General features: G+C 35.3%; 1 protein-coding gene and 1 long non-coding RNA gene across 4 annotated transcripts; both read left to right on the forward strand.

Moving 5' to 3' along the window:
* Window positions 1-17361: 17361 nt before the first annotated feature.
* Window positions 17362-34784, forward strand: LOC127076710 (uncharacterized). Of its 3 annotated transcripts, none has more exons than XM_051018468.1 (4): window positions 17362-17634; window positions 17841-18274; window positions 18379-18555; window positions 34477-34784. In XM_051018468.1, the coding sequence occupies exons 2-4, from the start codon at window positions 17887-17889 to the stop codon at window positions 34629-34631; spliced, it is 720 nt and encodes a 239-aa protein (XP_050874425.1). In that variant the 5' UTR covers window positions 17362-17634; window positions 17841-17886; the 3' UTR covers window positions 34632-34784. The 3 variants fall into 3 exon arrangements, with proteins under 3 accessions (XP_050874425.1, XP_050874415.1, XP_050874433.1); XM_051018458.1 differs by lacking the exon at window positions 34477-34784 and adding an exon at window positions 21648-21955; XM_051018476.1 differs by lacking the exon at window positions 34477-34784 and adding an exon at window positions 21648-21955 and having other exon boundaries at window positions 17845-18274.
* Window positions 34785-46433: 11649 nt separating this feature from the next.
* On the forward strand, window positions 46434-47557 carry LOC127115836 (uncharacterized). Its single transcript, XR_007800892.1, has 2 exons — window positions 46434-46835; window positions 47345-47557. It is a non-coding gene; the product is annotated as an uncharacterized LOC127115836 (long non-coding RNA).
* Window positions 47558-72089: the final 24532 nt, after the last annotated feature.

Below are 72089 nucleotides of genomic sequence, written 5' to 3' on the forward strand. Positions count from 1 at the left end.
GAAATTGCAACATTTTTTTTGTAGCATGTTTTATGCTAGACCTTTTGGCATGTTTTATTAATGTGTTAAAGTTAATCAAGTTGAAAATCCATTAAAATTACATTTTTTGGGCCCAACCCATTTTTAAATTTGAGATATAGCTTAGAATTTTCTTTTTTATTAATACAATTAAATTGTTAAGACAAAATTTAAAATTTAAAAAAAAGAGACCAATTGCACAAATAAATAATAATCCAAACAATATTCCAAATAATAGAAAATACACTTTAATAATCCAATTCTTTCCCAAATCCAACAAGTTACAATTGCTATTAGACTTGTAATTCAATAAGTTACAGATAAATCCAAATATACACATTTGTCTTAAAAGAAAACCTTAAATAATTACATTTTCTAAATTAAGTAAAAAAGGTGTTGTTGGTGACCAAAAGCTGGCGCCTCCAAGTTTGGCATTTCTTACAAGCCACCTTCATCAAGTCACTTCCAAAGTTGTAATATGCAGAGAACAAAAGCAGCTTATTTTAAAAGCACTTTCCAAAAGCTCTTAAGAAACTGCAAAACAACAAAATAAATCACTCAGATTAAAGCTTTACCCAGCAAATTAACATAAACATCCAAAAAGTATGTCAAAGTTGATCTAAAACTGGAACAAACTAAATCCCACATAATCTGGGGATGAGAAAATCGAAAAAGGGGGGGAAGTTGTTTCTAAGATTGAGATTTCTTCAAAAACAGAGAGAGGTTAACAGATGCAAAAAGGAGAAATTCTTCAAAAAAAACCAAAACCATAGCAAGAACATCAACAATACAGTAACAATATTTTTTCTCAAAGAAAACCTAATCAAGAACAACATAGCAATATTTCATAAAAGACCTCACTGATACCGTTGCTCTAGAGAAATTACTCAAAACAAAAAAACCCTCACTAGAAAGCTCTGTTTTTTTGAACTTGTTGAGATTTTCACACCGACACTCAACAAGCTCGAGCTAGACCCTTGCTAAACCAAAAAATCAACACAACAATAATAGAAACTAAGGAGAGGTAGATACCTGAAGTCATCGTCGCCGCCAAAGTTTCTCCGGATTTCCGAAGACCCCTGTGAGACATCTTCGCCTTCACGGTAAGAGATTGTCCTTGTTTACTTTTACTTATTTAAGAAAAACTCTTGCATTTGTAGTATGTCTGTTAAAACCTAATGATTGATGATGCACGCCCAAATTCGATTTAGATCTAGGAGAACTCAGAGTATGTTTTTTTTTCCAAGTCTGATAAGGGATGTAGATTCCGAAACTCCGATTCAGACTCGTTGGTTTTGCTTGGCTTTAAATTTGTAGTTGTGTTTTTGGGTTTTCAATGGATGAGCCCCGACGGGTACTCACCAAACCGTCTGGCAAAAACGCGTTAGATCCGCATTCTTGGTGTTGGATTTATTTTTCTTTGTCTCCGTTTTGGATTAGAGATGGAGAAGAACAGATAGGGAAAATAACTCATAAATATATGGAATGTTTATACTGTGATACAAATAAAGGAAGATGATTAATATTTTCTATTTTTTTTTTAAAAAAAAGGATGCATTCATTTTATTAGAGACGTTTGTCTTTTTTTTTCTTCTTCTAAGTTCAGTGAATAAGAGGCGTTTGGGAATAGAAAAAAGCCAAGTCTAGTGATAGCCATTAATGGCCTCTATTGGACACTTGGTGCTTTACGTGGGTCCGTCGCCACATGGCTTCATTTGCATGGCTTTTCGTTTGCTTGGTTGGTGTTGATGACCGCTCAGTTTCCTAATGATGGTCTCCACCCATTGCTTTTCACTTACTTTCATTTATTTTATTTCTTGGAAATTATATAAAAAAGGGAATCAATTAAATGTCTGGAGGTATAGAAAAGTAGTATAGGTTGGATACAAGCAGTAAGTAATAATATTTATTCACATTGATAGCACCAAGGTAAACATTGCCAAATAGCAGACGACGAAATATTTCTTTTCTCTCCGTTGTTGTTGTTTGAATTACAATAATGTTTTCTTTGGATTGGATTAGTGGACTTCTAGCCCAATTCTAACCTCTATTTGGGCCTCCCCTCAGTTTCTCTTGTTACACCCTAACTTATTTATTTTATATATTAATTTCCCATCTTACTAGCCCCCTAAAAACTATTTGGACTAATGATGATATAGTAGAATTATTGTTTTTTCTCAACATTTGTTTATAAATATGAACCATAAAAGATGTGTATTATCTACCGTTTTTGATCTTTTCCTTAAATTCTATCAATCTTACTTTATTATGATTAAGCGAGTAATCAATTTGGTAAAGATAACAATTGATTTATTCTATATTCTATTATTCTAAAAATAATCTAATTATCTCGGTCCAACACCGAGTAGCCCATTTAAACCCGATTAATTCTAATAAATTCAAATTCATCACATTTAGTTAATATATTCTCCAAAATAATTTAAATCAATCTTTGAATGAAAAAGGAGAATAGTGAGCATCCGCTTCATTATCTCTCGATTATTCGAATAATTGGCGTACGCCATATTGCTTGGATCCTCGTCATTCAATTTAAACCCTAAAAATTCTATAAGATTAAAATCACTTCTCCAAATTATTTATTAATTCTAAAAGCCTTATTTTTAATTCTAAAAGCCTTATTTTTAATAATTAATTTTGAATGAAAAGGAGATTAATAAGCTTCCGCTTTATTATCTCTCGATTATTCGAATAATTGGCGTACGCCATATTGCTCGAATTTTCGTCATTTAATTAAAACCTTAAAATTATATAAAATTAAAATCATTTTCCTAATTTAATTATTCTAAAAATATCTATTCTACGTAATTAATTTAATTATTCTAAAAATATCTATTCTACGTAATTAATTTAATTATTCTAAAAACTCTATTTTAAATAATTAATTTTTTAAATGAAAAGGAGATTAATGAGCATCCGCTTTATTATCTCTCGATTATTCGAATAATTGGCGTACGCCATATTGCTCGAGTTTTTGTCATTTAATTAAAAATCCTAAAAATCCATAAAATTAATATATTCCCCCAAACTAAGTAATTAAGTTCTAAAAGTTTTTTAGTAATTAATATTTAAATGAAAAGGAGATTAATAAGTTTCCGCTTTATTATCTCTCGATTATTCGAATAATTGGCGTATGCCATATTGCTCGAATTTTTGTCATTTAATTAACACCTTAAAAACTCTATAAAATTAAAACCACTTTCTCAAATTGATTACAAATCCCAAAAGCATTATTTAAATTAATTTTGAATGAAAAGGAGATTAATGAGCATCCGCTCCATTATCTCTCGATTATTCGAATAATTGGCGTACGCCATATTGCTCGAATTTTTGTCATTTAATTAAAACCCCAAAACTCCTTAAAACTAAAATTACTCCCTCAATTAATTATAAATTCTAAAAGCTTTATTTTAATAATTAATCTTTGGATGAAAAGGAGAATAGTGAGCATCCGCTTCATTATCTCTCGATTATTCGAATAATTGGCGTACGCCACATCGCTCGAATCTTCGTCATCAAATTAAAACACAATCGAATAAACTCAAATCACTTATTATATCAAATCCAATTTTACAAATAAACTATATAACTTAAACCTCAATTAGAGAATGGGAGGCGTACGCCTCACCATTCCTCGATTATTTGAATAATCGGCGTACGCCACATTGCTCAAATCATCAACTCTTCAAAACATCTCAAAAAAAATCAAACTAATTTCTCGCCCCCGCGCGATCGAAACCAAACCAAAAACACCCAAACACATCAATTCAACTTGTCACCCCGTGTGACCAAAACCCTTTCAAAAGAACACTGTCAATCCTTTCTAATGCGCACAACAAACCGGTGCTTAAGCCTCCGCCGAGAGTAGACAAGCCAGCGTTTAGCCTTTAGAACGCCGACCTACACAATCGTTCATCAAACAAAACACACCAAAACCATAGTTCCCCGAACTACGAATGCTCTGATTTCCTTATTATATCATAAGGATACGTAGGCAGGAGATTGTTGTATCTTCGCGAGCACACTAATAAAAAACCCCCCATTTTCCCATTCTGAGGTCTTCATCCATCTCTATTAAATATTTAATTACTCGAAGAAAGCGAATAACAGTTAACTAACATTCAAATAGCAAATTAGACTAAAAGGTTCCCGTTGAGTACAACGGACGTGAGGGGTGCTAATACCTTCCCCTTGCGTAATCGACTCCCGAACCCGAATATGGTTGCGACGACCATTATTCTATTTTTCAAAGGTTTTATCGATATTTTCCTATTCCTTAATTGGGATTAATAAAGTTCGGTGGCGACTCTGTTCGAACATAATTTTTCCGCGACCATCGCGAGGAATCGTATTTTTCGAGATGCGACAATGTGCCTTGAGCATCCACTGTCGAGAACCCATCTTCTCTCGGTAGTCTCGAGGCATTATACCTATGACAATATAATTAACAAAAGAAGGTACCCAATGGCTTATTGGGTCCTGAATGGTGAGGAACGGAATGGTTGCATTTGGGCATCCATTGATAAATGCCTTTAGGAACTAAAAATCTCCTAAACCTACATTTAGCAATGGAGTGACCTTTCTTGCAACAATACAGACAAGAGAAATTTACATTTTGATTGCTTTTGCTATCTTCATCCTTTATAACATATTTATATTTTTGATATGGATTAACCATACTTTTTCGAAAGTTTGATTTGTCGATAGCAAAAGTAATCTTGGGCTCAAGGGCCTTGTCAAGTTTGGCCTTTAGGTTTCTTACTTCACCTTGCCAAATGTAACAAGTATCACACCCAAAGTTCATCATTCTACTTCTAAGGTCCTCATAACTTGTTTTTGTGCTTTCCACTATAGAAGCTTTAAGTTCCTCAAGTTTCCTTTCGGATTGTTGAATTTTATGTTCCAAATGAGAAAAAAAATTCTTATTTGAGGCAAGCCTTTTAAAGGCCTCTTTCGCTTCACAGTGTAAAGTATCAAAAGCAGTTTGCAATTCATGATGAGACATACTAGAGGATTTTTCATATTTAGCATGTCGTACCTGTTTCTTTTTGTTCTTTTGATGAGCAGAGAGACATAGGTTTGCATTTTCATCTTCATCACTAGAACTTTCATCATCGGAGGAGTCGCTATCGCTTTCCCAAGCTATGTATGCTCTCCTTGGCTTTGATGGTTTCTTGTGTGATTTGTATGATTCTTTTTCTTTTGTCTTCTTGTTCATCGGACAGTCCGGTTTGTAATGACCCGGCTTTCCACACTTGTAGCACGACCCTCTAGTCATTTTTCCTTTTGAGTCATCATTTTTAGAGTACCTAGATTGTTTCTGGAAGTTTACCAAGTTCTTCTCGGAATGTTGGATGCCGTTCTTTCTTACGTAACGGTTGTAGCGTTTAACGAACAACCCCATATCTTCACTCTTGTCCTCTTCTTCTTCGTCGCTCGATGAATAATCACTTTGCTCTTTTGCTTGAGACTTTGAGGAGGAAGTCTTTAGACCTATTGATTTCTTTTCACTCACCTTTGCTTTGTCCTTCTTATCTTTCTTTTCGTGTTGTTCTAGGCTCAAGAGAACTTGTTCGTGCTCTTGTAGTTTACCAAACAATGTTGTCAAGTCCAATGTGGTAAGATCATTTGCCTCTTTGATGGCGGTCACTTTCGGCTGCCATTCCCTGTTAAGACATCTCAAGATCTTATTAGTAGCAATATCATTGGAAACAGGCCTACCAAGTGAGTGTAATCGATTGATGAGATGAGTGAATCTCTTTTGCATGTCAGCAATGGTTTCCCCTTGCTCCATGAAAAAGAGATCAAACTCTTGTGTTAGTGTATTGATTCTAGCCAACTTAACATCGTTCGTCCCCTCATGGGCAATTTGTAGTGAATCCCACATGGCCTTAGCAGTAGGACAATGGGATACACGATAGTATTCATCTACACCTAATGAGGAGATTAGGATATTTTTGGCTTTCCAATCATAATTGTATTTCTTTTCATCATCATCGGTCCATTGTGCTTCGGGCTTAGGCACAAATTCGTTGTTCTCATTTGTCATGGTTATTTGAATTGGACCATTGAGAATAACGTTCCATATTTTTCTATCTATGGAATTTATGTGCACCCGCATACAATCTTTCCAATAACTATAATTTTCACCATTGAAAACGGGAGCTCTATTATAAGCCCCTTTAGGTTCGTTAGCCATTTTCTATCAAAGTTATATTTTGAAGCATGGAGTGAACCGGAGCTCTTGATACCACTTGTTAGACTATGGCACGGATCTAGAAGGGGGGGTTGAATAGATCCCAATTAAAAACTTGAGTCGGCGCTACCAATTTAAAATTGGTTTTGAAAAATTGTTTTAAGTTCGGAAGCGGCCGAGGAAAATTTTAGTCTAAAACGAACCGTTATTGGAAAACCGGATATGCGTTAAGCTAATGGATTAGAGATAAAGTGAAATACAAATCACTACACTAATTGTACAATCAATGATATGTTTCACTTACTAGGAATCCTAGTTCCAATGATCCAAAATACCAAATCAAACTAGTTACAAACTTAAGACAACTTTGGTTTAGGCAATTTCTCAAACACTTGGTGTGCATAAACACTCCAAGTGATATTTGTGTTGAGTAAGTAATTCAAATTTATCTAGTACAATATACTATTGTACTTTGGATTCAAACAGCAGTTTTAATTTCTTACTCAACTTATATCAATGTTTGGTAAAATAGCTTAAACTAAAATCACTTAATTTTTAAGCTGAAAAACGATTATGCAGAAAATTAAAGAAGACAGAGATTTGATGAGGCAGTTCCCCCGCCGTCCTCGCTTCGGGGTACGTCTGCCCTCAATTCTAAACTTAGAATTGAGATGATTTAATTAGATACCACCTGTGAAATTTAACCGTTTATACAAGGATTGCAAAGCAAGTAAACAACAGAACTCCCAATATGTTGAATGATGCTTCCTTTCCTTGCTCCTTGATTCAAGATGAATCAAGACCTTCGATCGTTGTTGCTAGACCTCCGATTCCAGCCCCTTTGTTGAAGAATCTTCTGTTCTTCAAACCCTCGGCCCGGCTGATCTCAAACACAACGAATCGAACCCGAATCCTTCACTTCAATATCACCGAATCCGCTACTAGACTGATGAAGACTTCCTCTTCTCAATCACCTTCGCTCAGCTGAATATTGATGAAGCAATTCGTCCAAAAACCCCCAAACACAAACCGGTATTGGAGGACAAAACCCTAATGGTTTTATTCAAGAAAGAACCTGCCACAAGCTTTAACCCGAACCGGATTCTCCAATCACAGCTTCGAACCTTATCACCTTTAATCGATCACGAACCACATCAAAAATGATTGTGTGTAGTTGATGTGTTGTGAAATATTGAAGATAAAGATGATGAATCTTGGACAACTTTTTCACTCTTTCTTGTTTCCTTGAACACTTGAATTCAAATTGACAAATGTTAGTTGATAAAAGTGTTTTAACTTCTATTTATAGTAACTAGCAAACCAACCAAAAATAACATCTTTTCAAACAGTGGAAAGTACTCAGAAAACTGAGTTTACGCACGAGCGGTCGACCATAGGTCGGCGTGCGCTGACCCGTGGGAAATGCGCCGACCCCTATGGTCGACTCAAAGGTTTCATGTGCTGTCCCGTGAATAGCATCACTATGCCATGCGCCTTATTGCTAACTTATAGGATCCTCTACCAAATATCTGCAGAATTTAAAATTTTCTCCTTTAGTGATCCTTACAAATGGGCATGATCAGTGATAGAATCGTTACCTCTTATGACGATTGAAACCTTTGATGCAGATCTACGGAGCAATCACAAACGTTGAACGATGACAACGCCTCTACTCAGTCCAGACGAACGGATTTCTTCAATCTCAGTGCTAGCTGCTACGAATGAAGGCTTTGAGTGAGAGAAAGAGAAATGAAATTGCAACTGCACAAAATGCTTATGCACAAGGGTTCTATTTATAGAACCACTTGTGTGGGCTGCAAGCCAAAAAGCCCACTTAAGTGTATGTGGCCCATATCTTATAATATGCCAAAATCACTTAAGCGCGTGGTACCTTACCATATTTCGTATTCTACTTAAGTACACGGTACCTTACGATGTTCTACAATTCACTTAAGTGCATCGTACCTTACGATGTTCCTTAGTTACTCTATCTCTCATCAATCCGTCCTTTTGTGCGTGACCCTGTAGGTTTTCGTGGCATTGGCAATTATATTAAATCATGTATTTAACATGACAAACAATGAGCGGTATCTAGCAACACATCACTGCTACCCAAGACACGAAAATGTCATGTGATCTAACAAATCCTTTTGTGATAATACTTATGTGTACAATTACCCTTTTTCCCTTATGTCTATATTGAACACAAGGCATAGACCGTGCCATCCTTGTCCAGATCAATATTGGGCCCATAGACATTTATCCTGTTACGCAGGATGGGAAAATTCCATCTAGGTCACTCATGTCCCTTAGCATGCTTCGTGGAGTAGCCATCAACTGTCTTTATGGTCATCCAGTTACGGACAATGTTTGATCAGCAATAAGGCACTCGACTCTACATCTAGGGTCGATAGTGGTTTCAGATCGAAGGGTGGTATACACCATTATCACCATGAGAATAACTTATGACACTTTGCATAACATTCTATATAGTATTCTCATAGCGGGTCAATCCGGTATAAATATTACTCCTAATATTCATACCTATGTTTAAGACTTGATAACTCCTTATCCATGATCCATGAGATGTGATCATCAGTCTATATACATAATAGTCTTAATGCTTTAATGTTATCCCACTTCACAATAAAGCTCGACTACGGATACTTTAAGAATATTGTCCTTATGTTTAATGTGATCTCACGATTAAGTCACACTTGATACATTAAATGGACTAGCTATTCTAGGGACTTTATTAAACAAACATAATAAAGAAAAAACCTTTTATTATTAATAAATATTTCGATACAAGTACCAAAAGTATTGGCCTCTAGGGCTTATACCAACAATCTCCCACTAGCACTAGAGCCAAAAAGGCATACCCCTAATGCCCATAGATCTAGTATGGCCATCATGCTTCTGCTGCACAAGAGGCTTTGTCAAGTGTAGGTACTCTGCATATTTTCACATCTCCTCTATCTATTATCTCTCGAATGAGGTGATAACGCCTAAGTATGTGTTTGGATCGTTGGTGATATCTATGCTCCTTAGCTTGTGCGATAGCACCATTGTTATCACAATAGAGACCAATGGGATCCACAATGCTAGGAACTATGCCAAGTTCACTAATGAACTTTTTGATCCAAACAGCTTCCTTTGCTGCACTTGAGGCAACAATATACTCGGCATCGGTTATAGAATCAGTAACTGTATCTTGCTTTGAACTTTTCCAGCTCACAGCGCCACCGTTTAAGCAAAACACATAACCAGATTGCGATCTAAAGTCATCCTTATCTGTCTGGAAGCTAGCATCGGTATATCCAATTACAGTCAGCTCTTGCTGACCTCCATATATCAAGAATGAGTCCTTAGTCCTTCTTAACTACTTAAGAATATTCTTGACAGCTACCTAATGAGCATCACCAGGATCAGATTGGTACCTACTCGTTGCACTCAAAGCATACGAGACATCTGGTCGAGTACATAACATGGCATACATGATAGATCCTATTGCAGATGCATATGGAATCTTATTCATGCGATCCCTTTCTTCCTTAGTTAAAGGGGATTGTGTTTTTGATAGACACAGGCCATGTTGTATAGGTATGAATCCTTTCTTGGAATCATGCATATTAAAGCATCTCAGCACTTTGTCTATGTATGTACTCTGACTTAGGCCAAGCAGTTTTTGTGATCTATCTCTATAGATTCTGATTCCTAATATATAGGCTGCTTCACCTAGGTCCTTCATAGAAAATCATTTCCCCAACCAAGACTTTACTTGTTGTAGGGTAGGGACATCGTTCCAATGAGTAATATGTCATCTACATATAATACCAGGAAAACGATCATGCTCCCACTAACCTTCTTGTAAACACAAGGCTCATCTTCGTTCTTGATGAATCCATATTGTTTAACTGTTTCATCAAAACGAAGATTCTAGCTTCTGGAAGCTTGCTTCAATCCATAGATTGATCTTTGTAACTTACATATCTTTTGGGCTTCTTCAGGTATGTCAAATCCTTCAGGTTGTGTCATGTACACATCCTCAAAAGATTCCCATTAAGGAAAGAAATTTTGACCTCCATCTGCCATATTTCATAATCATGATATGCAGCGATAGCAAGTAAAATCCGAACAGATTTAAGCATTGCAACTGGTGAAAAGGTTTCTGTTGGTGTAATCCCTAGAGGCCAATACTTTTGGTACTTGTATCGAATTATTTATTAATAATAAAAGGCTTTTTCTTTATTATGTTTATTTAATAAAGTCCCTAGAATAGCTAGTCCGTTTAATGTATCAAGTGTGACTTGATCATGAGATCACATTAAACATAAGGACACTATTCTTAAAGTATCCATAGTCGAGCTTTATTGTAAAGTGGGATAACATTAAAGCATTAAGACTATTATGTATATAGACTGATGATCACATCTCATGGATCATGGATAAGGAGTTATCAAGTCTTAAACATAGGTATGAATGTTAAGAGCAATATTTATACTGGTTTGACCCACTATGATAAATGTCTATGGGCCCAATATTGAGCTGGACAAGGATGACAAGGTCTATACCTTGTGTTCAATATAGACATGAGGGCAAAAGGGTAATTATACATATAAGTATTATCACAGAAGGATTTGTCAGATCACATGACATTTTCGTGTCTTGGGTAGCAGTGATGTGTTGCTAGATACCGCTAACTGTTTATTATGTTAAATACATGATTTAATATAATTGCCAATGTCGCGAAAACCTACAGGGTCACATACAAAGGACGAATTGATAAGCGATAGAGTAACTAAGGAACACTGTAAGGTATGGTGCACTTAAGTGAATTGTAGAACATCGTAAGGTACGGTGTACTTAAGTAAAATACGAAATATGGTAAGGTACCATGCGCTTAAGTGATTTTGGGCATATTATAAGATATGGGCCAAATACACTTAAGTGGGCTTTTTAGCTTGAAGCCCACACAAGTGGTTCTATAAATAGAACCCTTGTGCAGAAGCATTCATTGCGGTTGCATTTTCATTTTCTTTCTTTCTCTCTCTCTCTCTCTCTCTCTCTCTCTCTCTCTCTCTCTCTCTCTCTCTCTCTCTCTCACTCAAAGCCTTCATTCATAACAGCTAGCACTGAGATTGAAGGAATTCGTTCGTGTGGACTGAGTAGAGGTGTTGTCGTCGTTCAACGTTCGTGATCGCTCCGTAGATCTGCATCAAAGGTTTCAATCGTCACAAGAGGTAACTATTCTATCACTGATCATGCCCATTCGTAAGGATCACTAAAGGAGAAAATTTTAATTTCCGTTGCGTTTTGGATCGCCAATCTCCTTCAGTGGTATCAGAGCCACTTACGAAACCATGCATCAGATAGATGTTTATTTTCTGTATTAATATGATTAAAAGACATAATGAATCAATTAATTAAACGAGTAATTAAATTTGGCATCATGAGTGTACGGGTTGGATGATTGATGTTGACTATGCTTCGGAACCGACATTAGTATGGTGAAGCAGGGATACATCGATCGTCCATAGGTTACGTAATTGAAACCGATCAACTTATATATGATATAAGTAATCCTAATGCAAAGTATGGTATATATGTAATACTGTTTCTGTTTCATTCATTCAAACAGTAAATGGTTGTTTTCCTTTGAGCGGTCAATGGTCATTTGCTTTGGAATCCGACATTAGTATGGTGAAGCAATGACCTATTGATCAATCATACTGAATCAACAATCGAGGTGTGTTTGACGGTCTGAAATTGGTGCATTAGGGCTAGTGACGGCACAAGGGTTGTGCAGTCAAGGAGTTGTGAATTGAGGGCTTATTGGAACACGTCTGTTGACTGTTTCAAAGCGTTGGTTTTTTGGCCGCGTGACGATCGTCATGGAACTGTGACGATCGTAACAAGCTGGACGTGACGGTCGTCACATGCTTTGTGACGGTCGTCACATTCACAGATCCAGAATTCTGCCCGGTCACAAAATAGAAAAACAGAGAATACAGACTTTGTGAATGTGACGACCGTCACAAAGCATGTCACGTCCAGCTTGTTACGACCGTTACAGGCCCATGACAAACGTCACGCGGCCAAAATCAGCGCTTTGAAACAGTCAACAGACGTGATCCAACAAGCCCTCAATTCATAACTCTTTGACAGCATAACCCTTGTGTCGTCACTAACCCTAACGCACCAATTTCAGACCGTCAAACACACCTCGATTGTTGATTCAGTATGATTGATCAACAGGTCATTGCTTCACCATACTAATTATCGAATCAAGAAGCAAACGACCATTGATCGCTCAAAGGAAAACAACCATTAGGTGTTTGAATGAACGAAACAGTAACAGTATATCATATATACCGTATTTTGCATTAGGATTAGTTATATCATATATATAACTTGATCGATCTCAATTGCGTAACCTATGAACGATCGATGTATCGCTGCTTCACCATACTAATGTCGGATTCCGAAGCATAGTCAACATCAATCATCCAAATCATACACACATGATGCCAAATTTAATTACTCATTTATTCTTTGATTCATTCTGTCTTTTAATCATATTAATACAGAAAACAAACAGCTATCAGATGCATGGTTTCGTAAGTGGCTCTGATACCACTGAAGGAGAATAACGATCCAAAACGCAGTGGAATTTAAAATTTTCTCCTTTAATGATCCTTACGAATGGGCATGATCAGTGATAGAATCGTTACCTCTTATGACGATTGAAACCTTTGATGCAGATCTACAGAGCGACCATGAACGTTGAATGATGGCAACGCCTCTACTCAGTCCACACGAACGGATTCCTTCAATCTTAGTGCTAGCTGCTACGAATGAAGGCTTTGAGTGAGAGAAAGAGAAACGAAATTGTAACTGCACAAAATGCTTATGCATAAGGATTCTATTTATAGAACCACTTGTGTGGGCTGCAAGCTAAAAAGCCCACTTAAGTGTATGTGGCCCATATCTTATAATATGCCAAAATCACTTAAGCGCGTGGTACCTTACCATATTTCGTATTCTACTTAAGTACACCGTACCTTACGATATTCTACAATTCACTTAAGTGCACAGTACCTTACGATGTTCCTTAGTTACTCTATCTCTCATCAATCCGTCCTTTTGTGTGTGACCCTGTAGGTTTTCGCGGCATTGGCAATTATATTAAATCACATATTTAACATGAAAAACAGTGAGCGGTATCTAGCAACACATCACTGCTACCCAAGACACGAAAATGTCATGTGATCTGACAAATCCTTTTGTGATAATACTTATGTGTACAATTACCCTTTTGCCCTTATGTCTATATTGAACACAAGGCATAGACCGTGTCATCCTTGTCCAGTTTAATATTGGGCCCATAGACATTTATCCTGTTACGCAGGATGGGCAAATTCCATCTAGGTCACTCATGTCCCTTAGCATGCTTCGTGGAGTAGCCATCAACTGTCTTTATGGTCATCCAGTTACGGACAATGTTTGATCAGCAATAAGGCACTCGACTCTACATCTAGGGTCCATAGTGGTTTCAGGTCGAAGGGTGGTATACACCACTATCACCATGAGAATAACTTATGACCCTTTGCATAACATTCTATATAGTATTCTCATAGAGGGTCAATCCAGTATAAATATTACTCTTAATATTCATACCTATGTTTAAGACTTGATAACTCATTATCCATGATCCATGAGATGCGATCATCAGTCTATATACATAATAGTCTTAATGCTTTAATGTTATCCCACTTCATAATAAATCTCGACTACGGATACTTTAAGAATAATGTCCTTATGTTTAATGTGATCTCACGATTAAGTCACACTTGATACATTAAACAGACTAGCTATTCTAGGGACTTTATTAAACAAACATAATAAAGAAAAAGCCTTTTATTATTAATAAATAATTCGATACAAGTACCAAAAGTATTGGCCTCTAGGGCTTACACTAACAATGAATTAGGTACTATAAAACTTTTTCCGGTTTTGTCTTGTTTTAATAATCTTTCCTTGGAGATTACTAAGTAATGAATGCGGTAAATGCTGAAAAGATAAAGAACACAGAGACATATCATGGTTCCCTTCATAGATCGAGAGTACTCTAGTCCCCTTTCAACACGAAAGAGATTTTACTATCTGTTATGACTTGTACAAGACATACACAATCACCAAGCACAACCTCCTATGATTCACCAAATTGATATGAGAACAATCCTCTCAAACTCAACTCTCTTGCTTCCAACAATCCTTGACAGCAAGGTGTTTACAAAACAAACAATCTTATTTTCAACAACTCTAAAAAATAAGATATGGATTACAATAATGGTTTTTAAATGTAAAGTTTATAGTATAATGATCACACTAAGTGATATATCAATTTACTTGATCTTCTCTTCCAATGACAATAATTCACAAACACAAAGATGTTAGATTGCTCAAGTATTTTATGGTTTGAATGATATGACAATATGCATAAAATATCTTGAATGAAAGTTGATAACAAGAAATGTGAATTCTGAAAATTCTAAGAGTTTGATTGGAAGAGGTGAAGTTTGAATTTGAAAGATCATGTATTTATATGTGCATAACACCTCTGATGAAACATGGTAATGTTCTGAAAGAATCATGAACAATTGCCAAGATGAAATGAAATGATTCCATGAAGTGGTGCAAGAAGAGGTGTTTGAAAAACTACTGACTTTTCAAAAATGCACAGTGGTAAATCGATTTACATAGTGAGTAAATTGATTTCCCTGTTGCAACGTTTAAAATATTTCAAAAACTTATAGTGGTAAATCGATTTCCCTAAGTGGTAAATCAATTTACCTAGTTCAAAAATTTAAAATTTTGCTTCTGGAAATGTAATGCTCCAGTGGTAAATCGATTTGCCTTTGTGGTAAATCGATTTACCTAGTTGAAAAAATTATTCTTTGCATTTGAAAAATGTGTAGGCTTCAGTGGTAAATCGATTTCCCTAATAGGTAAATCGATTTACCTAGTTTGAAAGTGAAAAATTTGAGCCTAAGTCATTTTCCATGCACTAGGAAAGGTTATGCAATGAATGTATGAATACTTGAGTATCTAAGATTTTAGTGAAGGTAAATATTCTCATTATACCTTCTTGAAATGAAAGCTTAACTTCTTGAATCAAGATGCTTTATCATTGAGTAACATCTTTGCCTTCTTGTTACTTGGAGCTTTGTCTTCATCAAAATACATTCATCATAGAGAAGCTTGACTTCACAGATCCATCAACATGATTTGGGATCGAACTGCAGAGTAACTATCATTTAAACCTTTGAGAAATCTGATTACTTTCTCAGAATCTCGATAGTTGTGAATCTTAATAATGGTTGAGCATGAAATATCACATTCACATGTAGGAATTGGACAAAAGTTGTCCAATTCTTTCCATAACATTTTCAATTTTGTATAATAAGAAGAAATGGAACAATCACCTTGCCTAAGGGTGCAAATTTCTTCCTGAAATTCTGAAATTCTAAATACTTCTCCATGATAAAAATGATCTTTCAATTCCTTCCACATGCCTGAAGCTGTTTCCATCCATAAAACACTTTGTGAGATCTCAAATTCGACTGAGTTATTCAACCATTACATGATTATAGTGTTGTACCAATCCCATGCAATGGAGTCACGATCTTCATCTGGTGGTCGCAGTGATGCACCATTGATGAAATGTAGTTTGTTCTTGGATTTTAACGTTATTGTCATGGATCTTGACCAATAATGGTAGTTACTAACGTTCAAAACAAGGGTGACAAGAACAAGTGCAGGATTCTCATTAGGATGCATGTAGTAGGGACTGAGTGTGTCATTTTGATAACCTTTATTTGTAGTAGAGGATGTGACGTTAGCAAGGCTAGAAGAAGAACTTGAAGAACCATCGATAGACATGGTTGAAAACGAAAAAAAGGAAAAGATGAAGTGCAGAACAAGAAGAAAAACTGAGTTGCGAAGAAAAAAGAGAAGAATGCAGCGATGAATGTAGTGAAAACCTAGCCACGGGTCGATGATACCATGTGAAACTACTAATCATGCACCATTGAAATAGAACAATAAAGCTTGCATCACAAGAAGAAGAAGAAGAAGAAGAAGAAGAAGAAGAAAAAACTTGTGTATTCTAACAACTGAACTATATCATTACAAGGTATTGAGTATATATAGTGAGCTAGAGTTAGTTACATCCTAACTAACTCTTACAACTAACTAAAACTGCTTAACTTACTAATGATATTAGCTGTAACTTGCACACTAAGAAAGCTCATCAAACGCAATGCTCATCATGCTTAACACTATTGGTGTATTCGAATTATCATAAATGCAGAGTGAGAAAATAATCAATTGAGAGCATTAATTAGAGGGTATAATTGGAAGATAAACGTTCTAATTGCATTGTAAACTAAAATGCGACACTTATTTTGGAATAAATAATTTTATAAGATGTGACAATTATTTTGAGACAAATGGAGTAATTAATAGTACTATTTTCTCATTATAATTTTTAAATAATATTAAATAGTTTTTACTAAATAATAATTCATTTTTCTATAGATTTAAACCTAATTATATTAACTTAAGTTAATTTTGTTGATTTTACACATGTACCCTCAAATTAAAAAAACATGTTACAAAAATTGTTATCTAAAAATACAAAGAATGTTACTCATTCCGTCTCATAATAAATATTATTTTTTAAATTTTTATACTTTTTAAAATAATGATTAATTGTATTGATTTCAATGATAAAACGAGTCTCATTTATCTTATTAATAATAAGTAATGGAATAATGACATGATTTGAAATAGAGTAAGTTAATAGAAAAAAAATAAATAAATATTAGATTGATATTTTAAATAGATAAATAATTAAAAAGAATGACATCTATTGTGAGATGGAGAGAGTATGATGTATTATTTATAATGAAAAATGAAAATAATTAATTTGAATTTTGCCACTAAATATTTTAGGAAAAATAATAATCAGATTTATTATAATACCTTGTAATGAAAAACTGAATATAAATTTTGTTGAACAAAATAATAATGACATTTACTACAATACGATGTATTTAGAAGCGACCAAAACGTAAGATTCATTCACTGATTTGGTAAACAGTTCTTAGAACGGTAAACGGTTATTTTGGGATGAAGAATGAAGGGAAGTTCATGAATCTGGTCATGCAGATCTAAAGTAAAAAATTAAATTTAATTAATTAAATAAACAGAAAAAACTCTCATCATCTACATTCCATGTTTCATTTCATTTTCATGCTCTTTTTTGCATACAAGTACAAATTCATTCGGTTTGTTTATAGCAAATTCATCTCCACTTCTCCAATTTGCAGTGAAAGGTACATTTTCTTATAACAAATTGTTATAATTTGAATGTTCCATTGTTATTTCACATCTGGTTTTTGTTATGTATAGATCCGGATTAATTGTGATTTACTGTGATTTTCATTTTTCCATGAATTCGGTTTTGTTTTTAGACTTATAACAACGCTTTGTTTTTTCAAGCGATTTCGTATGTAATTCTTTTTTTATTTAAAATGTGAAGAAAGGTGGTGGTGCAAATAGAAAAGAGGTAACAAGGGTGAGTGAGGATGGAAGAGATTCCGGAGAGAGCCGAACTGAGGAGAATTCAGAGAGAGCAAGAGAGGGAGAGAAGGCGGATACGAGATCGACAGAGGAGGCAAGCGATGACGCAAGAACAACGGGAAAGACACCTTGCACGGCGGAGAAGAAACTATCAACTTCGGAGACAAAGAGCGGCGAATGCGAATGCGAATGCTAGTAATGTTAATGCTCCTTTCATTCCTCTTCTTCCTAACCCTCTTGCTCTAGATTCAAGTGCTGGTGAAGCTAGTACTAGTGATGAATTTCAAGGTGCTAATTCTTCGACTTCACTGGACTATAGAGTCCTTAGTCATGGTATTGGTATCCCTCATTATGGACAAGAAACACTGAATTTGGGAACAAAAGTTTCTCATGGTGAGATATTGCTATATTGTTTTTGTTTTTTTTTTATAGAATCATTATACTAAATTTTACATGTTGGTTTATTTTTTGTTTTAATGTTGTAATGCAAATATTAGGTTCATCTGTTAACATGGAAAGTCTAGTTTATAAGCTAGATAATTCTCCAAGGTTGCGTCTGAAACAAATTAGACATCTTGCAAGAAATGTTACAGGTTTAGTGGCTGATGATTCTGCTGGAACTAACCAGGTTGCAGTTGAGTTGAAAACAAATGAAGTATCAAATGGTGATTTGAGTGAGTTATCTCTTTATACTAAATTATAAACAAAAGTTGTTAGTTGTATTAAATTTGTAAGACAAGTGGGAACTTGTTTTATTAAAAGACTATTTTGATCATAATAACGTTAAAAGGTAAATCACATCTACATATTGTTTTTGTTTTTTTATGATGTATTTTGTTTATATGCTAACCACAGTTTTTGTCACAAAGATATTCAAATTATTATTTATCAAAGATTGGATACTCTATGGAGAATACTATGATATGGGATATGTTGAGAAAAACAAGGGTGAGTTGTAAGTGTTAAGAAACAAATGTATGGAAGTCTCACATTGATTAAAAATGTGGAGATCGAGTATTTTATAAGTGGGAGAATTGCACATCTATCATCTTGAAATTTTGAGTGAATATATGGTGTGTCTGTCACAATACGTGTTGCTCATTAAAGAAAGACATCAATGTAAAAATGTTCCCTCACGTTGACTTATAGAGAATTGATGACCTAAAAGTGGTATCAGAATCTAGTTCAAGTGAGGGATCAACTTCTTTGTATCGAAAGTCTTCCTCATATGGTAGTGGGTAGGAGACACATACACTTGAAAAAACTGTCAACGGTGGTACAAGTGTATGTGAATGAAAGAGCTCTCGTTTGAGGGGGGATCATTGTGAATAGACTCACACTTGAGGAGGAGTTTTGAGAAAAATAAGTGCGAGTTAAAAGTGTTGAGAAACAAGTTTGTGGTATGGGAAAGTATCACAATGATTAGAAATGTAGAGATTGAGCACTTTATTGCACTTTATTAGTGAGAGAATCCACACACCTATCACCTTAAGATATGTGGTTTGTCTCTCACATGGTGGTGGGTATGAGGCATGTCCACTTAAAAAAAGTGTCAACGGCGGCACAAATATGTGTGAATGAAAGAGCTTTCGCTTGATGGGAAACATTGTGGATAGACTCACACTTGAAGGGGAGTGTTGAGAAAACAAGTGTGAGTTGAAAGTGTTGAGAAACGAGTTTGGGGTCTGGGGAAGTCCCACATTGATTAAAAAGATGGAGATTGAATACTTTATAAGTGAGAGAACACACACACCTATCATCTTAAGATTTTGGATGAATATGTGGTATGTCCCTCACATGGTGGTGGATAGGATGCATGTCCACTTGAAAAAAGTGTCAACGGCGGTACAAGTGTATGTGAATGAAAGAGCTCCCGCTTGAGGCGGAGCCTTGTCGATAAGACTCACATTTGAGGAATTTTGTTGAGGAAAACAAGTGCAAGTTGGAAGTGTTGAGAAAAAAGTATGGGATGAGGGAAAGTCTCATATTGACTAGAAACGTGGAGACTGAACACTTTATAAGTGAGAGAATATACATATATATCACCTTAAAGTTTGGGATTAATATGTCATTTTTCTCTCACATGGTGATGGGTAGGACACATGTTCAATTGAATAAAGTGTCAACGGCGGTACAAGTGTATGTGAACGAATGAGATGTCGCTTGAGGGGTAGTATTGTGGATAGAATCACACTTGAGGGGGAGTATTGAGAAAACAAGTGTGAGTTTAAAGTGTTAAGAAACAGAAGTAGGGTGTGGGGAAGTCTCACATTGATTAGAAACGTGGAGACTGAACATTTTATAAGTGAGAGAATATACATATTTATCACCTTAAGATTTTGGATTAATATGTTGTTTGTCTCTCACATGGTGATCGGTAGGACACATGTCCAATTGAATAAGGTGTCAACGACGATACAAGTGTATGTGAACGAATGAGATTCCACTGGAGGGGTAGTATTGTGGATAGAATCACACTTGAGGGGGAGTATTAAGGAAAACAAGTGTGAGTTTAAAGTGTTAAGAAACAGGGGTAGGGTGTGGGGAAGTCCCACATTGATTAGAAAGATGGAGATTTTACACTTTATACGTGAGAGAACACACACACATATTCACGCACACGCACATACACACACACACACACACACATATCACCTTAAGATTTTGGATGAATATGTAGTGTGTCCCTCACATGGTGGTAGATAGGATGCATGTCCACTTGAAAAAAGTGTCAACTGCGGTACAAGTGTATGCGAATGAAAGAGCTTCTGCTTGAGGTGGAACATTATGGATATACTCACACTTGAGAAGGAGTGTTGAGAAAAAAATGTGAGTTGAAAGTGTTAAGAAACAAGTGCGGGGTGCAGGAAAGTCCCATACTGATTAGAAAGATGGAGATTGAGCACTTTATAAGTGAGAGAACGCACATGTCTGTTACCTAAAGATTTTGGATGAATATATGTTGTGTCTCTCACATGGTGGTGGGTAGGACGCATGTCCACTTTAAAAAAAGTGTCAATTACGGTACAAATATATATGAATGAAAGAGTTTTTGCTTGAGAAAGAACATTGTGGATAAACTCACACTTGAGGGGGAGTATTCAAAAAAACAAATACAAATTGGGAGTGCTGAGAAACAAGTGTGGGGTGTGGGAAAGTCCCATATAGATTAGATAATTTATTAATAGGCAAAAATTATCCTCAAAATTTTATCTAATCTTTAAACAATTTTATTATTTATGTCATTTAGATAATTTATAGATTTGAAAAGCTGCACTTTTTTTTTATTTGAGAAAATAGTTAAACTTAAATAACATTTTTCCTAAATTTTCTTAACATTAAACATGGTGAATTGATTAGATTTTATTCATATTTTGATGCATCAAATATACCTAAATATTTGCTTATATTTGAATTTAGAGTAACATTAATTTGGGTAAAGAGAAAGTGAAGGTGGAACTACTTGACATCTTTTATTATTTGGAACACTCTTATACCATATTCGTCAAATAGTCGTCCAATGTTATATAATTATTTTATATTAATTTATTTTAAAATAAATTGAAATTTTTAATAAACTTTTTTAGAAGTATTTTAGTATATAATATAACTTTATAATACTCACATTTAGGGTCAGGTCTAACTCCTCATTTTTGTGTAAATTCTTTTTGTTTATAATATAGTTTTTGTCTTTTAAAAAACTTAAAAATATCAAGAATTTTTAGTTATTATATATAATTAGTTTGAATGTTCTTAAAATTTTCAGGTAGCATGCCAAAATCTTTGCGTTTGAATTCAGTGAAGCGTCTTGCTCGATCAGTTAATATTCTACCCAAAGAGACTGAAATTCAGAAGGAAAAAAATTTGTCTCCGGAAGGAATTCAATTACTTGATAATGAAAGCTTTATGGCCAATGATTAAAGTGAAAGTGAGGGGCTCATTCCATATTATCTTTCAAAAGAGTTGCATAAATAAATATTAAAGTATACAATACTAGATTGGAGAAATTAAAGACACATAATGTTTTTGTTTTTGTCTACTCTGTTCATTAAAAGAATAAAATTATCTACTTTATTTTGTTTGCTTTTAAAGATTTAAACTTTTTATTAAAAGTGAGATAGAAAAACAAAAATCAAACTGTATTTTTTTTTCTTTTAACTTGATTTGAATTGATTTTGGTGGTGCACAAGAATGAAGAAGATGATGGAAGAGACTAAGAGAATTTATAACTAACTTTTACTCTAAGATGTAAAAACGGTTACTATAAGAATTCAGTTACAAATTGAACTTGAATGTGAATTTGGATTACACTTCAACACTATCCATTAATCCACATTTAAGACTAAAATCAACAACATCAATTGCATCCCTCAAATGGATAAAATGTTTAGTCTTGATAGCTTTAATCAGCACATTTACAAATTGCTTATGAGTGATATGGTGAACAACTTCAAACACTCTATTTTTAACTTGATTACCCAGAAAATGGAACTTCGTGTCTATGTGTTTGCTCTTTCCATGCAACATTGGATTTATGGCAAGACTTATAGATGATTTATTGTCAATCATCAACCTCACAAGCTTGCTCACCTTGATCTTCAGATCCTTCAATAAGTTCATAGTCCAAATAGCTTGACATGTAGACAAAGCACCTGCAATGTACTCAGCTTCATATGTTGATAATGCAACAACTGGTTGCTTCTTGGAGCACCAAAAATGGGACCTCTCGGATACTTGAAGAAATATTCTGAAGTACTTCTTCTGTCAACTCTGTATCCACACCAATCAGAGTATTAATAATATATCAACTCTAAATCAAATTTAGCACCAGAAGGGAACAAAACTTCATACCTCAAGTCCCCTTAATATACCTCAGTATCCAAACATCATGTTGGTAATGAGACCACTTTGGTTTGTTCATAAACCTACTCACCATTCCAACTGCATAACAGATGTCATGTCTGGTGTTATAGAGATGTCTCAATAAGCCCACCGTCTATTTAAAAGTTGTACCATCTATATTGTCACCATCAACATCAGAATCCAATTTGTGATGTATTTCAGCATGTGTGATTGTAGACTTGCAACTTATTAGCTCAAATCTCTTTAGAACCTCATGTTTATATTTCATTTGATGCAAAAGTATACCCTTGTCAGAGTACATAATCTCCATCTCAATCTCAAACTCATTCATTAACGTCTTCTTGAACTTGACTATCTCATCTGAACAACTCCATGTCAATAATATGTCATCAACATAGAGACACACCAAAATCATGTTGCTATCATATGTATGATGAACATAAACATCATACTCCATCTCACATTTTATAAATCCTTGAAGCTTGAAAAATGAATCAATTTTTCAGATTCCAAGCTCTAGGAGCTTGTTTCAATCCATATAAGGCTTTATGAAACTTGTACACCATCTCTGCCTGATTCTTTTTCACAAATCCAGGAGGTTGTGACACATGAACTTCCTCTTGTAAGGGACAATTCAAAAATACAAATTTCACATCTAAATGCATCAGAGGCCAATTTATATTAAAAGTTATAGCAACCATCAATCTGATTGTTTCATGCCTAGCTACAGGCGCAAAAACCTCAAAGTAATCTAATCTAGGTTTTTGTAGAAATCCTCTAGCTACTAACCTTGCTTTGTGTTTGCCAATTGATCCATCTGGCTTCAATTTCAACCTGTAATCCCATCTCACGTTGATGGATTTCTTGTTCTTTGGAAGCTCATTCAACTCTCAAGTTTTGTTTCTTTCTATAGCCGTAAGTTCTTCTTTCATGGCCTTCAACCACACTTTCTTTTTTAGAGCTTCTTTAGTACTAACTAGTTCAGAGTCTACCAACATGGCACATTGAATGACTTTGTCATACGGTGAACTGGACTTTTTGTGTTTTTTATCGCAATGTCGCGGTTAGCAAGAGTCGCCACCGACTTTTCTTTTATCCAATAAGGAAAGGTGGAAAAGAACAGGAAAGACCTTAATTTAGATTTTGGGTTCGGGAGGTACATTATACAAAGGGAAGGTGTTAGCACCCTTTGTATCCATGGTTATCCATGGGCTCTTAATTGCTCGATCACTTATATTATTTTTGTCTAAAAAAGTGTTTGTGAATTGTTTGGAAAATTGTTTTGAAAAGAGAATTTAACTTTGTAATGATTCTTGTATGAATGTATACAAAGTGGTTATCTCGTTTAGTTTTGAAAATTGTTTAGAAAAATATAACTCGGTAATGATTCTAGTATGAATGTATACCAAGTGGTGATTTTCTGAAGGTATTTTGAAAGGTGTGAGGTGTGAAAAAATGTTTTAGGTTGTGAGCCAGCAATTAAGAGTTATACCGACCCAAGGTCTTTATGAGTATTTCCTATCCTTATGAGGGTAAAACTGTCCTTATTATTGAGAAATAAGTAGTTTTATCCTTTGGATGTAAAAGGGTCATCGTAGGGTCATCGATTGGTCATTGAAGGCAACAGTTACGAGGATACCTTAGCATTCGAAGGGACTATCATCTTTTAACCGTAGGCAACATCGGAGGGTCATCGAGGGACAAAGTTGTATATTCGAAGGCAACATCCGAGGGACTATAATTTATTTTATGATGATTTAACCGAAGGGTCTTTGCTAAGGGTATCCCCACGTTCGCGGGACATGACCGTAATATCGTAATCGTAAGGCAACAAAGAGAGGTCCAAGATCACTTATTCAAAGGCAAAGTTTTACAATTAATTATATAATTAGGATGAAACTCCACATTAAAATTATTAAAAATAATATATTAAAAAAATTAATACATTAGAAATTAATACATTAAAAATTAATTTAGGGTGAAACTCCACAAGGGTATCCCACAAATAAAGTGGAATACCTAGCCAATAACCTTTTCCTGGGATATGTGAACCTTTACGAAACTCAAAAAAAGAAACATGTCAGAACACCAAATCAGGGTGCAATCGAAGATTACACCGGAGAAATATCACAACAATAAATAAGATAGGATAAATAATGCATGGCTATGATAAAAACATAAAAAAAACAGACTAGAAGAATCAGGTACTGTCTCGTTCGCCTCTGCCTCGCCTAGCGAAGGCCACGGATTTTGAATTTGAAAACAGCCCCATGTTAGGAACTTTGAATTTTATGGCATTTTATCACAGGAATAACATGGTCAAACATTCAGGGTATTCAGGCATATTTAAATTCCCATACGAAAGCAAATTATATATCAACATTTAATCATGATGCATTATATATGTAGATATGGCCAATTGAAAATATAAACAATAGAGATACGCAAACCTATTTGCCAATTCAAGGTTGAAGGGATTGACCACTTGTAGTATCGGAATAAGTTAGGCAGCGGGAATTGGACGGCGATGGCTTCGGTGCAGATGGGCTGCCTTCAGGGTTTCTTTACTCTGAATTCTCCGGGTAGGCAGGGTTCCTATGCCAAAGTTTCTATCCGTCCTTCTCTGTTCTCTCTCTTTCTTTTTCCTCAAGGTTTTGTTCCAAGGAAACCTCAGAGTGTTTTGCTTCTCTTCCTTCTTTCTCCAGTAAATCTCCCAGTGTAAACTCCAAGTCTAACTCCCCCTACTGAAACTTCAGTATTTATAGACTAATTTCGTGGGTAATGGGCTTGGACTGAGGGAGACCCAAGTCCAAAATAATTTGTTATATTTTATTTATTTATTTATTTTAATTATTTAATTAATTAATTAATTAATTAATTAAAAAAAAATCTCTTTTTTTTTTTTTTTCGTTTTTTTTTTTTTTTTTTTAGGAAAAATGATGGGTAATTTTTGGGGTATGACAGCTGCCCCTGTTCAATATTCTTGAACCGAGAGAGTTAGGATGGCGTGTATGCCATTCGTGGTCTGGAGGTGGAAGATTATTGAACACTAGAATGCCCCAAAAATTTGCACTTGAGAATCGACAGTTGGTCTTGATGGAGATGGGCTTAAAGATGCCATCCGGGAGGTTTGATGACGAAAGCTTCAGATCGCGCCGTATATTAGGCCAATTTGAAGACATGGGTGCCACACTGGGTCGTACGTTAGACCGTATAATGAGTCATCCATTAGGCTGCCGACTTCGCTGGGGAGTCGGAGTGTGTCATATGCTGTTGGGGATAAAGGATCAGAATGGACCATACGCTAGATCGTATCTGAGTTGCAGAATGAGCCGTACGTTAGGCTGAATCTGATGACGAAAGGGGTAGTCGTACGTTAGACTACACTTCAGAAATGTATCGTATGTTAGGTAGGATCTGATGATGAAAGGGGTAGTCGTACGTTAGACTACACTTCAGAAATGTACCGTATGTTAGGTAGCATCTGAGGGGATGGACATCCGAACGGGTCGTACGTTAGACCGTCGCAGAATGAGTCGTCTGTTAGGCCGCATCTGATGATGAAAGCGGTAGTCGTACGCCAGACTACACTTCAGAAATGTACCGTACGTTAGGTAGCATCTGAGGGTTGTAAGATCCAAACGGGTCGTACGTTAGACCGCGTTGGGGTTGTTGGAGTTCAGAATGGATCGTACGCTAGATCGTATCTGAGTTGCAGAATGAGCCGTACGTTAGGCTGTATCCGAAGAAGAAAGTAGTCGTACGCTAGACTACACCCCTGAACGTACCGTACGCTAGGCAGTATCCGAGGATTTGAAGGTCCAAATGGGTCGTACGTTAGACCGCATTGGAGTTGCTGAAGAAGTCATATGTTGGGCTGAATCAGAATGAACCGTACGTTAGGCTGTATCTGATAACCTGTATATGTTGTACTTGCAATAAATGTCTGGGATGGGGTTAGAGATGCCATCGTTAGGAGGATATCGAAGTGTTGTCAGAATGAATGTTCCCATGAACTGTATTTGAAATATGTATCTGAATCTTGAATGTGATTGATAAAGGTGTCTGTCTGAATGAACCTTCTACTTTGACTATATCAGGAGGATAATTAACCTGCAAAGAAAAAGTTAGCTTCATGCTATGTCATGATGCATGAGATGTTTCGTGTTATGCTAAAATAAATGTGAATGTTGTATGCATGCGTATGCTGTGAAAGGATGTAATGAATGAGTTATGCGTATGAGAAGTTCTGCTTGGGGACTCTACTGGGGAAAATAAATCCCCATCTACTGATTTGAGACATTTGTGTCGATGACCCTTTCTCGGCTGGGGATGCTTGATTTCTGTCTGATGGTGGAAATATTCAACAGAGCCTGGCTGGGGATGGATGAGATGATCAATCTGTCTGGTGACGCCGACCTCTGTTGGGGAGTAACTGGCTGTGCCGGGGAATACTGCTAATTTCTTCTGAGGAATAACAGACTTGCTGGGGGAATAGAATTGGTAGCGGATTCATTGGAAGCATGGTTAGACCTTCTCCTCGATCCTGAAGTCGGGTAGTAATTGCTATTGCTATTCTACGCATATATTTTGGTAAACATTTATCATATTCAAATGCACATATTAATTCAAATTAAATCAATGGACATTTACGCAACCAAAACAGAAAAGTAAAAACAAAAGCATCTTTTTTTTGAAAGAGGGTTGTATTGATTTTGAAAGGAGGCCTATAAACAGGCAATTTGTGTACAAGGAGACAGAAATCCTAGTAAGAGGAAATTGTCGAAAACAAAGAGAAAGCTATGTGGAAGAAGTCCTATTGATTTTAAGCCTACTACTGTCATTATGTCTTCGAGCATCTCATCCCTTGCTGTCGGATAGAAGTGATTGGCTTGGTCAGTCCCTCGAACTTGGATGAAAGTTGACTGAGAACGGGACATAGTCATACGCTTTAATCCCTAATTTTTGCCTGGACCGCCTTTTTAGGTTTTCAGTCCACCAGGATACCCTTTTTTGCCCAAGCCGCCTTTTCAGGTTTTCGACTTGCCGGGTGTACATTTTTTTTTATATATCCCTAATTTTTGCCCGAACCCTTTTGGTTCGCCGGGATGCCCTTACTTTTGCCTAGATACGTCGATCTAGCGGGTCTCTTTTATGCGTAGTATTTTTTAACTATGTCCGCGTTCACGGGATGTGGGAAGTCTTCACCATCCATAGTAGCGAGTATCATGGCTTCACCAGAGAATACCTTCTTAACCACAAATGGCCCTTCGTATGTGGGAGTCCATTTGCCTCTGGGATCACCTTGTGGTAGAATGATACGCTTGATCACCAAGTCGCCAAGTTGGTACACCTGTCTCTTAACTCTTTTGTTAAATGCCTGGGTCATGCATTTCTGATATATCTGCCCATGACAAACAGCCGCAAGTCTCTTCTCATCAATCAGATTTATCTGATCGAGTCGAGTCTGAATCCATTCATCTTCATCTAAGCCCGCCTCTTTCATGATTCTTAGAGAGGGAATCTGAACTTCCACTAGTAAGATGGCTTCCATTCCATAGACTAAAGAGAACGGAGTTGCCCCTGTCGTAGTGCGCACTGAAGTGCGATAACCGTAAAGAGTAAAGGGTAACATCTCATGCCAGTCTTTGTATGTTACTGTCATTTCTTGCATGACCTTCTTGATATTGTTAGCAGTCCCCACGGCGCCGTTCATCTTTGGCCGGTACGGAGAAGAGTTATGGTGTTTTATTTTGAACTGCGTGCAGAGTTCAGTAATCATCTTGTTGTTCAAATTAGTACCATTGTCAGTGATAACTCTTTCAGGAGACAGCAGGTTTCTCAAATAGGTATTTGATAGAATCCATCTTAGAAGTCAATAAGGTGGTATGATTCAACATATACTGTCTTAGTCGGCGAGCAGCCCAGGCCAAAGCACAGCAAGCTTTCTCGGGCTGTGAGTATCTTGTTTCACAGTCGGTACCTTTTGCTAAGGCAGTATATGGCATGCTCTTTTCGACCAGACTCGTCATGTTGCCCCAACACACCTCATTGAATTTTCTAACACGGTCAAATACGTAATTAAAGGTCTTCCTTCAACTGGTGGCATCGGAACTGGAGGTTCTTGGCGATATTTCCTGATTTTGTCATAAGCTTCTTGGCATTCATCATTCCATACCATCTCTTGATTTTGTCTCAGTAATTTGAAGATGGGTTTGCAGGTAGCAGTCAAGTGTGGAATGAATCGGGCAATGTAATTCGAGTGCCCCAAGAAACCTCTGACTTCTTTCTTGTTTATTTCAGTACCCAGATTTACAATTTCAATTGATTCCTCATGCGGCTGTATAGTCTTTTCTTCTCGCAGTAGTCGGGCAAGTTCTCCAGGGACTTCACAATCTTCCTCGCTTCCATCCTCGGCTTGGTAGATCGGATTTTCAAAGTCATAATGAACAGTAGCAGAGTCATTACCAACAGGATCCAGAGTGGATATGGATCGGCAAATTGTTACGTGAGTGTGTGCAAGAAACATAGCTTGTTTGAAAAATGACAGGAAAGATAAAGAGCGCAATATTTGAATGCAAAAAGTCCATTGATCTATTGAATATGAATATGCTTATGAAAATGACAAACCCCTAACAAATTAGCCATTGTGCCTCGGGCATAGACACAATGCTTTAAGAAGTTTGATTGTAAAAGAAAATTAAAATTTGCAATTCTAGAATAAACAATAACAATTACTCCTGACTAAAGGAAATCGGGATAATGTCTTCAGTCTTCCAATTGTTGAGTCTGTCACCAATTGTTGGGAAAATCCAGCTATCTAAGTCGCAATCACTATCAGCATCTTCCATAGCATTAATCTGATTTTTGACTATCTTTCCAGAGTTAAACCCCAGGCCAGCTTTATCAGACTTGTACGGTACATTGATCAGTTGACCCCAACCAGCACGATCACCATTTTCAATCGCGGCTTGAGCATCTTTCAGAGAGATCATGACAGGGGGAGCACGAACAACCTTGGGCACAAGGGGAGTTGGCTTAAGGACAGGACTGGGTGGAGGAACCACTTCAAATGACTGAGAAGGAGTCTCAAAGAATTCACCATCCATCTCGACGTATTTGAAGGCTTGCACACTACTGACAATATACTCTTCTTCTCCACATACAGTGACAACCATGCCTGCTATTGGATACTTCAGCTTTTGATGAAGCGACGAAGCTACCGCACCTGCCCCATGGATCCAAGGGCGCCCCAACAAGCAGGAGTAGGCGGGACGAATGTCCATCACGTGAAAGGTAGTGTTGAAGACTTGAGGTCCTATCTTGATAGGGAGAACCACTTCACCATAGACAACACTCTTCGCACCATCGTAAGCACGCACCACAACATCACTAGGTTTCAGTTCAATGCCTTTGTAGTCAAATTTATCGAGTACAGCTTTCGGGAGCACATTCAAGGAAGAGCCGTTGTCGATCAACACGTGAGCCAGGGTGATCCCCTCACACTCGATGGAGATATGCAGAGCTTTATTGTGATTCTTTCCTGCTGGCGTCAGGTCAGCATCGGAAAAGCCTAGGCCATTGTCAACAGTCAAATTAGCAACATAATGTTCGAATTGATCGACGGATGTTTCTTGAGGCACATGAGCGGTCTTCAAGAATTTCATCAATGCATTGGCATGGGATTCAGAGGATAATAACAAGGACAACATTGAGATTTTAGACGGAGTATGCCCCAATTGTTCCACTACATCAAAATCGCTCTTACGGATGATTTTCAGCATCTCTTCCATTTCCTGTTTGGCAACATCTTCAGAAGTAACTTCGACCGATGTCTCTGACTGAGGAGGATTGACTGGTCTTTTTCCTCGAATTTCGGGAGCGGGAGGTGAGATTTCTGGGGAGTAGATCCTTCCACTTCGAGTAACTTTACTAGTCCCCACAATATCATTAGGATTAGCAGAACTACCAACCTGCTTTATGCCATGGATGTAAACGTCGCCTCCATAGTTCCACGGAATAGCTTTGCTGGAGGAATATGGCACGGGGCCAGGTGCGGTAATAATCAGGGGAGCCACTTTGGGCTCAGCGGTAATCTTCACAGGCACTCTAGTAGCGGTAATCTTCACTGGAGCTTTGGACCTAGCAATCACAGATACCTCTTCAATAGAGTTGTCCACCTTAGGAACCCTTTCAAATAGAATTGTACGATCATCCATCAGCCGTTGAATGCCGTTCTTCAACTTCAAACAATCATTGGGTCGGAGTACACAGAGATCGCAATCTTCAGCACAACCTGGAAATAAACCAGCTTGCAATAAATTCTTCTTAACGATCAGGAGAGGAGATGCTAAATCAGGAACGTCAGTAACGTGAGAATTGTCGTCCACAACATTAACATTCTGGTCATGATTAGGCATAGGTGCTGTGATGACATTGGGGGTCGCCGGAGGATCAAATTCAATTTCTCCAGCGTCGATCATATCCTGAATCTTGTTCTTCAACAACCAGCAATCATTCGTATCATGCCCGGGGCTATCGGAGTGATAGGCACACCTGGCGTTGGGATTATAACGAGGAGAAGTAGTGTTGGGATTTGCAGGAGGGCCTCTGAGGGTAATCAAATTGGCCTTTAACATACTCTGCAGTGCTTGGGTTAAAGTCATATTGATCTTGGTAAACTGTCTTCTCGACCTGTCTCGTCTGTGTTGGAAGTTCTGAGATGGCGGTGCGTCAATTGTAACTGCCCCAACAGTATGGTCACGATTCTTCTTGTTATGCTTCCTCTCACTGTACACAGTATTTGATTCACTCTTTCCCTGATAGGACTTTTTGGTGCTTGCAGAAGTAGCTGCCTGTATCTTTCCACTTCGAATGCCGCTTTCAACCCGTTCACCTGTCAAGATAAGTTCAGTGAAACCTGACGAGGAACTTCCCAGTAGATGGTTGTAGAATGGGTCAGTCAGTGTACCCATGAACATGTCCACTAACTCTCGATCAGTCATAGGGGGTTTGACTCTGCCAGCCAAATCTCTCCACTTTTGAGCATATTCTTTGAAACTTTCTTTAGAGCCCATAGTCATATTTTGTAGCTGTAGCCGAGTAGGCGCTAACTCAGAATTATACTGGTAGTGCTTGTAGAAAGCTGTTGCTAAATCAGTCCATGTGCGGATGTTAGAGCTCTCAAGCTGATAATACCACTCTAACTGTGTGCCAGACAGACTCTCTTGGAAGAAATGGATCCACAGTTTCTTATCAGTAGTGTGCGGCTGAATCTTTCTCACATAAGCCCTTAGATGCATCTGAGGACAAGAGGCACCATCATACTTAGTGAAAATGGGAACCTTGAATTTGCGGGGAATGACCACATCAGAGACCAGACCCAAGTTTTCGAAATCCAGACCGGGCACTTTCTGCCCCTCCATAGCTAGCATACGTTCTTCCAGCAACTTGTACTTATCATCCTTCGGAGAGTACTGTTCATGTTCATAATCTTCATCGTCGTCCTCAGAATTGACGAGATTAGGATTCTCATCTTCCGAATCATTCTCGGTCTCTTCTTCTGAATCCTTCGGAATTCTAATCTTGACTCCTGTAACCTGTCCCTTAAGCCTTCTCCCCGGGTTGATGTAACCCACAGGTTTCTGGTCCTTCTTCTTCTCCATCAAAAGAGCTTTCAGTTCTTCCTGCCCCTTAGATAAGCTCAGCATCATTTCCTGGAATTGAGCATTCTGGGCCTGGAGATCTTTGACAGTTTGTTCGAGAGCCATTGTTCAATCTGTTTGAATCTGCTGGAATCTGTTGGAATCTGTTGGAATCTGTTTGATAGGAAAATCGTGAGAACACTGATCCTTTAGAATACCTGTTATGCGATGCAATGCAATGTATGAAATGTTTTCAAGGACTTTCGGGATTTAACTTTGCATAAACTAACAAAAAGAGCTTTTTTTTTTCTTTTCTCTTTTGTTTTTGCTTTTGTTTTTGTTTTTTCTGTTTTTTTTTTTTTAGCAGAGTTAAATCCCTAAATCCTTGAAATAGTTAGTACAATGCCATGATGTTATGATGTTATGTTGTTATGATGTCATGTTGTTAGATAAATAACAAGCACAAGCAAGTCACACAACAATCATTCCTAGGTTTTAAGGCTTGCGTGAGTTCCATAGGTAAATACCCTCCCCACTGAAGTTTGGTTGGTTCAACCTGTCTTAGAATAGTAACCGGGTTCTAGAAGGATCTCAAATCATTGACCTTTCCTTAAGTCCACTTCAGTGCAACACCAAGTGGTTGACCGAAGCTTCCCTAAAGTCCAATCTCAAAGAGTGTAGTATCGAGTCTCAACCAACTCCAGTCGGAACCGAAGCCAGTTATCTCACTACTTTCTAATGGCCAGGATGAGTCAATTAGGGTTCTAAAGGTCTGGTTAATGCTTTTATGACACCACGCGAATGCCAAATATTTCCTCAACTAACATGAGGAACATCAGGACATTCAAAGTGCCACATTAACCGTAGCCATCATTTTGACCATTCCAGTATACGCCGGACAGTCGCGATGATCTCTTGCTACTTACCTAAGGTACACTAGATCCGGGTGTAGGATCTTTCACTCGAGCATAACATACCCAAGATTTTGGATGAATATGTAGTGTGTCCCTCACATGGTGGTAGATAGGATGCATGTCCACTTGAAAAAAGTGTCAACTGCGGTACAAGTGTATGCGAATGAAAGAGCTTCCGCTTGAGGTGGAACATTATGGATATACACACACTTGAGAAGGAGTGTTGAGAAAAAAATGTGAGTTGAAAGTGTTAAGAAACAAGTGCGGGGTGCAGGAAAGTCCCATACTGATTAGAAAGATGGAGATTGAGCACTTTATAAGTGAGAGAACGCACATGTCTGTTACCTAAAGATTTTGGATGAATATATGTTGTGTCTCTCACATGGTGGTGGGTAGGACGCATGTCCACTTTAAAAAAAGTGTCAATTACGGTACAAATGTATATGAATGAAAGAGTTTTTGCTTGAGAAAGAACATTGTGGATAAACTCACACTTGAGGGGGAGTATTCAAAAAAACAAAATACAAATTGGGAGTGCTGAGAAACAAGTGTGGGGTGTGGGGAAGTCCCACATAGATTAGATAATTTATTAATAGGCAAAAATTATCCTCAAAATTTTATCTAATCTTTAAACAATTTTATTATTTATGTCATTTAGATAATTTATAGATTTGAAAAGCTGCACTTTTTTTTTATTTGAGAAAATAGTTAAACTTAAATAACATTTTTCCTAAATTTTCTTAACATTAAACATGGTGAATTGATTAGATTTTATTCATATTTTGATGCATCAAATATACCTAAATATTTGCTTATATTTGAATTTAGAGTAACATTAATTTGGGTAAAGAGAAAGTGAAGGTGGAACTACTTGACATCTTTTATTATTTGGAACACTCTTATACCATATTCGTCAAATAGTCGTCCAATGTTATATAATTATTTTATATTAATTTATTTTAAAATAAATTGAAATTTTTAATAAACTTTTTTAGAAGTATTTTAGTATATAATATAACTTTATAATACTCACATTTAGGGTCAGGTCTAACTCCTCATTTTTGTGTAAATTCTTTTTGTTTATAATATAGTTTTTGTCTTTTAAAAAACTTAAAAATATCAAGAATTTTTAGTTATTATATATAATTAGTTTGAATGTTCTTAAAATTTTCAGGTAGCATGCCAAAATCTTTGCGTTTGAATTCAGTGAAGCGTCTTGCTCGATCAGTTAATATTCTACCCAAAGAGACTGAAATTCAGAAGGAAAAAAATTTGTCTCCGGAAGGAATTCAATTACTTGATAATGAAAGCTTTATGGCCAATGATTAAAGTGAAAGTGAGGGGCTCATTCCATATTATCTTTCAAAAGAGTTGCATAAATAAATATTAAAGTATACAATACTAGATTGGAGAAATTAAAGACACATAATGTTTTTGTTTTTGTCTACTCTGTTCATTAAAAGAATAAAATTATCTACTTTATTTTGTTTGCTTTTAAAGATTTAAACTTTTTATTAAAAGTGAGATAGAAAAACAAAAATCAAACTGTATTTTTTTTTCTTTTAACTTGATTTGAATTGATTTTGGTGGTGCACAAGAATGAAGAAGATGATGGAAGAGACTAAGAGAATTTATAACTAACTTTTACTCTAAGATGTAAAAACGGTTACTATAAGAATTCAGTTACAAATTGAACTTGAATGTGAATTTGGATTACACTTCAACACTATCCATTAATCCACATTTAAGACTAAAATCAACAACATCAATTGCATCCCTCAAATGGATAAAATGTTTAGTCTTGATAGCTTTAATCAGCACATTTACAAATTGCTTATGAGTGATATGGTGAACAACTTCAAACACTCTATTTTTAACTTGATTACCCAGAAAATGGAACTTCGTGTCTATGTGTTTGCTCTTTCCATGCAACATTGGATTTATGGCAAGACTTATAGATGATTTATTGTCAATCATCAACCTCACAAGCTTGCTCACCTTGATCTTCAGATCCTTCAATAAGTTCATAGTCCAAATAGCTTGACATGCAGACAAAGCACCTGCAATGTACTCAGCTTCATATGTTGATAATGCAACAACTGGTTGCTTCTTGGAGCACCAAAAATGGGACCTCCCAGATACTTGAAGAAATATTCTGAAGTACTTCTTCTGTCAACTCTGTCTCCACACCAATCAGAGTATGAATAATATATCAACTCTGAATCAAATTTAGCACCAGAAGGGAACAAAACTTCATACCTCAAGTCCCCTTAATATACCTCAGTATCCAGACATCATGTTGGTAATGAAACCATTTTGGTTTGTTCATAAACCTACTCACCATTCCAACTGCATAACAGGTGTCATGTCTGGTGTTATAGAGATGTCTCAATGAGCCCACCGTCTATTTAAAAGTTGTACCATCTATATTGTCACCATCAACATCAGAATCCAACTTGTGATGTATTTCAGCATGTGTGATTGTAGACTTGCAACTTATTAGCTCAAATCTCTTTAGAACCTCATGTTTATATTTCAGTTGATGCAAAAGTATACCCTTGTCAGAGTACATAATCTCCATCTCTAGAAAATATACCATATTTCCTAGATCGATCATCTCAAACTCATTCATTAACCTCTTCTTGAACTTGACTATCTCATCTGAACAACTCCATGTCAATAATATGTCATCAACATAGAGACACACTAAAATCATATTGTTATCATATGTATGATGAACATAAACATCATACTCCATCTCACATTTTATAAATCCTTGAAGCTTGAAAAATGAATCAATTTTTTAGATTCCAAGCTCTAGGAGCCTGTTTCAGTCCACACAAGGCTTTATGAAACTTGTACACCATCTCTGCCTGATTCTTTTTCACAAATCCAGAAGGTTGTGACACATGAACTTCCTCTTGTAAGGGACAATTCAAAAATGCAAATTTCACATCTAAATGCATCAGAGGCCAATTTCTATTAGAAGTTATAGCAACCACCAATCTGATTGTTTCATGCCTAGCTATAGGCGCAAAAACCTCAAAGTAATCTAATTTAGGTTTCTGTAGAAATCCTCTAGCTACTAACCTTGCTTTGTGTTTTCCAATTGATCCATCTGGCTTTAGTTTCAACCTGTAATCCCATCTCACGTTGATGGCTTTCTTGTTCTTTGGAAGCTCAGTCAACTCTCAAGTTTTATTTCTTTCTATAGCCGTAAGTTCTTCTTTCGTGGCCTCCAACCATACTTTCTTTTTGAGAGCTTCTTTAGTACTAACTAGTTCAGAGTCTACCAACATGGCACACTGAATGACTTCCCCTTAAGAGTATATCTCAGTATCTTGCAACATGTCAAACTCTGCAAATCTTCTTGGTATTTGTCTGTTTCTTTGTGGCCTCTGAACTTCTTCAGAATCTTCTTCAGATGCTGGAACAGTATCAGATGATGGACTACCTTCAGTGGTTGGACCACCTTCATAAGCATGACCACCTTCAGAGGCACGATTACCACCATAGTTTGGATCATCATTAGAATCTGGATCATAATCATATTCACCTCCAAAGTCTTCTTCAGAGTCATCTTCAGAGGCAGAATCTCCTTCAGAGGCAGATTCTCCTTTAGAGTCTAAAATATCTTCAGAAGTTAACTCAGGTGTTAACGTTGCCCCAGATTTGGATTAAGACTTGTTCCAATCCCATGCTTTTATTTCCTTCACAATGACATCTCTACTGAATTCAACTTTGTTGGTGACATGACAGTAGAGCTTATAAGCATTTGTTCTGTGATACTCAATCAGTAACATTACTTTGCTTATATCATTTGGCTTCTTTCTAGTAGCACCTAGAACATGTTTGTAACAAACAAAATGACATAATCTAAAATGACTCACATTTTGCTTATCTCCAGTCCACTTTTCAAAAGGAACAATTTCCTTCAGCTTCTTAGTTGGAAACCTATTTAGCACATATGTTGTAGTGGCAACAACTTCTCCCCACAAGGTGTGAGGAAGCTTCTTCTCCATTAGCATGTTCCTTGTCATATCAAGAAAGGCCATGTTTCTTATTTCAGCAAGACTATTGTATTGTGGAGTATATGAGCAGTCACCTCATGTTCAACTCCATTCTCTTCACAGAACATTCTGAACTCTGATGAGTTGTACTCACCTCCACCATCAGTTTTGAGAACTTTTAGCTTTTGACCACTATGTTTGTCAGGCTTCACCTTGAACTTCTAAAACTCAGCAAACACCTCATGCTTAAACTTGATTAGTGCTACCCATGTCATTCTTGTGAACTCATCCACAAATGACACAAAGTACTTGTTTCCTCCAAGTGAAGGTACTTCAAATGATCTGCATACATAAGAATTCACTACTCCTAAAGCATGTTTTTCTCTTGGAGCACTTCTGATGCAAATGGCAATCTAGGTTGCTTGCCTTTCATGCATATCTCACATGATTTCTTAGGCTTCACAATCTTAGGAATTCCATATACCAGCTTCTTAGAACTCATATGCCCTAAGCTTCTAAAGTTCAAATGCCCCAATCTTTTATGCCACAACTCACTGTCACCTTCAGCGCCTTATGCACTAAGGCATTTAGTTTCAGTTGTTTCCACATTCACTTTGAATTTTTTGTTGCTTCCCAGTTCATATTGCATAATCAGCTTCTGATCAGAATCATACAACTTCAAGAGATTGTCCTTCATAGTAACTAAGAAACCTTTCTTAATTAGCTAACCTACACTCATCAGATTACTCTTCATGCCAGGAACATACCAATATCCTTGATCACAATAGTTTTACCATTCTTCACTCTGACTTTGACATTTCCCATTCCTTCAGCATTAAGGTACTTATCATCAACACATCTGATCTTTATCCTCTTTCTAGAGTCAAAATTAATCAGCCATTGTTTGTTTCTTGTTAGGTGATTTGAGTAGCCAGTGTCCACATACCATCAGTCTACCAAATATCCATCATCGTATTCAGAAACCATCAATAACATAGGTTCATCATCAGAGTCTCCTCTGGCTATGTTTGCTTCTTCTGATTTCCTTTCCTTGTTTGACCAACAGTCACCAGCAAAGTGGCCAAACTTCTTACAACAGTAGCATTGAACCTTCTTCTTTTCAAACCTCTCCTTTCCCTTTTGATATTTCTTCTCATTAGAGTTGGAGGATTCTGACTTCATATAACCACTACCATGTCTCTTCTTGGCCTCTGACCGAGACTTCTTCCGGTTCTTCTTACCATAAGATGCTTTTAGAGCCTGCTCTACCTCTTTCAGAGTTCCTCCCAGTCAGACGCAACTCTTGTACCTCTAGACTACTATGCAGCTCTTCAATTCTCATAGTGCTAAGGTCCTTAGAGTGTTTAATTTCTACAACAATATAATCAAACTAGGGAGTGTCGTACCTCGAAAATAGGATCCTTCGCGATGGTCGCGAAAAAAATGTGTTCGAACAAAGTTACCAGTAAACTTTATTTATTCCAACGAAGGAATAGGAAAATAATGATACAACCTTTAAAAATAGAATAATGGTCATCGCAACCATATTTGGGTTCGGGATCCGATTACGTAAGGGGGAGGTATTAACACCTCTCACGTCTGTTGTACTCAACGGGAACCTTTTAGTTAGATTTGCCATTTGAATGTCCATTAATATTCATTGTTTTCTTCGAGTGAATAAAAGATCAAAAAGAGAAAAGAAAAGAAATCTCTAAAGGGGAAAAATGGAGGTTTTTTATTAGTGTGCTCGCCAAGATCTAACAATCGCATACCTACGTATCATTATGGTGCAATAAAGAAATCAGAGCATTCGTAGTTCACGGAACTACAATTTTGTTGATGTGTTTTAATAAACAGTTGTTTAGATCGCATTCTAAAGGCTAAACATTGACTTGTCTACTCTCGGTGGAGGCTTAAGCACTAGTTTATTATACGCGTTATAAGGGATTGAACAATGTTCTTTTTGAAAAGGTTTTCGATCACACGGGGGCGAGAAAAAGATATGTTTGGTGTATTGAGATGTTTTGTTGGATGACGATTGCTTGAATGATCGAGTAAGGGAACTCGTATCTAAATAATCGAAGAGAGGAATCGAAGGCTCTAGACCATCTTTTTCATCTTTAATTGCAAAAGGATTTCATAATATTAAGGTGTTTTAAATGGACGATAAATACTCAAATGGTCGAGTAAGGCAACTTGTATCCAATTATTCGGGAGGAGGAAACGAAGGCTTGAGACCGTCCTCTTTTTCATATAATTTATTATAAATATGGGTTTGCGTATGGTTGATATTTTTTAGATAAACGACGAATACTCGAATAATCGAGTAAGGAACTTGTATCCAAGTATTCAAGGAGAGGAATCAAAGGCTCTAGACCATCTCCCTTTTCGTTTAGTTTATTATGAAAATGATTTGATTTAATTCGTTTAGAAGTTTTTAAGAAAAATGACAATTGTTTGACTAATCGAGTAAGGGAATTCGTACCTAAACAATTGAGGAGAGGAGTCGAAGGCTCGAAACAATCCCCCTTTTCATTTCTAAATAATGTTCAAGTATAATTAGAGTGTTTTAGTTTTGATTTAATAGAATACACGATGTTGAATCGAGGTTTTGAATTTGCGTTTAAAACGAAAAGGGATTTGGAAATGATTTTAAAAAATGTATTTGATGTTGATCAAGCACCTTTGATTTTAGTATTTTTGAAAGGTTAATTTTAATAGTCATTTTGTCTTTTTGGATTAACAATTATGCATCAACTAAAAATACAATAAAATAAACTAAAAAATAAAATAATAAAAAAGGTAACAAAAATAATAAAAGGGAGAGAGCACGCTATCAACACAAGAGGTAAAAAAATTTAAATAAAAAACTAAAGGAAATAAAAGAAAGAACAAAAATAAATAGATAAAGCAATAATAAGAAAATAATAAATAAAAATATATACAAAAGACAAAAACATATTGAAAATTAGGGGTGTAGCTAGAAAAATGTTGTATGCCCAAAGGATGGGGGGGGGGGGGGGGGCATAGGGATGTACTGAGAAAAATGTTGTGTGGAGAGACTTCATTAAAAATGGTTTCAACAAAAACGTAAAAACACTATAATTTTCTCAATTTTTCACAGAATTACACAAATAAATAATAAAAATTTATCTACTTGACCTCACGAACATAATGGTATATTCAAAATCAGAAAATAAACAACAACAAAAATTCAAAAAGTCAATAAAATGCAGTAATATGTATTTGTTTGATTTGGCCTTTTTATTCACCCTCATGACAAACGAACTATAGATTTTCATACTCGGGGTGATGTTGGGAAGTTATTGGATACATTATTTATGTAAAACAAACATCAATTTGCATTTGAACCTTTTTGTTCATGGAGATTCAAGAACACTTTAAACTCTTGATTTTGAAATCAATTGAGTTCCCATATAAAATAGTGATTATTAAGGTACTAACTAAATAAAGAAAAAGTAAAAATACAATAGAGTTAAATAAAGAACAAACATAAGATCCATTTAAACAACAACAAGTCACTTTTGCTTATGGAGGTTCAATAACACTTTTCAACTCTTGATTTTGAAATCAAATAAATTTCCATACAAAATGGTGATGATTAAGGTACTATATAAATAAAGCAAGAGTAAAAATCCAATAGAATTAAATAAAGAACAATCATGAGATCCATTTAAACAACAACAAATCACTTTTGCTTATGGAGGTTCAAGAACACTTTTCAACTCTTGATTTAAAATTAATTGAGTTTTCATGCAAAATGATGATGATTAAGGTATTAAATAAATAAAGTAAGAGTAAAAATAAAATAAAACTAAATAAAGAACAAGTATAAGAGTCTCTTATTCAATAAAAAGAAAGAAAATGACTTGAAAGAAAATGAAGAAAGTTTTGACATAGTTTTTGTAAATGATTGGTGGTGAGATTTGTGAATGAGAATAAGTTTATTTATAAGCTCTAAAAATGGTAGTTTGAGGATTATGTAAAAAGTGTGAGTGTCTTCTAGAAACTTATTTAATTAAATAGTGAATAATTATGTAATATATGCATGGAATAATGATGTAATAAATGAGAGATATTTTGGATTTTCTAGAAATATTTTTTTTATGATACACGAAAATGATTAATAAAATTCAAATGAATATTTTTATGATAAATAAAATGATAATGAATTTATTTTTCAAAATGCATAATAAAAAAAATGTAATTTTAGTCCATTTCTTCAACATGTAAAATATTGACTTTATGTTGACTTTTTTACTATATATGCATATATGAATAACTATGGTGACTTTATTTGATCATAAAAATATGGCTAAAAATGTGAAATCAGACAAATAAACTTGTATCAAATGAATTTAAAATGCCCGGACAAAATTAGGGTATGACAGTTGCCCCTATTTAATTACCTTAAACTAGAAGGTATGAATGACAACGGTCTTCATACATTCATGGTGGAAGATAATTAAATATGAAAAGATCCCAAATTTTCTCCTTCGAGATGCAGGGATGAAATGCAGAAAGAAAATGCAGTGAGAAATATAGTGATATATGTAGTGAGATAGTCATTAGAAGGTAAATGAAACAATTAAGACTCTCAGATAATCGATAGAGCGGTATACTTTATAATATAATCGAAACTTTCTAAAGATGGATTGAAATCCCAAACGTATCTAAGATTCTACGAGGATACTAGAGCAGTAACGAGATGAAAGCCCGTGAGACTCCCAGAGGATCAACAAAGAAGTATCTTATATGATATAATTGAAGTATTCCAATAATAGAATGATACCTCAATCGTATCTAAGATTCTTCGAGGATACTATATCAGTGTCTCAAACGAGAGTCAATTAGATTCTATGAATCCACAAAGCAGTATCTTATATGATATAATCGAGGTATTCCAATAATGGAATGATACCTTAATCATATCTAAGATTCTCCGAGGATACTAGAGAAACATCTCAAACAAGAGTCAATGAGATTCTCTGAATCCACGAAGCAATACCTTATATGATATAATCGAGGTATTCCAATAATGGAATGATACCTCAATCTTATCTTAAGATTCTCCAAGGATACTGGACAAATAAAAGCTTATGAGACTCCCTAAGGATCAATGAATCAGTATTTTATATGATATGATCAAAGTATTCAAATAATGGAATGATACCTCAATCATATATAAGATTCTCCGAGGATACTAGAGTAATATCTCAAATAAAAGTCAATGACATTCTCTAAATCTACGAAGCAGTATCTTATATGATATAATCGAGATATTCCAATAATGGAATGATACCTCAATCATATCTAAGATTCTCCGAGGATACTAGAGCAGTATCTCAAATAATAAATGAGATTCTCCGAATCAACGAAGCAGTATCTTAAACAACATATGAGATTCTCCAAATCAACGAAGCAGTATCTTAAACAACAAATAAGATTCTTTGAATCAATGAAGCAGTATCTCAAACAACAGATGAGATTCTTTGAATCAACGAAGCAGTATCTTACGTGATATGATCCAGCAAGGGGAACAATACCTCAGACATATCTAAGACTCTTCGAGGGTACTTAGAGAAGTACCTTAAGCATCAAATGAGATTCTCTGAATCAACGAAGTAGTATCTCAAACAACATCTATTGGGGGAAATAGTTCAGAAAAGACTCCCTTTTGAGGATATTTACTGGAAAAGCTCTATAGGTGAAAATCTCATAAGAGACTATTTAGGGTAACCTCTGCTTGGGAAGAAAAAAAGTGAAGATGCTGGGGAATATCATTATCGACCATAAAGTTGAAGAATGACTTGCTTGGAAATAATTCCACGAGCCCATGTATGGTAATAACTCTATTTAGAGAAATACGACTGACTCGAATGAGGATTGTCTTGGATACTTATGATTTACCATGGATCCTGATTTGTGTTATGTATACTATGATGTTTTGTATGACATCCCACTTTGGTTGTAAGTACCATGCATGGAATGATGCATAGCGATGCATGTAAGATGTAATTGTTGGGGATTTATCAGGTGCATGTATGAATGTGAATAATGTTGTTTATTTTTATATTAAGCTTCCCATTTTTGCGTGAATGTTATGAATAGGTATGATGATGATTGATATGACAGTATTTGATGAATCTTCCTGTTTGGCAGGAAAACTATTTATGAAGGATGCATGTGGGAATGTAAATGGGTAATTAGATTTTTTTGTAAGGTTTTATTTTTGTTTCTGAAGAGATTCTTGGGGAATATCATCATCAAAAGGTTGATGAGAGATAGTGAATATCGTCATCAAGGGGTTGATAGAAAAGAATATGTCATCGTTAAATGGTTAATGAAAAAGGATCGATTGTAGAATATCATCATCAAAGGGTTGATGGAAAGGTTTCACTATGAAGTGACATCATCAGAGGGTTGACGAAAAATAATCATTTAGGTAATGTCATCATCAAAGGGTTAATGGAAAAGACTGACATCGTCAAAGGGTTTACGAAAAAATATTACCATCATCAGAGGGTTGATGGAAAGGCTTTGTAAAAGACTGCCATCATCAAAGAGTTGATGGGAAAGAATAATTTGTTATGTTGTAATCAAAGGGTTGATGGGAAAAGGTTTGTCATCGCCAAAGGGTTGATGGAAAGGATTTGTATATTTTGGAGTATCATCATCAAAGGGTTGATGGGAAATAATTATTATGTTATGTCGTCATCAAAGGGTGATGGAAAAGATTGTTGGCGTCAAAGGGTTGGCGGAAAAGATTATGTTATGTATGCATATGGTGCATGTTAATGAAAATTTCTCGTTTCGTCAAGAGAGTTATGAATGTATATTATTTGAAATGCATGTGGGAATGCATGAAGGTGATTGGTTTTCGGATTGGTCACCCTTTTTCAAGGGTGAGATTATTTTTAGGTACCAATGTTGATTGGATTTGATTTTATGAAGATGTCAGCAAAATGGACTTTTAGTGGTTGCCAATATGGATTGGACTTTGGTTTTGGAGATTCCAATGGGGATTGAACTTTGGTTTTTTTGGTAATTGCCAATATGGATTGGACTTTTGGTTGGCGAAAGGATTTGACTTCCCAACACTCGGTCTTCGGTGATGTGATGATCAGAAGATAGATGTGGATGCTCTTGGTGCCCCAATTTTGATCCCTTGCTGATAAGCTGCATTTTTGTCCATGTGAGAATCTCAACTTTTTTTGCCCGATATGCACTGATAGCCTGCAAATGATTAATGAGCATATCAATGTAATCAAAGCATGATGATTGTGCTCTTGCTCTGCCCCAAGGCTCTTTGCAACTTGTTTTCCCCGGTGTCGCACCTCGAAAAATGAGAACACGACTTAAGCGAAGCGCAATCGCATGCTCGCATGATGAACTAAACAGAGTCGCCACCTAACTTTATTTATTCCTAAAAAGGAAAGGGGAAATATCGATAAAACCCAAGAAAGAACGACAATGATTATGGTCGTCGCAACCAATATCAGGGTTCGGGAGTCGATTACGTAAGGGGAAGGTATTAGCACCCCTCACATCTGTTGTACTCAACGGGAACCATTAGGTTAATTGTGCGCGTGAGTGTTAGCTTGAAATGTTAGGCTTCTCGAGTTATTAGGTGGGAAAGAAAGAATAGAAGAGAGAAAAATGTTTTTGGATTTTTGCAACGAAGGGGACTAAACCTAAGTTTTTTTAAATGGGCCTGACAAGATTTTGCAATCTTGCTCCTATGTATCTCAATAGAGAACTCAAGGCTTACGTAGTTCTAGGTAGAAAAATATTTGTTTGTTGGTCGATTTTAGCGAAAGCTATATTACGTTAATCGACGAAAACATTGTTTTACCCAAAACAGATGGGGAGCGGACATATACCACACATCGAATGGATTTACGAATCAACATTCGGAAAAACGTCACTTATCTCAACTCAATAATTGTGGCCGAAGCATTGCTTTGCATCACCTTAAAATAGGATGTTTTTCGTTTTTTGAAAAGGTTTTGAAGATTAATCGTACAGCGGCGAGAAAAGAGTTTGATGTGTTGGACCTATTTTATAGGTGAATGACAAACGTTTGATGATAACGAGACCTAAGCCTCGGGATCAAACATTCGGGATTTCACCAGAATGCTAGATTCCAATGGTCCTTTTTCATTCGGATTAATTGAGAAAATTGTTTGATGGACAACGAACGCTTGATAAGAACCAATTGTTCAAAGAGTTCCGCCAGAAGGCTTGATTCCAACGGCCCTTATTTCGTCCATGTTAATTAAAGTGTTTTGATAGCGAAAGAAAGGAATGAATGGCTATCCCAAGATACGTGCCTCAGGACCGATCATTCGAGAGTTATGCTGAAATGCTAGATTCTAACAATCCTCTTATTTCGTGTTTGTTTAAGAAAAAGAATTCAAAATTATGCTTTAATTAGGAAAATAGTGGAAAGGATTGTTAATCAAAGATGATAAATGATTTTAGAAATGATTTTAGAAGGTCCAGTTGCTTAATTAGGTCAATTTGAATTAATCGGAAGACAATATTTTTTAATTAGCGAAATTAATCGATTAACATTGGATAAATCATACAATTAAACTGATTAGAATTAATTATCAAGAATAATCAAATAAAAATTAATTCAGTTAGTTAATCAAGTTAATTAAATTAAATTAGTAAAATTAACTAGTTAAAATAATATTTAATCAATTAACTTTTACCAATTAAAAATAGATTAATTAAATAAAATTAAAATTAAACTTAAAATGGAGGATGAGTGCAAATTGAAAATGAGCCCGTGAATAGCAACATAGCTGAACCGAAAAACCCACTTTAACAAAATCCTAATTTGATCATTAATTAATTAAAATTAAATTAATTTAATAAACTAACTAAAAATAAAAAATATTAAAAAATAAATAAAGAAACGTGGGGTGAGGCGCCCCCACCTTTCACTTAGTAAACAACAAAATCTCATTTACTTTGAAAAATAAGAAAAACAAGTCATCCTATCATATGGTGACAAGTGGCAATGGATTTAAAAAAACAAAATAAAAGAAACTACTTAAATGAAATAAAAGAAAGAAAAGAAGAAAATAAAACAATCAGAACGTCTATTTCTCTTTCTTTCACCAGCTTCGTTTCTTTCTCTCACATGGCCGAAATAACTCCGCCTTCGTCATGGGTTCCGGCGACGGTGGCCGGAAATGAGAAATTAGTATACCAATTTAACCGTCTCTTCTCCCTCATTACGAATCCGATCTCAAAATTTACCAATTTCTTACCAAAATCATTTAATTTCAAATTCTACATATAAAACCTAAACAATCAAAGTGAAATTAAACAACCATGAAACACAGTTTCAATCAATTTTTATGGGGGATTTTGATCAGCACAACGCAAGGAACAAAGTGGTATCAAGAAACTAAAAAAAAAAGCGAAAGACTCACGTAACTGGAGCTGGTCTGGCGAGTTCTAATTACGACGGTGGTTTCCACTTCAGGTAAGCATGAATCCTCTCCCTTCTACTCCTTATGCTCGTGGTCTCTTCTTCTATGGAATTTCTTAGGTTTGGAACAATTGGATTGTTGTTACTCTATTTTTTGTGAAGTGTATTTGAACTATGTGGTTAAGGTTTTGTTTGTCTTAACGTGAAAGCTTTTTTCAGAAAGTATATGTGTTCTTCATGTGGTGGCTGATATTTATGATTTTGATGATTCTGGTTGTGAAGTTTTATGACTTTTTCTTTGGAATTTTGAGTTTTGCTATTGAGTTTCGATGTGGTTTTTTTTGTTGAAAATTTGCTCTGTGGATGCTTATGTTTTACAGTGAAAAGTCATAGGATTTTTGTCTGATATAATAATATAACATGATTCATCTTATGCTATATGAGCAAATTTCTATTGAATTCTAAAATTGTGACACTCTGCTATACTCTTTTGCAATTTGACTTCTTGGTTCAAATCTTAAGTAATTAAAATGTGTTAACTATGTGTTAACTGCATTATGTAGTTTCTGCAGCAACAAGACAAAAATGCTTTTCTGCTCAAAGACAGAAGCAACATCAAATGACAGGATCAACTGTGTTACTTTTTTGGGTTACTGCAAAATTGGACAAATATGTAACTGATATAATTGAATTTCTTTTAAGTTTTTCTTTGAAAAATCACTGTATAAATTTGACTGTATTAGTTACTACTTAATTGAAATCCCTCTATTTTATAATGGCTCCTGCAAGCAACTTGTAATTACATTGCAATAACTAATGTATTGGAAACCAAATTGCTTTGTTTATCAAGTTACTATAAAATAAAGTGCAAACATATAACTAAAGATTTCTTCTTTTTTAATTGTTTTTTTATGAGGTAGAAAAGAAAAAGTAAAATAAAAACTATTTTTAAAATTTTAAAAAGAAATAAATAATAATTTAATTATAAATGTGACAAAATATTCATTTAAATTCAAATGAAAGAAAAAAATTGTAAAACAAGTTAAAATTGTGAAACAAATTGTAAAACCAATTGTAAAACAAAATGTAAAATAAATTGTAGAACAAAATATTATAAATATAATTTTTAAAATTTATGTCTTAATTTTAAATTGTGAAACAAAAATTTATTTGTCATTACCTATTTAAACACAACACAAAATAAAAAATCTTGCTAGAATTTTAAAATCAAAACCAAGACAAACCAAAGAGAACCTAATATATAGCTCCAAATAATTAAAGATAAATCTTCAATCCAAACACAAATAAATTTCTAGACATTCATACTACTAAATGCAAAACAAAACAAAGGATAGATGTATGAATGAGTGGATAATGATGTGATTCTGATTTATTAAAAATCAACTAGAAAAACCTATTGAAAGATCACCATCAAAAACCCTAAGTCATTAGACTGATTACAGATATGTAATGAGTAGAGACCTCAGGGACTGGTCAGAACAAAAAAATCAAACAAGGCGACCAAGAGTTATGAACCTCTAACCTTGATTTAGACCTATATGATCAAATGAAATGGTCACAAGAAGTTAAATTAAACAATGGGATACAAATGAATGAAATGAACACATATGGATGTATGAGAGTGAATGACTTAGTTGCAGATGAATGAATGCCAATTGATGAATGCAGATGAAATAAGTGGGGCAAAATTTGGGGTATGACACCCAGCCTGTAGGGTCTTTGAAGGAATTCGCGTTGAAAGGAAACCCTGGGAACGATTATACCATGGCTTGAACCAAATTTGCCCTAGTGTCTAAATATTTTAGTAGTTTTCCCATGATTGAGCCTTTGAGGGACTTTCCCCTAATTGACTGAATATGGAAATGATTTTCCTTCCTGATCAATAGATGCTGGGAGATTTGTTTTAGACTAACCAATTCATAGTCGTTGGATACCATGCCCCTGATCCATAGGGTTATGAGATGGTCTTGATTCGAGTTAGCATTGGCGAATGATCAAGTTCTTCTCTGATTTCTCCCTGTTGGACTTTCCCTGGTGTCAAGTACTGACTTGCAATTAAAATTGTTCATTCATAAATGGTAATATTAATGCGATGTTCATGCAGGTTTTGAAAAAAAAATTATTGGAATGATGTAGTAGAGTGTGGCGAGTGGACCATTAGTCCAAACACAATGCTGATTTAGCTAGTGTGTGAAAGATACAACGATAATATGATGCCAATACAGGTGATTAGCAAATCTCTATGAGTCATTTTACGCAACCTTGATGTAATATGCTTTTAGAATAAACCATGCGTCAGTTAGGTCTTTTAAGGGTTATAACATGGTTTGGTTTACGATTTATTTGAAACAAAGGATATAAGGCTCAAAATTTGATTTGACCTACCCCTTCTTCATGATGATCTTCAATCCTACATTCAGTTAATTCAACACACATATTCGTCTTCCAAGAGAGTTCGACGGTGTAAAGATGAGGATTCAAGTTTCACTTGAAATGGAGGTTACCTTATTTTGATTTTGTCACGAATGTCAGCGACCCTTTAATTTTGATATGGTGGTCATTGAATCTTGTTTTTATTTTGCTGAGGATTTAATGACCTCTTTAGATAGATTTTTCTTGCTTTTAGCCCTAAATTTTCCTAGACCGCTTTTTTGAAGCTCTCGGTCCACCGGGATTGCCCTAATTTTTGCCTAATTCGCCTCATTGGGTGTTCGTCTTAGCGGCCTTTCCTCTTTGTTTTTTATTTTGCTGAAGGGTTATGACTGCTAAGTCATTGGTCATTGAAGAACAACCGACATGACTTTTTGATTTTGCATGGTTCATTTGACACCTACAGTTGTATACGAAGAATGACATGTGGTTGATCCCCATGTTGGATGTATCAGCTTATAATTTGAATGCGTAGTCAAATTAACTAAACATTAACCTTCCTCAGGTTAAGCGTAAAGGGTTTTTAGATCCGAAAGAAACATATGATTCTAGGCTCGAACTGGTTAACTAGGAACTAACTCATTATCCCTCTAGTGTTTGGGGATTTGAAACAATGTTTATACATCATCAACAGGATCTTATCCGAAAGCATATTGTTAGTAATTAGGGGTATTTTATTTTCACCATCCTCCCTTCAATATTTGCTATAAAAAAATTGATAAGTGAATGGGAGATTTTTTTATATATATAAATGGAAAAGATGAGTGAATACGGCATGATTGATTCGAAAATGCACAATCACTTCATTAATACTACCATTAAAGGAAAACAACAATACTTGAAAGCAAACAAGTACTTAACATGCAAAGAAAACACAAATGAAAATCTAGAAATAGCCAAATAAATGTCAATGCAAAGGAAGCTCACTCGTGCTTGATTCATTATTGGGCTATCCTTCTTCAGAGTTGGTCGTTATCATACTCATTGAGACCATTATGATAATCATCTTCACATCTATTCAAGGAAACTGCTTTCGTAGCATGCACGGATGGACCCGCAAAACTAGGTGAATAAGTATTGTTGATTTAAAGGTCTTGAGGCGTAAATGAGAACATCTTGGAATCAAGCAGGGTATATACCTGGCTCTTCAGCACTTTACAGTCTTCAGCTGAATGCCCATGTTCTCCAGCATGAAAGTCACATCGGGCATTAGCGTCAAAGCCTGATGGGTATGGAGGAAGCATGGGATTTAGTTCCTTCATCACTATCAGTCTTCTCTTGATCAAATATGGAAATACTTGACAGTATGGCATTAGAAGTAGATCAATATATCTATCTGGAGTTCTTGGCCTTTGTCGAGTGATCCGCTGTCGCACACGGGTGAAAAACGAGTAATAAAATATAGTAAACGGGAAGCGACACCTCGAGTATCGTATCGCAAGGATTCTTGTATTATTCTTAACCTAATGAAATCGATTTAAGGGGGGTTTATGTTTTAGTGGTTGATTTAGAAAACAAAGCAAAAAAAGTGATTAAAATAAGCGATTATAAAATAAGTCAATCTACTGTTTTCGGTTTCCGGCTAATCATTGGTTTTTACCTACCAATTCCCTAAGCGGCTTCGATCTCTATTAGATTCAAATTCGATTGACAAGCGCAATAGATATATGACGGATTTATATTCCTATTTTCTGAATTAAGCAAACGGATAAATACAATCGTGAATTAAGCAAACACGATTTACAAACGCAATTTAACGATAAAGCGACGAAAATGACGATTAATAGTTAGGAATGCAATCATACGAATTTAATCAAAACCATTCCAAAAAATACAGATTAAGCAAATGAAATTTCATAGAATAGAATTGAAAGAGAACGAAATTAAATTGATAGAATAAAAACCTCAAAGCCTTGGAAATTCGGTTACAGCAGATTGACTCTAGGAGATTAGTTCCTATTCATGATCGTACAAAAGCAAAAATTTATCGTCAATCATGTGTGTTTGCTACAGTACCGCGGCTGCCCTTTTAAACAAAATAAGGGTTTCACTAATAATTCAAACTGGGCCGGAAAACCTAAATTTGGCCCAACAAATGGCCCAAAAGAAAATATTTCCTAAAGTACGAAACTTCAACGAATTATTTGAGACGTCTGCACTCCGAATCAGCTTCTGACTTCTTCATGAAAGTCGTAGCTCTTTCTCTTAGCTTTTCAACTACTGGTAGCACACCTCGATCCGATACTCCTAGCTCCAGTTATGAATTTATTCGTGCAGACTGCTAATGCTGAAAATAAACTGCGAAAAACAAATAAGTGTAAAAATAAGATAAATTATAAAAACACATTAAAAGGGAAAAATAACCAAACTAAAACATGGAAATGCATAACTATAAATATAGAAGAATGTGCATCAAAATGCACTGATCAAATTCCCCCACACTTGAACTTTTGCACTCCGAGCAAAATTTAAAATAAAACAAAGAAAACACAACACATCATTAGTTACTCATCCTAGGCTACAAGTCTTCTTCGGTTAAGTTTGCATCGATAGGTACTAATCTTGCACACTAAGGATATCGTAGGAACACTAATCCACAATTGTGCAGTCATAAACCTTCTGAATAGACAAATCAACTCGAATCATGTTATTATGTTAAAGCCTAACTTACTCATCCTTCTTTGGCTCTTTTTCATTCAGGCGCAATCACATTAAGCCCGTTATCTCCACACACTCATAGCAAGGCGACAGGTTAGTGACTCTGATCCTTTTCTGCACGGGGTTCTGGTACTTAAGTGGCATAACCCTTTGCTTACTCAATTGTAGTTGCGAGGGATCGGACCGTAATCCGCCCTACCAAGTTCAGCACCAGAACCCGCTGAACCAACTACAAAAGAGTCTTATTTTCAACTTTTTTTTAAGGTTCTACATCCGTTGGGTTAAGTGACTGTGTGAGGGTCACCAAACTTAGAAGGTGCATTCCCTTTTCTTTCTCTTTTTTTTCTTTTTCGGAACACTCACTTATATTCATCGGCTTCCCTGCGTAGAGTGTGTGTGAGATGGTGTTGACTGCTGAAATAAACTACTCAAGAGCTGTCAGAGAATGAGAATTTAAGGCTAAAACATAATAAGAATTCGAATCAATTTCCATATGCAGGAGACTTACGGTGTTAATACGATACCGATCTTATGAATTTTTCCCAAGTCTCCGCAAACTAATCTCAAATTAGTCAGTCTATAGCCTAAAACTTTCAAGAAGATGCATTTTTTTTAATTTAGCAACTAAAAGCCAAAAACAGAGAAAAACTGAAAAACAAAATAAACAAAACAAAACAAATAAATGGTTCCCTCCCCCACACTTAAAACATACATTGTCCTCAATGAAATATCATAAATATAAAATAAGAGTGGGAGAAAGGAAAGAACACACCCGAGGAGTCAAGGCGGATAAGTGATTGCATAAGCAGCCTTTCCCAAAGAGAGTTCTTCTGCAGTCTCTTCTTCCAAAGTCGGGTTCTCATGTAGTAGCTTTGGGTAGTGTCCATTGACTTTGAAATTTTGATTAGTGTATTCGCCTTGTATTTCAGGATCAAAGAAGAATCTTTGATAAGTAAAAGTGTTGAATGAGCGCGTGAAAGTGATCTCCTTTTTCATAACATCAAGAATTAAAGGATTACGGGGTTGCCTCACTACTTTTGTTTCATCTTTAAGTGAGATCTTATACATACATATGGATGGGCTAATATCACGAGTCTCAGCCAAGGTCCATCTAATTCCCTTCTTATGTTTCTGCTTAAGTTGAAGCTTTGATGAATAATATAAATCCTTAGGAAATGGTTTAGGCTCTAAACAATGTGGTTGCTCAATGAATAGTATGTTTGGGGAAGCCGGAATGTCAAGAGCTTCAGCTACATAAACAACTTCATTTACACTGTCACCCTGCAAGGCAGCATCAATCTCAGCACAAACAGCACAAAGGTTAGTGTTAGTACAATCATCACATGAGTAAATATCATCGAAACCCAATAAAGTTGGAAAATCAGTTGAAAACAAATTAGAATAAACTTCATCAACAACTTCAGAAACCAACTCTATTTGAAAAACATAATGCTCTTCCTCGTCAATCTTCTTATTTTTCAGTACTCTTTCTGGGAAAAGGATTGATGATACATACTTTTTTTCAACCTCAACATCAATAGAAGGTTCAGGTTTATTTTCAAGTGTTACACTAACAATGTTTTTATTTTTTTCTGGGGCTGTTTCTGTAACCTTTCCAGATCTCAACGAAATCGCACTCACATTAGCATTAGAATCCTTTGGATTGACAACTATTTGGGCTGGAAGCTGGTTGGACCCTTGGGCTTGCATGTTATTTATTTGAGTAGCAAGTTGTCCCATTTGCATGTTCAAGGTTTGAATGCTAGAATCGGTCCTTTGTTGGAATTGGAGATTGTTGGCGACCATTTGTTTGACAAGTTCCTCTAGTGAAGGTTCAGAAGGTGAAAAGGTGGTTACTTGTGGAGGGTTATATGGTGGTGATGGTGGAATGGGTAGCATCAATTGTTTCACTAAAGAGGTAAGTTCATCAATTTTGGTTTCTAGAGCCTTGTTGGAAGAAGAAACCTGAATCTCATTCACACCTTTTGCTTGGACCACAAAATTATCCCTTGTTATGAACTGTTGGGAGTTAAGTGACATGTTCCCAATCAAAGATTTGACAGCAATAGGATATTCAATACACAAAGCATTATAATCAACATCAGGAACAACAAGTTCTCTCAGAGTTCTTTGGTCAGCCATGTTAAACTTAATAGAAAGAAAAGAAATCAACAAATAATGAGAAAACACAACTAACTCAGCAATGCAGCTACAAATAGGAAAATACCGGCAATGTCCCTATTAAGTGAAAATAATTGAAATACGAAAAAAACAATTAAAATAAAATAAAAAATACAAAAACACGAAAACTAAACTAATAATGTCAATTAAGAATTTTGAGAATTTTTGCAGAATTTTCTGAAACCACAAAAACAGAAAATAAATCATAAAAAATAGAAAAATAAGGAATTTTTGTTTTTTAGGGCGGCATCCATTATTTATTTCATAAATAGAGGCTTTTGATTACTGATTTTTTCCTAGTGAATCGACAAAAAATCGGAATAATCTGAGACAATTTGTTTAAAAACAGATTTTTTTAATCCTAAATCGCAAAAAGACCAATACGCAAAAAAGTTAGGGCAAAAAAATACTAAAACACATATGACTATAATAATAGTTAGACTATAATAATGGTTAACATATACAAGAATCCCCGGCAACTGCGCCAATTTGATCTGCTGTCGCACACGGGTGAAAAAAGAATAATAAAATATAATAAACGGGAAGCGACACCCCGAGTATCGTATCGCAAGGATTCTTGTATTATTCTTAACCTAATGATATCGATTTAAGGGGGGTTTATGTTTTAGTGGTCGATTTAGAAAATAAATCAAAAAAAATGATTAAAATAAGCGATTATAAAATAAGTCAATATACTGTTTTCGGTTTCCGGCTAATCATTGGTTTTTACCTACCAATTCCCTAAGCGGCTTCGATCTCTATTCGATTCAAATTCGATTGACAAGCGCAATAGATATATGACGGATTTATATTCCTATATTCCGAATTAAGCAAACGGATAAATACAATTGTGAATTAAGCAAACACGATTTACAAACGCAATTTAACGACAAAACGACGAAAATGACGATTAATAGTTAGGAATGCAATCATACGAATTTAATCAAAACCATTCCACAAAATACAGATTAAGCAAATGAAATTTCATAGAATAGAATTGAAAGAGAACGAAATTAAATTGATAGAATAAAAACCTCAAAGCCTTGGAAATTCGGTTACAGCAGATTGACTCTAGGAGATTAGTTCCTCTTCATGATCGTACAAAAGCAAAAATTTATCGTCAATCATGTGTGTTTGCTACAGTACCGCGGCTGCCATTTTAAACAAAATAAGGGTTTCACTAATAATTCAAACTAGGCCGAAAAACCTAAATTCGGCCCAACAAATGGCCAAAAAGAAAATATTTTCTAAAGTACGAAACTTCAACGAATTATTTAAGACGTCTGCACTCTGAATCAGCTTCTGACTTCTTCATGAAAGTCGTAGCTCTTTCTCTTAGCTTTCCAACTACTGGTAGCACGTCTCGATCCGATACTCCTAGCTCCAGTTATGAATTTATTCATGCAGACTGCTAATGCTGAAAATAAACTGCGAAAAACAAATAAGTGTAAAAATAAGATAAATTATAAAAACACATTAAAAGGGAAAAATAACCAAACTAAAACATGGAAATGCATAACTATAAATATAGAAGAATATGCATCAAAATGCACTGATCAAATTCCCCCACACTTGAACTTTTGCACTCCGAGCAAAATTTAAAATAAAACAAAGAAAACACAACACATCATTAGTTACTCATCCTAGGCTACAAGTCTTCTTCGGTTAAGTTTGCATCGATAGGTACTAATCTTGCACACTAAGGATATCGTAGGAACATTAATCCACAATTGTGCAGTCATAAACCTCCTGAATAGACAAATCAACTCGAATCATGTTATTATGTTAAAGCCTAACTTACTCATCCTTCTTTGGCTCTTTTTCATTCAGGCGCAATCACATTAAGCACCTTATCTCCACACACTCATAGCAAGGCGACCGGTTAGTGACTCTGATCCTTTTCTGCACGGGGTTCTGGTACTTAAGTGGCATAACCCTTTGCTTACTCAATTGTAGTTGCGATGATCAGACCGTAATCCGCCCTACCAAGTTCAGCACCAGAACCCGCTGAACCAACTACAAAAGTGTCTTATTTCCAACTTTTTTTAAGGTTCTACATCCGTTGGGTTAAGTGATTGTGTGAGGGTCACAAAACTTAGAAGGTGCATTCCCTTTTCTTTCTCTTTTTTTCTTTTTCGGAACACTCACTTATATTCATCGGCTTGCCTGCGTAGAGTGTGTGTGAGATGGTGCTGACTGCTGAAATAAACTACTCAAGAGTTGTCAGAGAATGAGAATTTAAGGCTAAAACATAATAAGAATTCGAATCAATTTCCATATGCAGGAGACTTACGGTGTTAATACGATACCGATCTTATGAATTTTTCCCAAGTCTCCGCAAACTAATCTCAAATTAGTCAGTCTATAGCCTAAAACTTTCAAGAAGATGCATTTTTTTTAATTTAGCAACTAAAAGCCAAAAACAGAGAAAAACTGAAAAACAAAATAAACAAAACAAAACAAATAAATGGTTCCCTCCCCCACACTTAAAACATACATTGTCCTCAATGAAATACCATAAATATAAAATAAGAGTGGGAGAAAGGAAAGAACACACCCGAGGAGTCAAGGCGGATAAGTAATTGCATAAGCAGCCTTTTCCAAAGAGAGTTCTTCCGCAGTCTCTTCTTCCAAAGTCGGGTTCTCATGTAGTAGCTTTGGGTAGTGCCCATTGACCTTGAAATTTTGATTAGTGTATTCGCCTTGTATTCCAGGATCAAAGAAGAATCTTTGATAAGTAAAAGTGTTGAATGAGCGCGTGAAAGTGATCTCCTTTTTCATAATATCAAGAATTAAAGGATTACGGGGTTGCCTCACTACTTTTGTTTCATCTTTAAGTGAGATCTTATACATACATATGGATGGGCTAATATCACGAGTCTCAGCCAAGGTCCATCTAATTCCCTTCTTATGTTTCTTCTTAAGTTGAAGCTTTGATGAATAATATAAATCCTTAGGAAATGGTTTAGGCTCTAAACAATGTGGTTGCTCAATGAATGGTATGTTTGGGGCAGCCGGAATGTCAAGAGCTTCAGCTACATAAACAACTTCATTTACACTGTCACCCTGCAAGGCAGCATCAATCTCAGCACAACCAGCACAAAGGTTAGTGTTAGTACAATCATCACATGAGTAAATATCATCGAAACCCGATAAACTTGGAAAATCAGTTGAAAAAAAATTAGAATAAACTTCATCAACAACTTCAGAAACCAACTCTATTTGAAAAACAGAATGCTCTTCCTCGTCAATCTTCTTATTTTTCAGTACTCTTTCTGGGAAAAGGATTGATGATACATGCTTTTTTTCAACCTCAACATCAATAGAAGGTTCAGGTTTATTTTCAAGTGTTACACTAACAATGTTTTTATTTTTTTCTGGGGCTGTTTCTGTAACCTTTCCAGATCTCAACGAAATCGCACTCACATTAGCATTAGAATCCTTTGGATTGACAACTATTTGGGCTGGAAGCTGGTTGGACCCTTGGGCTTGCATGTTATTTATTTGAGTAGCAAGTTGTGCCATTTGCATGTTCAAGGTTTGAATGCTAGAATCGGTCCTTTGTTGGAATTGGAGATTGTTGGCGACCATTTGTTTGACAAGTTCCTCTAGTGAAGGTTCAGAAGGTGAAAAGGTGGTTACTTGTGGAGGGTTATATGGTGGTGATGGTGGAATGGGTAGCATCAATTGTTTCACTAAAGAGGTAAGTTCATCAATTTTGGTTTCTAGAGCCTTGTTGGAAGAAGAAACCTGAATCTCATTCACACTTTTTGCTTGGACCACAAAATTATCCTTTGTTATGAACTATTGGGAGTTAAGTGACATGTTCCCAATCAAAGATTTGACAGCAATAGGATATTCAATACACAAAGCATTATAATCCACATCAGGAACAACAAGTTCTCTCAGAGTTCTTTGGTCAGCCATGTTAAACTTAATAGAAAGAAAAGAAATCAACAAATAATGAGAAAACACAACTAACTCAGCAATGCAGCTACAAATAGGAAAATATCGGCAATGTCCCTATTAAGTGAAAACAATTGAAATACGAAAAAAAACAATTAAAATAAAATACAAAATACAAAAACACGAAAACTAAACTAATAATGTCAATTAAGAATTTTGAGAATTTTTGCGGAATTTTCTGAAACCACAAAAATAGAAAATAAATCATAAAAAATAGAAAAATAAGGAATAATCTGAGACAATTTGTTTAAAAACATATTTTTTTTATCCTAAACCGCAAAAAGACCAATACGCAAAAAAGTTAGGGCAAAAAAATACTAAAACACATATGACTATAATAATAGTTAAACTATAATAATGGTTAACATCTACAAGAATCCCCGGCAACGGCGCCAATTTGATCCGCTGTCGCACACGGGTGAAAAACGAGTAATAAAATATAGTAAACGGGAAGCGACACCTCGAGTATCGTATCGCAAGGATTCTTGTATTATTCTTAACCTAATGAAATCGATTTAAGGGGGTTTATGTTTTAGTGGTCGATTTAGAAAACAAAGCAAAAAAAGTGATTAAAATAAGCGATTATAAAATAAGTTAATATACTGTTTTCGGTTTCCGGCTAATCATTGATTTTTACCTACCAATTCCCTAAGCGGCTTCGATCTCTATTCGATTCAAATTCGATTGACAAGCGCAATAGATATATGACGGATTTATATTCCTATATTCCGAATTAAGCAAACGGATAAATACAATCGTGAATTAAGCAAACACGATTTACGAATGCAATTTAACGACAAAGCGACGAAAATGACGATTAATAGTTAGGAATGCAATCATATGAATTTAATCAAAACCATTCCATAAAATACAAATTAAGCAAATGAAATTTCATAAAATAGAATTGAAAGAGAATGAAATTAAATTGATAGAATAAAATCCTCAAAGCCTTGGAAATTCGGTTACAGCAGATTGACTCTAGGAGATTAGTTCCTATTCATGATCGTGCAAAAGCAAAAATTTATCGTCAATCATGTGTGTTTGCTACAGTACCGCGGCTGCCCTTTTAAACAAAATAAGGGTTTCACTAATAATTCAAACTGGGCCGAAAAACCTAAATTCGGCCCAACAAATGGCCCAAAAGAAAATATTTCCTAAAGTACGAAACTTCAACGAATTATTTGAGACGTCTGCACTCCGAATCAGCTTCTGACTTCATTATGAAAGTCGTAGCTCTTTCTCTTATATTTCCAACTACTGGTAGCACGCCTTGATCCGATACTCCTAGCTCCAGTTATGAATTTATTCGTGCAGACTGCTAATGCTGAAAATAAACTGTGAAAAACAAATAAGTGTAAAAATAAGATAAATTATAAAAACACATTAAAAGGGAAAAATAACCAAACTAAAACATGGAAATGCATAACTATAAATATAGAATAATGTGTATCAAGATGCACTGATCATCGAGCGGGTTGACGCTGCTGTTGTGGAGCATATTGTCATCGATATGGCTGCTGATGTGGAATCTGTTGTCGATACTGAGGACGTTCTTGATTTGTAGGATGATATTGATCCTGTGGAGAGAGTGGTGTCTGATATGGAACTTATGGAATTTCCCAGACTGCATTAACTTCATCCTCTTCTTCCTTTTGGGAACTAATAATATATTCATTTTCAATGCTCTGGCTACTCGAGGCGTATTGGATTCTTCCGCTTTTGAGGCCACACTCGATGCATTCTCCAATTAACACCAAGTGGGCGAAGTCTGACGCTGCACTACTTATCATCCTTTTAAAGTAAGGACTTTGCAAGGTATTCCTGAATAAATCCATCAATTCTTTTTCTAGGAGTTGTGGTTCAACGTAAGCCGCTACCTCTTTCCATCTTTGGGTATACCCTCTAAAAGATTCGTTACTTTCCTGAGATAAAGCTCTCAACTGCATGCGATCGGGAGCCATGTCTAAATTGTATTTATACTACTTGAAAAAGGCATTAGCTGGGTCCAACCATGACTGAATGTTAATCCTTTATAACTTCATTACTAACTCAATGATGCCCCACTCAAATTGTCTTGAAAATAGTGAATCATTAGTGTCGTACCCCAAAATCTCCCCCCCCCCCCCCCCCTTTTGCTTTTTATCTAACTTATAACCTAAGACCCATCTAACCTTACTCATGTCTCATTCAGGTGCATCATTCATTCATGATTAACATTCGGTAACGAGTATCATAAATTAAAGGTTCTTGGTTGATAAAACCAGAGATTTGTCTTGAAGATTATGGTATAGGTCATCATGTGGGTAGCAACCCTAATTCTTGATCTTGGGGGACCTTGCTGCTTGGCCTTTATGCATGAACTGGGCTTCTAAACCCTAATTCACAGTGTTAGGTGATTGATTCAAGGCATGTTTGCATTCATGTTTAATTGACCTCATGGTCTCATGATCCATTTGATCTGAGTCTTATTTCATTCCCACTTCATCCATTACTTTCATGGTTTTATTAAAATGTCAAGATTCATTCATGCTTTGATTTATAGTCCCATTGATACAAATTTATTGTCCATTTGATCAAGTCATTCCATGATCCATTAATTCCATTTCATTCATTCATTCAAAGAAAGTCAAGCCATTATGCCTCACACATGACCCCATCCATCAAAACAAAGGAAAAAAGTCATTTTGCATGATGGAAATTGATTACCATGCTTGGTAAATCGATTTACCCTGCTCCAGTAGCCAAAAAAAGTATTTCTAGATGATGGAAATCGATTACATTGCTTGGTAAATCGATTTAGCCTGCTCCAGTAGCCAAAAAATGCATTTCTGGATGATGGATATCGATTTCCATGCTTGGTAAATTGATTTACCCTGGTACAGTAGCCAAAAAAAAGCCATTTTTCATGATGGAAATCGATTTCCATGCTTGTTAAATCGATATACCCTAGAACAATGGGTCAAAATACAACATTTTCAGCAATAATGCAGTTTCCTTTGCACTCCAAAACAGTTCCAATGCTTGCATCAATGCACATTGAAAGCTCTACATAATTATGCAGCAACTAACCATAACATTCATGCTTTAAACCAAGTATTCCTAACACTTGAAATCATCAACTTTAATTTATTCTAACATCCCCCAATTGTCATAACAGTCCCAAATCAACCACATCAAACTAATTCCAAACCACATCAAACTAATTTCAAATCACATCAAACTAACTCCAAACCTCTTCAAACTAATTCCAAACCATTTTAACTAATTCCAAGCCTCATTTAACTCATTCCAAGCCACACCAAAACTAACTCCGAACCTCCATTGGATCCAAACCTGTAACCTATATAAACACAAGGGGGGGGGGGACTCAAAACTTGATCACTCTTAAACTACTCATTGCAAATTCAACTTTTCTCACTTCCTCTTCTCCAATTCCTCTCCCTACACCAAAGCTCAAACCACCATTGGAGAAAGCTTCACATTGAAGTTTGTTATCAATTGAGCTAAACCTCTTGCACTCAATAATAATCCCTACATTCACATAATCAACATCAACAACAATAATTCAATTCAGAATTTTTCAGAGTTGATTCTTGAAGAGGAAGAGATCATAGTATAAGTAGAAGATTAAAGGTTCAAAGTAGCATACCTCTGGTTTTCTCTTCTTCATCTTCATCACCTTCAAATTTCAACAAGTTCCAAGACGATTCTCCGTCTTGTAGGTCGGTGAATCTTCATCTTTACTTGTTTGCTGGATTTTTGATACCACAACGTAGATTATATAGTGGAGAATCAAAACCCCAAGGTTTGATGGTTTGATTCTCCTCCACCTCCATTTAATTTCAGATTTTGTGCTTAGAGTTCTTGACTTTAATGGCTCAATTTCCAGAATTAATAAATTTGTGGTTAGAATGGATGAGGGATTAGGATAGAAGAGGTTGAGAGGAGTAAGAAAGTGATACTTTTTCTTGATTCCAACTAACTCCGCCGCCTCTGGCAAGGTGGTGCCAAAGCTCCGGTGGTGGTTCTATTTTGACATGAGAATTGGAAGATGGTGTGTAGAGAAGAGAGTGAGTTGCTGAATTTTTTTCACATGTTCCTTTGCAAATTTTGTAGGGCTTAGCCATTAAGCCCAATATTTTTCTTTCTACACGCCTATTTTGCTTAGCAACATAATTGTTGAATCCAACTACATTTCTTAGTATTTGGGCTTATTCTGCTGGGCCCAAAGCCCCTAGTGCTGAATTATGCACTCTATTTAGGGCTTGCACCCCCTTGGCCCAACATTTTAATTACCTTTAATTCCATTTTATTTTGTGTTGATATTTTTGGTAATTGTTTTGTTAGCATTTTAATTAGGTTTAATTAGGCTTTAGAATTTAGGAATTAATTGAAGTTTGGTATAGTTTTCTAATTAGATTTTAATATAGTTTAGTTAGATTAGGAATTAGAAAATAGTTAGATTTTAGTTAATTTTAGAATTTAGCTAATTCTTGAACATTAGGTTAATTTTAGAATTTAGGACTTAATCAATTTGTAGTTTCTAATTAAACTTTAATTGTAATTAAGTTTGTGTTCATGATTGGATATTTTTGTGAATTGACCATTTTACCCCTTAGGGGTTATTTTGTCATTTTGACCATTTAATTGCATGTTCCCTTAGAAACTTTTTGACATAGATTTTTAACCAAGTCTTGACTAACTATAACATGATCCCTTAAATTAGTTTGATTAACTCTAACCATTATATTAGGTTCTAACCTAGTCTTCTAATTAATCTTAACCCTCCGATTCAAATTGATCAAAAGCAATTTTGATCAATTAAATCCTTTGAACTTGTATAATCCCGCAGTCTAATTTTAGTGGCAAAAAGACCCTTGGTCACTTAATAAGACTTTTTTCTTTTAAGTTGTGGAGCTCGAATCCTCAAGTCAAGATCTTCAATCAAGGCATCCTTAGTCACATCAAGCAGCGGATTATACAAGATAAATCAAAGGTTAACACTTGGTAAATACGATCCAAGTTGTACGAAATGAGCCTTAAGAAATAGGGAATGATGAGATGGAGTTTCTCCTATCCTTGTCTATATAGACTTTGCATATGGGGCATAGGCCCCAGATACTCAAAGTGTTTGCTCTTATTCATAGACTTTAGTATAATATAAATCGATTAAACTACCAAGTCTTCTTCATGTAAGGCAACATCAATACAAGGATCAACAATGAATATTCTTCACCAACAACTTGCCGGTTAAGAGAAGTATCATGTGCTACGAGCCTTAAGTAGTAGGGAATGATGAGGCAAAGTTTCTCCTATCCTTGTCTAGAGCGACTTTGCGTATGGGGCGTAGGCCCCAAATATTCAAAGTGTTCGCCCTTATTCATAGACTTTAGTGTGATTCTTATCAATCAAATGTCAAGTCCCTCGTTTTCTCATTCTCCATTCTATTCATTTCAATCAATCATTCAACCATATTCTTTTGCCTCTTTAATCACCCTGTTTTCAACCTTAGTAGGTTGAACTATGAAAGCTCTGATTTCCTTATTGCACTATAAGGATACGTAGGCAGGAGAATCCAGATTCTTCGCGAGTTACCTTATCTATCAATATACCTTATCTATTCCTATCTTATTTATCAATCTATCATATTTCAATCGATCAATTTGTCAATACCTCAATAATGGAATATATTTTGTTATTAGCAACTTGTGGTTGTACACCCTCTTCCATCTGACATTCTTTTCCTTGTGAGGTGTTAAATCTTGGCTCTTCGATTTTGATTTTCGCCCTGAGAGTCATAGACTATGGCATCTAAATTTCTTTGCCCCGTGAGGTGTTAAACCTTGGCTATTCGATTTAGATCTTCGCCTTGAGAGTCGTAGACTCTGGCATCTAACATTGTTTTCCTTGTGAGGTGTTAAACCTTGGCTATTCAATTCAGATCTTCGCCTTGAGAGTCGTAGACTATGGAACTTGACATTCTTTGCCTTGTGAGGTGTTAAACCTTGGCTATCCGATTTGGTCTTCTCCTTGAGAGTCGTGAACTCTGGCATATTTGTCTCGCCTACCTTGTCAGATGTTAAACCTTGGTTATTCAATCCAATTTTCATCCCTGAGAGTAATGGACTCTGGCACTCGATTATATTCGCCATATAGGTGTTAAACCTTGGCAAATCAATTCTTTGACATCATCAATAATAAACTTTGGTAGTAATACCTCACCTTGAAGGTCATGGACCTTGGCACTCCTTTTCAGCCTTGAAGAGTTTTGAACCCTGGAAAATCAATATATCAATCTCCCATTGCCTTATCAATCATCTTACTTTCATTCGTAGTAGGTTGAACTACAATTGCTCTGATTTTCTCATTGCACGATGAGAATATGTAGGCATGAGGGTTCGAATCCTCCGTGAGCATACTTATTTATCATTCTTCCTTCCGCCTTAGGGCACCATTCATATCTTTCATGATCTATTATCTACCTTCGATTATAAACTGTTCATCTAGTGATGTATCGTTTCTTTGAAACTGAAATACAACTTTCTTTGGAATATCCATATATACCCTTTTAGGACCATATAGTGACGAATCCGCATTTGTACCTAGAGTTGTTTGGATTGTCCCCAGACATTTAATTCCTTCTTTTTCGGCTCAACCATACATTGATACCATGCTGTAGGCCCTCACTTGTGGTTCGTGCCACTTTCCCTCTATGGTACATACTTCATCTCTCTTATGGATTCTGATGTATAACTGACCTTTGGTTTCAAACTATACATTTTTAGTCACTCGTTACCAAATACTTCAATTCTATGACTTTGGTCACTTCACTCCATTCATCTCCATTGAAGCATTCATATTCTATCTTCATTCACTCCATGTGATATATCAGTTATCTTTGAGACAAACACACTACCTCTTTGTGCTCCTTATTGCGTCACCTTGTAAACCAAGAGATGTTTGGGACTGTGCCCAAACACTTATTTCTTCGTCTTTTTGGCATTACCCTATAACGGCAGTCCTGCTAGCCCGCGTACTGGTAACAACCACCTTACTCTTGGGTTCATCTTTTCATCCTTGATGGGGTTCAAAACATAATTCTTTGGTTCAAACCCTACTTTGATCACACTTCTTTTCATCTCCCACCACTAGTTCCTTGAACTACGGAGCTTTGAATTTCTCATTGCACTATGAGGATACGTAGGCATGAGGGGCCCAATCCTCACCGAGCACTTTATTTATTTCTTTACTTTTCCCATTATTTTGCGAGTAATCTGGAGATATCACACCTATTCGAGCGAGAATAATCAAAACGGTTCTCATGGAGTACCATGGATGTTTGGGGTGCTAATACATTCCCCTTGCTTAACTGACTTCCTTACCCAGCATATCTCTTTCCCCTGGGTTTCATCAATGTTTTCCCTTTCCTTCGGGAATAAATAAAGTTCGATGGCGACTCTATTGTATGTTCGAGCGTGCGATACGTTCGAGTATATTTCCGCTAGCTTCAATTAGCTTATCACCGTGAGCATAAGAGGTCATCTTTCATCAAAACATCACCAAATGGAGCTTTGGAAAACTATCTCTTTTGTACTTCTCCAATTATGGTACTTTGAACTTTGCGGGTATAACCAGGCCAGGTACCAAACACATGTTTAAAGTATTCAATTCAACGGTATCTCGCCCTTCTATTGCTTTAAGTCTTTTCTCTAGCACACAACATCTTTCAGCAATTTCATCATCTTGTGGTCGTTCAGTGTTGACCACCAAGCTTGTCCAATGAGAATTTGGTGCAGAGAATGCAAAGCTATGATACTCAAAAACATCATGATATGAGGAACAACAATCTCATACAATATGACGCTCTTGTACAACAGAGATGTCAACTAGGATTCGTATAGGCTGAGGTTGGGTATGATCATTTACTGGAGGTGGAATTACATTCTTAATTACTACAGTCCGCTGAATGTTATCCTCTCTCTTTGTTAAAGCTTTCATAGCCTTCACAAGTTAGTTTATATGGTTTTTCATTGATTCAACATCTCCTCTCAAGGCAATATGGCTTTGCTCCAACGGATCCATGATCCTTCAAGGGATGCTTCAAGTCTGATACGAGTGTCAGGAAATCAGTTGCAGGTTATAAACAAAGGATGAATGAGTTTTTTTTGTATTTTGTGGAAAATGATGTGCAATGCATGATGATAAACTTAGATGCAACGATATGTGAATGAATGTAATGCCATGTTCAGGATCACATGATTAATGTGTTCTCAAGTTAATCAGAATAACCGGTAAATAAATGGTATCTCTGATTAAAGGAACCCCATGGGTAGGCTCTAAGGCTGATAGGTTCCTAGATTCATGGATCCTTCTTGAGAATATTACCACCATGACGAAGGCTCGTCAAAAAATAATATCCTTAAAATTATCTCGTCTAGGTGAGGTTTTCACATTGTCCCAACAAGGAAGGCTCCTTGTGGGCCTCTACTACATAACCATCGAGTCTAAGGTTCTAACAAGGTTCTCAGAGTCATAAATTGAGGTTGAAAATATTACTGTAAGGTAGTAATACGTCTAAGGGATCTCATTTGATTTAGGCTTTCATATTAACCCTACAAGTCTGAAGTATCGTAGGTTAATATTACACAACCATCGTAGATGGGACGAGTTAAAAGGTCCATATAGTCATTGATCTAACTTGAAAACACTATCGTCGTGACGAAAGCTCGTGGGACAATAATATCTCAAGAGAATCTACTCTAGGCGGGGTCTTGTATCGTCCCAACGAGGAAGGCTCCTCGTGGGCCTCTACTACACAACCACCATCTTAAACCTATGGTTTTTCTCAGGCTCAGGTAGAGAGCATATCTCACAAAGTACCAATAATCAGAGAGCCCTCAATAGCAACATAAGGACCAATCAATAAATCATAAAATAGCAATTACAAGGACACAATCACAATATAAGAAAGAAAACAAACAAACAAAAAAAGTTAACATTCAAATGCAAAAAGAACTAAATTAGGTTTGACTCTCTCTTGTATTGAGCAAATGTCCCCAGCAGAGTCGCCAGCTGTCATACCTTAAAAAATACGATCCTTCGCGATGGTCGCGGAAATAATATGTTTGAAGAGAGTCACCACCAAACTTTATTTATTCCAATGAAGGAATAGGAAAATATCGATAAAACATTTAAAAATAGAATAATGGTCATCGCAACCATATTTGGGTTCGGGAGTCGATTATGCAAGGGGAAGGTATTAGCACCTCTCATGTTCGTTGTACTCAATGGGAACCTTTTAGTTAGATTTGCAATTTGAATATTAGTTAATGTTCATTTTTTTATTTGAGTGAATAAAAAATCAAAAAGAGAAAAGAAAGGAAGCCTCTAAAGGGGGAAATGAGGTTTTTTATTATGTGCTCGCCAAGACCTAACAAACTCGTGCCTACGTATCCTTATGGTGCAATAAGAAAATCAGAGCATTCGTAGTTCGGGGAACTACGGTTTATTTAAGTTTTTTAATGAGAAATTGTTTATATCGCGTTCTAAAGGCTAAACATTGGCTTGTATAATCTTGGTGGAGGCTTAAGCACTAGTTTGTTATGCGCGTTAGAAGGGATTGAACAATGTTCTTTTTGAAAAGACTTTCGATCGCACTAGGGTGAGAAAAAGATAGGTTTGATGTATTGAGATGTTTTGTTGGATGACGATTGCTCGAATGGTCGAGTAAGGGAACTCGTATCTAAATAATTGAGGAGAGGAATCGAAGGCTCTAGACCATCTCCCTTTTCATCTTTAATTGCAAAATGATTTGATAATATTAAGGTGTTTTAAATGGAAGATGAATACTCTAATGGTTGAGTAATGCAACTTGTATCCAAGTATTCGGAAGGAAGAAACAAATGCTTGAGACCGTCTTATTTTTCATCTAATTTAGTATAAAAATGGGTTTGCGTATGGTTGATATTTTTTAGATAAACGACGAATACTCGAATAATCGAGTAAGGCGACTTGTATCCAAGTATTCGAGGAGAGGAATCGAATGCTCTAGACCATCTTCCTTTTAATTTAGTTTATTATAAAAATGATTTGATTTAATTAGTTTAGAAGTTTTTAAGAGAAATGACAATTATTTGACTAATCGAGTAAGTGAATTCGTACACAAACAATTGAGGAGAGGAGTCGAAAGCTCGAAATCATCCCCCTTTTCATTTCTAAATAATGTTTAAGTAAAATTTGAGTGTTTTAGTTTTGATTTAATAGAATACTCAATGTTGAATCGAGGATTTTAATTTACGTTTAAAAGGGAAAAGGATTTGGAAATGATTTTGAAAAATGTACTTGATGTTAATCAAGCACATTTGATTTTAGTATTTTTGAAAGGTTAATGTCAATAGTCATTTTGTGTTTTTAGATTAACAATTATGCATCAACTAAAAATACAATAAATAAACTAAAAAATAAAGCAATAAAAAAGGTAACAAAAATAATAAAAGGGAGAGGGTACACTATCAACACAAGAGGTAAAAGAATTAAAAAAAATTAAAAGAAATAAAAGAAATAAAAGAAAGAACAAAAATAAATAGATAAAGCAATAATAAGAAAATAATAAATAAAAGAATATACAAAAGACAAAAACAAACTGAAAATTGGGAGTGTAGTTAGAAATGCTTTAGGCCCAAAGGACGAGGGGTCCACATGGGTGTGCTAAAAAATCAAGGGGTGTGTGGAGATTTCATCTTCCTCAATCTCATATTTGATTACTATTTCTATAGCAACAAAAATGGAAGAAAACGTATTCCAACAAAAACATCCTAACTTTTTCAATATTTCACAGAATTAAGCAAATAAATAATGAAAATCTATTTACTCGACCTCACTAATATAACGGTATATTCAAAATCATTAAATAAATAACAACAAAAAATCTAAAATCAACAAAATGCAGCAACATATATTTGCTTGATTTGACATTTTTATTCACTCTCGTGACAAACGAACTATGGATTCATATTCAGGGTGATGTTGGGAAGTTATTGGATATATTATTTATGTAAAACAAATATCAATTTGCATTTGACCATTTTTGTTCATGGAGGTTCAAGAACACTTTAAACTCTTGATTTTGAAATCAATTGAGTTTCCATACAAAATGATGATTATTAAGATTATAAATAAATAAAGCAAAAGTAAAAATACAATAGAATTAAATAAAGAACAAACATAAGATCCATTTAAACAACAACAAATCACTTTTGCTTACGGAGGTTCAAGAACACTTTTCAACTCTTAACTTTGAAATCAATTGAGTTCCCATACAAAATGGTGATGATTAAGATACTGAATAAATAAAGAAAGAGTAAAAATGCAATAGAATTAAATAAAGAACAAACATAAGATCCATTTAAGCAACAACAAATCACTTTTACTTATGGAGATTCAAGAACACTTTTCAACTCTTGATTTTGAAATCAATTGAGTTTCCATACAAAATAGTGATGATTAAGGTACTAAATAAATAAAGCAGGGGAAAAAGTGTAATAGAATTAAATAAAGAATAAGCATAAGATCTATTTAAACAACAACAAATCACTTTTGTTTGTGGAGGTTCAACAACACTTTTCAACTCTTGATTTAAAATCAATTGAGTCTCCATGCAAAATGGTGATGATTAAGATAATAAATAAATAAAGTAAGAGTAAAATGCAATATAATTAAATAAAGAACAAGCATATGAGCCTACTTCTTCAATAAAAAGAAAGAAAATGACTTGAAAGAAAATGAAGAGAAAAATGAATAGAGTTTTGACTTAGTTTTTGTGAATGATTGATGGTGAGATTTGTGAATGAGAATAGTTTTATTTATAGGCTCTAAAAATGGTAGTTTATGAATTATGCAAAGAGTGTGAGTGTCTTCTAAGATAATGATGTAATATATGTATGGAATAATGATTTAATGTATGCATGAAATAATGATGTAATAAAGGAGATATAGTTTGGGTTTTCTAGAAACATTGATTTTTTGTATGATGCATGAAAATGATTAATAAAATTCAAATGGATATTTTGATGATAAATCAAATGATCAGGAATTTATTTTTTAAAATACATAATGAAAAAAATGTAATTTTAGTCAATTTCTTCAACAAGTAAAATATTGACTTTATGTTGACGTTTTTACTATATATATATATATATATATATATATATATATATATATATATATATATATATATATATATATATATATATATATATATATATATATATGAGTAATTATTGCGACTTTATTTGATGATAAAAATGCATATGGCTAAAAATGTAAAAGTGGACAAATGAACTTCTATCAGATGTATTTAAAATGCATAGACAAAATTGGGGTATGACAGAGAGTAAATGATCTCATTACCTTTTCAATGATTATTTGTTCAGAGAGAGTTTATCCACAGAATTTCATCTCAGTTAATTCTAGACGTTGGATATTAAAATAAGTTTGACTTTTATTTTAAAAAACTATAAAGTAATGCAAACGAGTGATGGTGATGAATCGACAGTGTAAATCTTTTTACACTGACAGTGCATAGTAATTAATCTCTCTCTCTCTCTCTCTCTCTCTCTCTCTTCTTCTCTCTCTCTCTCTCTCTCTCTCTCTCTCTCTCTCTCTCTCTCTCTCTCTCTCTCTCTCTCTCTCTCTCTCTCTCTCTCTCTCTCTCTCTCTCTCTCTCTCTCTCTCTCTCTCTCTCTCTCTCTCTCTCTCTCTCTCTCTCTCTCTCTCTCTCTCTCTCTCTCTCTCTCTCTCTATATATATATATATATATATATATATATATATATATATATATATATATATATATATATATATATATATAGTACGAAAAGCAAATATAATGTCAGTTTCAAGTACGTTTTTAGATAGCATATGATTGTATGTATGATGGTTTTCACAAAGGGCGTGTGACCATGGTTATAATCTGGGTAGCGCAATATTTATCACAAAGGTCATATTAAACAACCGTTGTGATATATATGTAGGTCATGGATTCGAATCCCAACAGCAGAAACAATTTATTTGGAATATAATTAACATTTCACCACCGTTACATAAGATAATCATTGTGAAAAGTACTTGATTTTATTATAAAATGTGTAAATTATTTGTTTTTCCTTACATCTCACTAAACATATACAACCACTGAAATTGATGTAGAAGATGATAATTTGAAAAATTAAATTATTCTTGAAAAATAACTTAAACGAATCATTGTTTTTCAAATTGCATTCATACCGTAATTTATCTCTTGCTTCTTAACACAAAGTATTTGATTCAATGCCCCCAAATTCTTCAAAGCAATGGTTAATTCCTAGTTTATTTTGCAAAGCATCAATATGTTGAATAATTGAGAATCATCATCATCGTTGTCATCATTATTTTAATCAATGATGAAGATTATCATGATGCCATCGATGAAGATGATCTAATTTCTCAACAAATTTTATGTTTTGCAATATAAATTAATAGAGAATGAATCATTGCTTTGAAGAACTTGGGGAAATAAACCAAGTTCTACGTGTTAAAGAGCGATATAGATGAATTACGATATGGATGCAATTCAAAAAACATGTTTGATCTAAGTTGCATTTCAAATATAACTTAATTTTTAGATTATTATTTTCTAAATCACTTTAAATGAATGCATGTTCAATGAAGGGTGAGTGAAACAAATACTCTACATACATTATAGTAAACTCAACAACAACATACATCAACAAAACGACAACAACATACCTTTTATTGAAAAGATTCGTGGAATGATCTAAAGTTGATCTAATTTGTGTTGTCATGAAGAAAAAATACAAGGCAGGTGAAGCTTCCAAAATTGCTTCATAATTGTATTGTTTCTCCATAGTAAAACAAACCATTTATAAACCACACTCATAGTATGAGTTCTCTTGAACCAGATTTTAAAATATAAACAGCTTTCAGAATGTTAACCTGTTTTAAAAACATAAACTAGAATTAATATTGTAACATAGTAAGCAACAACAACCGACA

The sequence above is a fragment of the Lathyrus oleraceus genome, chromosome 1, assembly GCF_024323335.1.
Source record: "Lathyrus oleraceus cultivar Zhongwan6 chromosome 1, CAAS_Psat_ZW6_1.0, whole genome shotgun sequence".
Taxonomy (NCBI): domain Eukaryota; kingdom Viridiplantae; phylum Streptophyta; class Magnoliopsida; order Fabales; family Fabaceae; genus Lathyrus; species Lathyrus oleraceus.

Excerpts from the sequence above, each read along its gene's own strand:
- LOC127076710 (XM_051018468.1), top strand. The coding sequence starts at position 17,887 with ATGGAAGAGATTCCGGAGAGAGCCGAACTGAGGAGAATTCAGAGAGAG. Across the intron at positions 18,275-18,378 it reads GGGAACAAAAGTTTCTCATG|GTTCATCTGTTAACATGGAA; the intron begins GTGAGATATTGC and ends TGCAAATATTAG. Across the intron at positions 18,556-34,476 it reads AGTATCAAATGGTGATTTGA|GTAGCATGCCAAAATCTTTG; the intron begins GTGAGTTATCTC and ends TAAAATTTTCAG.